Consider the following 64,683-nt stretch of genomic DNA (forward strand, 5'->3'; position numbering starts at 1 on the left):
CGAGACACCCTCGACGGTCCGTCGTGCCCATGACGTTCCATCGTGGGGTCCGTCGCTTCTGCCAGAATTGAAGTCTGTTGCTCAAAACGACTAAACGGGTCGTTACATTAGATACCAATTTACCCATCGTTCGTCCCCGAATGATCAAAAGAAGGAAAACAAGGGCGAAAAGGAGTACCTGAATCTGTAAACAGATGTGGGTATTTTTCTCGCATATCCGCCTCCTTCTCCCAAGTGGCTTCTTCAACCGGTCGATTCTTCCATTGCACCTTGATGGACGCAATCTCTCTTGACCTCAACTTGCGAACTTCTCTATCTAAAATAGCAACAGGCTCCTCCTCATAAGACAAGTTCTCATCAAGCAAAACTGCATCCCAACGGATAATGTAGTTTCCATCCCCGTGGTATCTTTTCAACATCGACACATGGAATACCGGATGTACTCCGGACAGCCCTGGGGGTAAGGCTAACTCATAAGCCACCTCCCCTACTCGCTTGAGTACTTCAAATGGTCCAATGTACCTTGGACTTAGTTTACCCCTTTTTCCGAACCGCATCACCCCTTTCATGGGCGAAACTTTCAACAAGACTTGTTCACCTTCCATGATTTCTAAGTCTCTAACCTTTCGATCTGCATATTCTTTTTGTCTACTTTGCGCCGCTAGAAGCTTTTCTTGAATAGACTTCACTTTTTCCATTGAATCCCTCAAAAGGTCAGTACCCCAAGGCCTAACCTCAAACGCATCAAACCAACCAATGGGAGAGCTACATCTCCTACCATACAATGCTTCGAATGGAGCCATATCAATACTTGACTGATAGCTATTATTGTATGAAAACTCCGCTAAGGGTAGGAAGCTATCCCAATGACTACCAAACTCTATCACACACGCACGAAGCATATCCTCCAACACTTGAATCGTCCTTTCAGACTGACCATCGGTCTGAGGATGGAACCAGTACTAAGGTCCAACCTAGTACCCAATTCCGCATGCAATGTTTTTCAAAACTTAAAAGTAAACTGCGTACCTTTATCTGATATGATGGATAGTGGAACCCCATGCAATCGCACCACTTCCGAGATGTAAAGTTTGGCTAACTTTTCTGCATTGTAAGTCACCTTGACCGGAATGAAATGAGCAGATTTAGTTAACCTATCAACAATCACCCAAATAGAATCAAACTTTCCCAATGTCTTGGGAAGACCAACCACGAAGTCCATTGCGATCCTCTCCCATTTCCATTCCGGAATGGGCATTCTCTGAAGTGTTCCTCCGGGCCTTTGGTGTTCATACTTTACTTGTTGATAGTTTTGACACTTGGCAATAAAGTCAACAATATCACGCTTCATTCTACTCCACCAAAAGTGTTGCTTTAGGTCACGATACATCTTGGTTGCACCCGGATGTATAGAATACCTTGAACTATGAGCCTCTGTCAGAATAGTATTGATCAAATCATCGACGCGGGGTACACATACCCTTCCCTTGATTCTCAAAACACCTTCCTCATCGATTTGTGCTTCCTTAGCCTCCCCTCGCAATACTTTATCTTGAATTCTTCTTAGTTTCTCGTCATCAAACTGTTTTCCCTTAATTTTTGTCAAGAAAAGAAGATCTTGACTCCACACCAGCCAACAATCCTCCCTTCTCATTTACTTCTAATCTCATCAAGTTGTTAGCTAGAGTTTGAACCTCTCTAGCTAATGGACGTCTAGAGGCTTGCAAGTGAGCTAGACTTCCCATGCTTCCCGCTTTTCTACTTAAAGCATCCGCCACAACATTCGCCTTCCCCGGATGATACAAAATGGTGATGTCGTAGTCCTTCAGTAGTTCCATCCATCTTCTCTGTCTCAAGTTCAAATCTTTCTGAGTGAAGACATACTGAAGGCTACGATGATCCGTGTAGACCTCACACTTAACCCCATATAAATAGTGTCTCCATTGCTTTAATGCAAACACTACCGCAGCCAATTCCAAATCGTGGGTTGGATAGTTACGTTCATGCACTTTTAATTGCCTCAAAGCATAAGCAATCACACTCTTCTCTTGCATTAGTACTGCACCCAAACCCGAATAGGATGCATCACATTAAACAATGAAGTTCTTACCCTCTACTGGCAAGGTAAGGATAGGTGCGGTAGTCAACAAAGTCTTGAGCTTCTGAAAGCTTTCCTCACATTCGTCCGACCATACAAATGGAACATTCTGCTTAGTCAAGTTCGTCAATTGGGAAGCAATAGAAGAAAATCCCTTGACGAATCGACGGTAGTAGCTAGCTAACCCAACAAAGCTCCTTATTTCTGACACATTAGTAGGTCTCACCCAATTCTTCACTGTCTCAATCTTAGAAGGATCCACCATCACTCCATCCTTAGAAACCACGTGTCCCAAGAAGGACACTGCATCTAGCCAAAACTCACACTTAGAGAACTTGGCATAAAGCTTTTTCTCCCTCAACGTTTCCAATACCATTCTCAAATGTTCTTCATGTTCCTTCTTGCTCTTTGAGTATACTAGTATATCATCAATAAATACGATCACGAAGAGGTCTAAATATGGCTTAAAAATCCTGTTCATCAAGCTCATGAACGCAGCAGGGGCATTCGTTAGACCAAAAGACATCACTACAAATTCGTAATGCTCATACCTCATTCGAAAAGCAGTCTTTGGCACATCCGTTGCCCGTATTTTCAATTGATGATAACCGGATCTCAAATCAATCTTAGAGAAGACACAAGCACCTTGTAACTGATCGAACAAGTCATCAATTCGGGAAAGAGGGTACTTGTTCTTAATAGTTACTTTATTCAGTTGTCTGTAGTTTATGCACATCCGAAAACTCCCATCCTTCTTCTTTACAAACAAAACCGGAGCACCCCAAGGAGATGCACTTGGTCTAATGAAGCCTTTGTTCAATAACTCTTGAAGTTGTGCTTTTAACTCTCTTAACTCCGCGGGAGCCATTCTATAAGGGGGTATAGAAATGGGGCGAGTACCGGGTTCAAGATCAATACAGAAGTCAATATCCCTATCTGGTGGCATACCAGGAAGATCTGCAGGGAACACATCCAAAAACTCACGGACCACCGAAACCGACTCAATCGAAGGTACTTGGGTAGTGTCATTCTTGAGATGTGCTAAGAAAGCTAAACACCCTTTACTAACCATTTTCTTAGCACGAAGAAAGGAGATGATACGCACCGGATTAGAAGTGTAGTCACCCTCCCACACTAACGGATCTTTCCCAGGCTTGGCAAACGTCACCGTTTTAGCATTACAATCGAAGATCGCAAATTGCGGAGAAAGCCAAGTCATACCCAGAATTACATCAAAATCATCCATTTCCAAGATAACCAAATCTACATAAGTGTTGCTCCCCACAAAGTTCACCAAACAAGACCTATATACCTTTTCAACTACCACAGACTCACCCACCGGAGTAGAAACACGAATAGGCATATCAAGAAATTCACAATGTAAATTTAGACCATTAGCAAATGAGGAAGATGCATAAGAAAACGTGGATCCAGGATCAAACAATACAGAAGCCATGCAATCACAAACCAGAAGATTACCTGTGATGACAACATCAGATGCCTCCGCTTCAGACCGCCCAGGGAAAGCGTAACAATGGGCCCTATCATTTGTCTGTCCATTGCCCCTACCATGTTGTGATGTAGTGGCTCCAGGTTGCCCATCACCTCGGCCGTTCTGGTGACCACCATTACCTCGACCACCACGTCCTCCAGAATAACGGCCTCTGCTATGACCACCTCTACCTCTAACATTTGGAGGTCTGTAACTCTGTTTTGGACAATATCTCTTAATATGTCCAATCTCCCCACATCCATAGCACTCTCTGGGTTCATGCATAGGTCTCTCAGAGAAGTGTTGACCGGTCGGAGGTGGACCCCCAACTACAGTCTGTAGTGAAGACTGAATTGGTCGGACTGAGTAACTTCCCGAACCCTGTCCTCTAGTGTAAGTACCGTTAAACTCACCTCCCTTTCGGAACCTTTTTGATGTCGATGTCGTAGTGAAGTCGTCTGGCTTCACTCCTTCCACTTCTATCACAAAGTCTACCACTTCTTGGAAGGATTTGGCCATTGCCGCTACCTGTAAGGCCGAAATCCGCAATTCTGACCTCAACCCCTTCACAAACCGGCGAATCCGCTCTTGAGGACTGAAACAGAGTTGAGTGACATATCTGGATAGTGCACGGAACTTAGCCTCATAAGCATTAACCGACATCCTACCTTGCTCTAGGCTCAGGAACTCATCCCTTTTCCTATCCCTCAAAGTCCGGGGGATATACTTCTCCATAAACAAGCTAGAGAATGAGGCCCAAGTCATAGGTGGTGCCTCTGCTGGTTGACACTCAATATGTGACCGCCACCACATTTTGGTGTTCCCTTGAAACTGATAACTCACGAACTCAACACCAAACCGTTCGACTATACCCATCTTGTGTAGTAGCTCATGACAGTCAACCAGAAAATTGTAAGCATCCTCAGATTCCGCACCCTTGAAGACTGGAGGTTTCAATTTCAAGAACTTACTGAAAAGTTCATGCTGATCATTTGTCATTATAGGCCCAGTAGTCAGACGTGGAAACGTGCCTATTTCCAATGGAACATCCATGCGGGGAGCCATAGTAGCCGCATGTTGTACCTCTGAAACCGGAGGTGTTGGCGCAGAAAACACTGGAGGTGCCAGACCTTGATCAGACAACCCACTGAGATAGGCGAGAACCTGATTGATCATCTCTGGGGTAGGCTGGGGTGGCAATTCCTCATTTTGCACTTGTTCAGTTTCCCCATCCTCCCCTTCTCTTATTACCTCCTCAGTCGGTGGAGGAGTCACTGCCCTAATATCAGATGGGCTAGGTGCTCTTCCTCTTCCCCTAGAGGACGTCCTCCCACGACCTCTACCACGGCCCCTCGCCGTTGTTCTTCCTCGAGCCACAGCCCCAATGGCTGGCTCAGTTGTTTCTTGTCTTGACGGTGTTGGTGTTGGCGTAGTCGTTGCTCTAGTTCTAACCATTTGCGAAAGAGAGTGAAGATGGTCAGATACCAATTTGTATCGCCTAGATACCAATTGGACTCAAGTAGTAGCACGAAAGAAAGAATGAAAGAGTGAAAATTTTCCTAAAGTCTTATAGTCTCTCAAGGAAAAGTAAAGGCGTCCCCCTACCGTTCCTTAAGACTCTACTAGACCTGTTCTTGTGTGATGAGACCAATGAACCTAATGCTCTGATACCAAGTTTGTCACGACCCAAATCCGGGCCGCGACTGGCACCCACACTTACCCTCCTATGTGAGCGAACCAACCAATCTAACCTTAACATTTCAATGTAATAACAACAAAAAGTAATGCGGAAGACTTAACTCATTAATAAAAACCAATTCAATAACTATCAATATTCAGCATCTATTATTCCCAAAACCTGGAAGTCATCACCACAAGAACATCTACAATCAAATGACTAAACTAAGAGTATTCTAAAAGCTAAAAGTACATAAGAAGCTAGTCTGTGCCGGAGGTTCAAGGCATCAAGACATGAAGGAGGAGATCCAGTCCAAGCTAGAAGCGTTAGCTCACCCTGAAGATCCGGTGTGACGAAGACTGGCTTGAATTACTGTTGAGTCGAAGATGACGGCACGTTTGTTGCACTCCACAAATAACAAGAAGAAAACAATAAAAGTAGGGGTCAGTACAAAACACGGGTACTGAGTAGATATCATCGGCCAACTCAAAATAGAAAATAGTATGTATTAGGCAATATCATAAAATCAACTAATATCCTTAGCATGCAACATTTATAGTTACCATAACCCTTGGTTACAACACCAAGCACATCAATGAAGACTCACACCTCCTCATCATACTCAATTGGGGAATTCAGTTCATTAGATTGAGTATATTAACATATTTCAAGATTCATTATCTTTATTCCCCTCGTGTCGGTACGTGACACTCCGCTCCTCAATATATTATCCTGGTGTCGGAACGTGACATTCTGATCCTCATTCTATCCTGGTACCGGAACGTGGCACCCGATCCATATTCTATCCTGGTGTCGGAACGTGACACTCCGATCCTCATATACTATCCTGGTACCGGAACGTGGCACCCGATCCATATTCTATCCTGGTGTCGGAACGTGACACCCGATCCATATTCTATCCTGGTGTCGGAACGTGACACCCGATCCATATTCTATCCTGGTACCGGAACGTGGCACCCGATCCCTTAATCTCACCACTTTCGTTCACCAAGCCTTCTTTTATACCAAGGCATCATCACTAACAAAGTAGATTAGGGTTTCTTTTCAAGATTTGGGATTCAATAGCTTCATCATGCTTATTTATTCACAATTACATAATCACATCATTCATGCAAGCATACAATTAAGCATATAGAAGGTTTACAATACTACTAACACATATCATTCGCTATTAAGAGTTTACTACGAATAGCATGAAATAACCATAACCTACCTCTACCGAAGAATTGAAACCAAGTAAGTTAATCCTCAAAGCTTGGTGTTTTCCTCTTCTTCTCGATCGTTCCTCTCTCAATTCGTTTCTCTTTCCTTCTCTTTGTTCTTTCTAATTTTCTTTATTCAACCCTCTTTCTTTTACCCTAATTAATATGTAATTAAGAATAAAAGATGGCAATAATACCCACTAATTAACTTAGGGTTACCTCTTTTAACCCCCAAGAATTTGAGTTATTAATATAAACCCACGAAATCTATAATTAAGGAAAGAATAGTCCAAAAACGTCCCTTAAAACATCACCAGAAATCCGACTCTGCCTGGGATTTGCGCAACCTGTGACGGGCCGTCGTGACTGCGACGGTCCGTCCTGCAGGTCGTCGCAAGAGTCAGAGACCCAAATTTTCCACCAAGGGTCTGTGACGGTCCGTCACACCTGTGACGGTCCGTCCTGCCATTCCGTCAGAAAGTTCAGAGAGTTGATTTTCAGTACTCAATTTCAGATTTTTCTAAGTGTTTAGGGACGAGACACCCTCGACGGTCCGTCGTGCCCATGACGTTCCGTCGTGGGGTCCGTCGCTTCTGCCAGAATTGAAGTCTGTTGCTCAAAACGACTAAACGGGTTGTTACACTCACACCAACCTATGTACATATTTGACTGATTAACCACCATTTATTATAAATCAAGGCTACATATCTTACTACAAAATATCTATTATCTTGGAGTTTCTAGACAAACATAATTTTCTAACATATCTACTACAAAATATCTAGAACCTAGGATTTTTTTGATAAATCTTACTTTTCTAACATATCTAATACAAAATATTGTCAATCAATGAATTTCAAGACAAATCTTAATTTTCCAAAAGAAGTACTATAATACAATCATAGATATTTTAGGTTGCAGCTCTTGAGTGCATATCACTTGACTTACCAATAAACAAGTTATGCCACATTGATTAAAATATCTATAAATGCATATTTGATTAACTCAAACAACACATTGATCAATGTTAAAGAAAATGTATAGTAACTTAAGAAAATTAATTATACAAAACTTACATCTTATTCTCCTACTTTCTAGAGGAGCCTTATAGGAGTGAATTCATCATCCTTATAAACTTAAAATGGAAAACATACAAACAGTATCAACAAAAGTAGAACATATAAATCTTACGGAAATAAACTTTACATGCTAATAGCAGGAATCCTTATGGGCAATAGCAGCTTCGATAAGCTTCAGAAACCTAAACTGCAGAAAAGTGCATTATTACAGTAAACTCTTCCTTTGACATCTTGACACAAACCTTTCACGGAAGATCAATTTCAACTTACACGAATCACGTTTTGAAAGGTTCTACGGACTTGTTAATATTTTAAATACAAGAATAAATCAATGAAAGCTCATAATGAGATCCCATTAATCCCCGAGTGGGCATACACCTCACCTACACCCAATTCCGACTAAGTTTGTCCTAATAAAAAAAATTTAAGCCACTATTCGGAATGTTTTCTGGCTCAAACTATTGTTGTAAATTATACGGAAAATACCTTCATTACGAACACTTACTGAATTCACCAAAGCTTGTACTTCAACACGAATTCTTTTAGGAAATTATCATATCTTGAGGCGTCTTGAAAGAAACTGTCCTTAAGGATATTTCACCTGATATAGGTGTATCTCCATGATGCAACAAACTATTCTAGTATAAAACTAGGAGCTAGAAGCTAACAAAAACTTTTTTTTTATTATTAAGCCCAGCAAAATAAAATATTAAAAGGAAGAAGAATCATTCTCTTTTTTCTCTCTATTTCTCCCCAAGAACTCATGAGAAATATATATCCAAGAATAACAAAACGGCTAAAGTTTTAATAAAAACAGTTACAAATGTGAGAATGAATGTCATCAATACATTGAACACAATTCATGGACAATTGAAGGCTATTAATTTTGGTCAAATGGTAACATTGTAGCAACCATATTTTTGAATAACAATATCAACATAATTGGCAATAATAAAGTATTATTTATAGATGTAAAATATTTATTAAATAATATTATCTTCCAAATATAATAAAATATAAAATAATTATTATTGAGATATGTAAAATAATATTTTTCCAAAAACCCACTGCATATCTCTAAAGGATTATTAAAGAATAGAATGAAATAAGAAGTTTCACTGGGTTTTCACATATGAGTATAGTGCATTGAATCTAGTGTTCGTAGACTATGAATAAGACCTAGATAAAACAAGATTTCCCTTACAAAATTATTTGGTGAAGTTTAGAACTTCTGTGAACACATAATTCTTTTGTAAGTCCAGTTTCTTATTCTATCACATTATAGATGCACAATCTTTGTCGTTATCACGGTTTTGCGCTAAGAGGTCATGCACGTGTCGTGGTATTCATATGTGCTCTAAAAATCTATAACAATTTATTAGAAGCAGTACCATTTTACACTCATATAGGTCCAATCATTATTTGTATTCTACAAAGCAGTACACCACCCATAAAGTATATGTCTTGGATTAAGAACTCTAACTCGGCCTTACTTTGGTTTGCAGATTATTACACTATATTTACATATCAAAGGAGGGACAGAACTTTATAGTGTTTAGTTGATAAACTAATGATTCGTTATTACCCATATGAACCTAGTTCATGGGATCTCCAATTTCATAGGTTCGGTTACTATCATTGTTGATCTTGTCATATGCCTAAAGGTCTTACTCCCCTCGATGTTTCGTTAGTGTGTGAATTGATCAGAATCACTTATGACTACACATAATTTATTTATGTAAATAAAAATTTCTCATTGCAATATTTTCATCACATTGTGTTTTAAACACATATCTAATTTCGTCAAATAACATTGATTTTATTCCAATGGGAATACACTAAGAGTTTTCTAAACAACTTAGTTTCCGAAATTGGAGAAGAAGAAAAAAAATTATGGGTTGATGATTCTATAACTACTTTAAGTTATTTGAATAAACAATTCATCTTGAACATTAATATCTATATATTAATTTTTTAAAGGATTCTCTGTCCTCTTAGGATTTTATTTGTCGCTCTTCGTTGAGATTTATTTCCACGGATGTATCCTCTATGAAAATAAATATTATGCATGTTGGACTCTTTTCATAAATATGCTACATCCATTGCTTTTATCATTTTGCATTGTGTTGTTGACCTTCTCCTAATCCCAGTGGACTCTATTTGATAAGAACATGTCGTATCAACCTATTCCTTGAATTTGTTCTTTTATTTTTCAATAATTAAAATATTTCTTGATGTAATATAAGTCAAAATATTTTGAAATTCTATAAAAAAAAAAAGTACTATAAGTCAAAATCGCCAAGAGTTAAAATATATAGAAAGTATTTGGAAATATCAAGGTAAAAAAATATTCTTGGAATGTCCAAAAAGAAACTAAGACAAATAAAGTATACAATTGTATCTTCATGTATTTGCTAATAATTTTGCTTTTGTAAAGAGAAAAGAATTGGGATTACATTAGAAACTTTGATTTGCCTATTTGTCTAGGTAATAATTTATAGTGTTGTCAAAAGTACTGTTGTTGAGAAAAGATGGGAACAAATTTAAAATTAGATTTTAGTTTTCCTTCTTCATTTAATAATTCATAAATTTTCCTTGGGAAACAATATAATTCACTGACATACCTCCAGGAAAGAGTATAGTATTTCAATGAAACGTACTGAATGCTTTTTTTTTATTATCCTTAATTAGAGAAAATGACCAAATGACCCTCTAATATATAATTGAATTCTCAACTACACACTTATAGTTTATGGGGGTCCTATTACCTCCTTAAACTATTTTAAAATTTAATAGTAACAACCCTAAAACTAGACAACCACATTATTTCAATGAAGTGTGTACCACGCATTGCCAACTGTCAAATATAATATATATAAAAAAAACTAAAGAAAAAACAAAATTATATTTATTATCTTCATCATCTTCTTCCTCTTCACTTTGTCCTAAGTCATGCTTCAAATTTTTCATTGCAACTCCCCAAAACCTTTATCTCTCCCCCAGCCCATTCCTCTCTAATCAGTCCTCCCCCCCCCCCCCCACCTCCACTCTCACGTTCTATAACCCACAAAATAAGTATTAATATTCATCAGTACTACCACAACAACTACTTTATTTATTATTGGGAAAATGCACAAGTATTTGGATGCCATGTTAGCTTCTTTATTAATTATTAAGAAAATGCACAAGTATTTGGATGCCATGTTAACATAATGTGCACAAAATTACAAAAAAATAAGTTTAAGAGGGTAATAGGACCTTACAATAGTTAATATGTGTTTTTGCGATTTCGATCATAGTCTAGGAGGTACTTGTGCATTTTCGCTTAATTATTTAAACCTCTATTTTAACCTCTTCCATTCAAATTCCACAATTGTAACTTCAATTTCAAGCTTGAAGTTCTCACTAATCATCTTAGTATTGAGGATAAATATACCCTTTTATATATTTCTTAAACGGTGAAGGATTTACACTTCTACATAAGGAAATCACTGAATCATTGGGATTGAGTAGAATCAATTGATTGTTGTTGCTCAACTTCGTGAAATTTTTATTATGTGTAGGTTAGATTCCTTTATCGGATGTTAATAAAAACTAAAAATAAGATCAGGAGGTTGAAATTTGTTCCCTGAATAAGTAAACCAAGGACTTTAATTTATTTCTTTACTACATAAATAATAGGTTCTATTGTGATTTGAAGATTTTGATAGTTAATATATGTGAGTTATTTAGTGAGATAAATTATGAAAAAGTATTAGCAGATGGGACTGCTTTAGTTATAGTGGATTAGTGGTTTGTAATTCAGATTTATAGGTAGGGTTGATGTTGATGAGAGAGATAGAGAGAGAGGGGAAAATGATAAAGGAAAAAGAAATGAAAAAGTAAAGAAAATATTTAAAGGCGACAGTTGAAAATTGATACTTAACAAAAACTTTAAAAATATTTTCAAATATTTTTTATGAGTTCATTGTCTTTCAAAACCCTTTGAGTGTGTGAGTACACTCTCTGTGCCATGTCAACACTTAAGGTTACATTAATTCCGCTTTTAAATAGTCTGAGGGGTTAATAGGACATCCATAAAATATAAGTGTGTACTTGAGAATTCAACTATAGGTTAGGGGCATTTGACCATTTTCTCTCCTATATTACAATAGAATGTTCTACATCCACCTTATCCTGAAGCCGCGATGCTACTAGAAATATAATTTCCTGAAGTACAATAAATAGTTTCATTGATTGAAAATTTTGGAGTTGATAACTTATTTAGTGAAGACTGGATTTTAGGATTTAAATGTTTTTCTATCATGATTTTTCATTTAACGAAGAGTTGCAAAATCGAAGTTCAAATACTAGAAATATTAAAAACTGTGATTAAATGTGAGGTAAACAAGAAAATGATGATCAATGACACATAGAAAGAGAAAACCAATACAAAATTCTTGAAACATAGAGGTTTGGTGCATACTACACATGCTAGGCATTCCATCTTGTGACTGAGAAACATTAATATCATGAGTTAGCTAGGTGTAAATGATAATCAGGCTATGCTGCAATATAAGTTGGGTGTACAAGATTTGTTAGGTATGCATGCATCAACCAGAAAAGATCATTTTGTCATTTGCAAATGCATTAACATTGTGTATTAGTAGCTCCTTGTTTGGTGCACTTTTTAATGCACCATGTAAGAGTTTTTGGCCAAAAACATCCGTTTATTATACCCCAAATTTAAACTACATCCTTAAAGTATAATTTCTAGCCGAAAACACTCTTTCACTATACCCCAAACTTAAACTATATCCTTAAAGTATAATTCTTACCATAAAATATCCTTCAAGTATTTTAAAGTGAGCAATTTTCATCCTTTTGTTAGATACTGTCAAAAAACTAATGGATCTTAAAAAAAACATGAGCAGTTAACATGACTATCAACAAAAGTTATTCTGCATAATTTCACTACTTGCTACAAGTTCTTGAAAAATTGAAAAAATCTTAGACATTGTTGCTTATAGAAACTAAAAATGATTGGAAGGTGTAAGCGTACATAATTTGTCTTTTTCGTAACGGTTTGAAGCCTAAGATTAATTATTTTTATCTTTTTCTTAACTAATTAAATCAATAGATTTCGAGGTCAGTCTAATATTTAAGTGACCAAATATTGATAATGTCTCATATTTGAGTTTCTTTCTACATTATTAGAAGCGGAAGTCTCCAACAAATATCGCTTCTAGCATATTCAATTGAGTATAAACTTATTTAAATTAATAACTTTTTTAATGAAAATTGAAAATGAATGAAAAAACGGTCAGATTAAAATTTTACATAATTCTTAACTCATATATGAAAATGTTCACGAAAATATTCTTGACATATCTAAGAATAATTATTAGGAAGCGACGACTTAATTTTTGTGGGATATACTAGGTAGTTTTATGAGAAATTCAAGTAGAAGGATGAAAATTGCTCACTTTAAAAGACATGAAGCATGTTTTATGGTAAGAATGATACTTTAAAAATGTAGTTAATGTTTGGGGTATAGTTAAGGGATGTTTTCTTCTAGAAATGATACTTTAAGGATGTAGTTTAAGTTTAGGTATATCTATAGGATGTTTTTGGCCAAAAACTCCACTATGTAACTGCTGTTTGCATTAATTATACATTCTATTGTATATTGATGATTGTATTACTAATAACGTTGATTTATAGGCATTATTAATTGAAAGGAATTTAATGCATGCATTAGCATGATTACATATATAATTACACCTTGAAGTCCTTTTAAATCTTTTCTGTTATACCCAGAGCCTACACCTGGGTCGTGACCGACACTCGAAGACCATTGTTGGCCTCAAGCGCACCCTAGGTCTAATTCACTTACTTAGCGTAAGACTTCAACACAAGACAAATAAATCAAGTGCTAACTAAAAGTAAGAATTAGCAAAAATGACAACACAAGTCTTAATCTTTTACAAGTGAAAGGAAAAGTCTAATGAAACTAATAATATCATCTACGAATACTACAAAACAAAAAAGGGATGTTGGGACAGGACCCCCAATCATCCTAACAACTAAACACTAAAAACAATAACTGAACGATAAAGAGGTCGTCCAGAATGAATGGAGGCTCACAACTGACGTTGTGTCACGCCTCGAGCCTACACCATGAAAGTAGCCGGCACCCTTGGCCTGACGAACTTAACTTAGTGTAAGACTTAACTTAACTCTATTATAAAAGTAAAGAACATTTTAAAGAGAAATACTTAAAATGTGATGGTCAGGAAAAAATGATATCCCGACCCGGATTCAATAATTCGGATCGCAACCGGCGTCGTTGACGTCTCAAAGGTCGCAGACAAGCCTCATCTTGCATTCATCACATTCATCTAGTTAAATTTGCAGAAAATTTAAATTTTTTTATAAGTATGAAGTATACATAGAATTCATATAATTATTAAATAGATACATCATATACTAAGCTCAACATAAGAGAACAATCATTTAACATAAAGAATCAATTCGAAATTGAATATGAATATATCATATAGTTTGCCAAACATGGACTTATTATGAAGCTCCGATATTAAGGTGCGAAAGAAATGCTAGGAACAAAATCCACTAGCTATGTCTAAAACTAAGGGTAGAATAAATTTGTAGCATCCTCGAAATCATGAGGACCTACCAAATAGTTTGGAGAAACGCTTAAGTCCAAACCACTGCAAGTGTCGTCAATCTATCCTCTGACTTGCACCTATAAAGATAGTAAATAGTAGGGGGTTAGTACACCACGTGTACTAAGTATGAGTTTATGCACACATACACATAAGGCTATGCATGATCACAGAAAAGCTCTTCCTAAACAACATGCTATTTCTAGAAAGCCTAGTGACTAGACTTTCCTTAATCATTAGATGTGAATTGTGGTATGAATATGATGTATTTTAATGCATTCAAAGAACACAACTCATTTTCTGTATGATTACCAAACATTAGTATCATCCACATAATTTTAGAACAACTCGAGCGAAGATTTGGAAACTTGATAGTCCAAACCCGAGAGCCCTAGTTTATGACACTTAGTTATATTTCAGTCTGTTTCTTCTTCTTGTTATGTAGTTCAATCATCTCCTTTAGTCTTATGTTTCACTTACAAGTGCAATGGTTCATCGTAGTCCCATACCTACGATGAATCGAGTAAGCAATTCACAAGACGTAGCAGATGATTTGGCTAATCTACTTTAGATTCTTCATTCTTATTTCCTTTGGGTATGATTATATATATATGCCAGTATTTATTGGCTATGCCCATTCTTTAGTTTATTTATAATCCATGCTTCCTTGTTGTCTACCTTACTTACAAGATAAAAATTTCATTCTTAAATTGGGTATGAATGTAGTTATAAGCCAATCTTTATTATCTATGCCCATTAATTCATAATTAACCCTGTTTATATACCTTCAGGCATCTATTCATACTACAATATTGGCACAAGCCTTAGCTTATTTTTCAGTCTTTTTCTTCTTTTGTTGTGTAGATCAATAATTCTTTTGATCCTATGTTTTACTTACAAGTGCTAGATTCATTGTAGTACAATATCCACAATGAATAAAGTAAGTAATCCATCGACTGAGCATGATTTCCCTGCCTTATAGTGAGTCATTCTTTACACTATATATTTATTACCTATCATAAGAAATTCTCTATTGATCATGCCATTGATTTCATTACTTTCATGTGTTATATATTATACATTTCATATACACTGGACCTTGGAATCGTTGATGTAATATTAAGACATCTGAAGTGAGGGCCCAACATATGAGACCTCAAACCGAGGGTCTTGTTTAATAAATATAGAGTCTGCTTCATTCGTTCATTCGTACTTCACATTATTCATTTCATTCATTCGTAGGCTGATGTAAACACCAACTATACCTAAGATGAAATTTTAGACTCTCATCTGGATCATGAAGTGCAATGACCAAGAATGACCTAATGTCATTACTTGAATCTTATTTCACCTCTTGATTGTCTTGCACAAACACCTTCGGTATCATTCATTTCATTATCTTTCATACTCTGAGGCTGGCCTCATTTTTATTTTGGAAAATTTAACCTTAAACGACATAGATCATGAGAGAATCATGAAATCCAGTGTCTTCCCGACACATCACCGGCCAAAGTGACGCGAACATTCTAGCTTATATAGGGAGTCAAACACTGCTAGATCCCTATATTGATAGTATCGGTTTAAAGACTGAAATATATAAGGAGACCCATACCCCGCATGCTGGACAGTCTCATCTCATGAGAGTTACGTGAAACTCCGTCCTTCCCGAAAGAAGGCATCACCGCTCATAGCTAGCCTATCAGTGCTCAGTATAAAGTTCCATTACTTTCAACTCATACGTCATGGAAGTTGATTTCTAGTATGAGGACATCATAGCTCAATAGATATTTCTCATCTCATCATTAGTGTTAAGTATACATTAATCTCAATACTTTCGTTAGAGTGTTGATAGAGACAGGTCTATTCTTTAGCTTTACACTCTCATAGGTGAGAAAGTTTTGGTAACGTTTACTTAGTCTCATTTTAGATTGTTGTCATCTTTCACATTAGTCTCTTATCATCTTGTCACCACATTCATTAACATTAGCACATCTGCTTTTCATAATTACTCACCCCTTTACGTAAATGCTCATTTCTTCTTTATCTTCTAGTGTTGTCTCAAGCATTATGGAGGCTTGCTTCTAGATTGAGATTTACATACTCTATTTTTGACATTTCATCCTTACTTTACATTGATGAAATGTGAATTTTCCTTACATATCATCCTTTGGTGTTAATGAGACTAGCTCACACCTTCTAACACCTTCATACATGAGTATTCTTTTAACATAGCAGCGTAGGTGTAAGTTAGATTTGTCTCACTTCCTTAAACACCCCGTTACGGTCACTTACTTACTGTAGAACCCTTTAATTATGATATAACTCATGTACATAATTTAGTGTACTAGATTCATATTATCATTTATGGACGATGAGCACTTCATTTAATGAGTTTCATGAGTTCATATGTCATTCTTTTAGAGCATGTTAGGAGTTGTCCCAATGATTGTCATGCCCTTGGTTATGGATTCATTGATATTAACTTAGAAATGCTTATATTATCATTTTATACTCTAATTACACAAGATTTAGCATATGATTAGTATTGGCTCAAGATTTGGGATGTTAGACTAGCAAATTCATTCTTATTGGCATAAGCCAATTTTACGTATGTTCATATTTAATTTTCCATATGTATGAACCCTTAGACAATCTTTTTAATTAGTTACATAAGTTTATAGCCATTAGAATATATTCATTTTGACGAATAGAGTTAGCAAATTTCATTGGAACCAGATAGCCAATTCATTCAAGATATGATTTCATAGTGGCCTTGTTAAGCCAATTTTAGTTGATGACTTTAGAGAAACGTTTTAAGTCGTAATGGACAGCATCATATTATCATTTGATTACTATAACATCTTCATAACGCCATGTTAACAGCAAGTATGCAGAACAGATTGTAACATCTTCATACATAACATTTTCAGATATATCTATAACATAACATCATTCTTTTAATTCGCATAATAACACTAAGCATCAAACGAGTCCAATTAATTGGTTCATTAAATTATTATTTAATCAAAAACCATACAAATTAAGATCAGCCAGCACACCATATCAACAATATGATTTCTAACCTATTCAACATTGAAATAGTAACACAGATACTAGGGAAAGGGAGTTCGACAAGAACGATGGGAAACAACTAGTTTTCAAGATCTTTGAATCATTCGAAAGAAAGTTATCTTGGAGAAAACATTCCAGGAGATAAACCCATACCTTATGTAGAACTTAATCTACGAAGACCACCTTGAACAAAACCTTGAAATCGCCCTATAGAAATCAATAAATTTTTCTATTTTTCTTTCATTTGTTGCTTGCAGTTTTGGCGTCACCTTTTCTATGAGTTTGAATGTGGTTTTGAGGTTTATGAACTTATATTGAATTATGAAACTTAGGTTTAATAAGATAATTTAATAAACTAATTAACCAATTACCAAAAATCCCCTCCTAAGTTGATTAAACATAGGAGAACATAACACTTACTCAAATCTGGAAATTGGTGTTGACTATGGTCAGCATTTTGACATTATATTAATTAATTAAATCCTTAATTTAATCAATTTATCTACCTAGGGTTAGTACTAAAGTACCGCTAAGTCATTGGAACCAAAATTAGCCCTTTTGGACCATCCTAGGTTAAGTACTAGGATATTTCTTGAGTTTTACTAGGTCAGAGTAAGAATCTCGTTTTGATCATTTAAAATAATTAATTAAATTTCTAATTTAATTAATTAGTTTACCTAAGGTAATTACTAAAGTACCCTTTAGTCTTTAGGACCATAATCAATCCTTTGATCCATCCTAGATTAGGTACTAGGTTGTCTTTTTCTTGTTTTAACCAAAATCTTGAAATTGTTTTGTGATTTTGGTTTTGCCCTTTTAAATTAATTAATTAAGTTGCTAAATTAATAAATTAAGCAGACTAGGGTAATTACTAAATTTCCCTTAAGTATTAGGATCTTAACTAACTCTTTGGACAATCCTAGGTGAGGTACTAGGTTGTCCCTTTCTTGTCTTAATCGAAATCTGAAAATTTCCTTTTAAGTCTCGGTTTTAGACCTTTTAAATTAATTAATTAATTTTATAAATAAAGCAATTAGGTAACCTAGGGGAATTAATAAAGTACTCCTAAGTTGTTAGGACCATAACTAACTTTTTGGACCATCCTAGGTTAGGTACTAGGTTGTCTCTTAAACTAGTACTAGGTTAGTGTCACCCCGATTTTGGTCCTAGGTTGTGGGGTGCACTAATTAGTTATTTCATTTGGTCCTAGGTTATTTATTATTTAGGGCAGTAGGTTAGAACCTATAATTAGCTAGTAATTTATGCCCCACATGGAGAGGTCCCTTGTACACGTTCCCCCCCCCCCCCCCATCTATCCTCCCCTCCTTTGGCAGCTTCTTAACATGTCTTGCACATGTGCTTGCACATGTGTTGGTTGCAATTTCCTTAATAAATATTATTTATGGTTCATTTGGGAATGCTTACTTATTTTCCCAAGGATCCTCACTATATCCTTGGGCACTGCTTAATTTACATGATCATTTCAAATGGTCATGTGCTATGGTACTAGGCTTGACACTTGGATGCCTAGTACTTTATGTGTTTAAAATGAACCTATGCATTTTAGCCTAGGGTCTTTATTTCACGTACATTTCTTGGTCAATGAATCTTTTATTGGGGTATGAAAACCCAAAAATGTATTTTTCTTGTTCATATATAGAAAATTGGTTAATATCCCTTAGCAAATTTTTCTATACTATGCCCAATATTTCTCATATTTGGCATTGGGGTGCCTTGTACCCCACCCCTATTACGTATTCTTACAGATTTACTTGGCTCCTCATTAGACATGATTTTCTGGAATGTTACAAATGATATTTAAGTCTCATCATTTACACATTAAATGAAAAGACCCATAACTAACTCTATTTTTTTATGAAGCCTCTAGAAATACTACAATGAATGTCTGGACAAACCTCACAACATTCTATAATGAATAGAGTGAAAGCAATAAAATAATCCTCCAAATGCAAGGTGGCTCACCAATGACTCTGGATGCTCAAACGGGATCAACGAGGTGCTAGATGCAGATCCAGATATCCCATGTCTGCATCATAAAACGATGCAGGCGAACATGCATTAGTATATTGAATATATGAGTATGAAATTTGGAATTTTAATAACAACTTAAAGTTTAAAAGGATTAAGAAGAACTTATCTTGACTCTGCTCTACTTATGAAAAACTAGCTCAATATAAAATAGTAAGGAACCATACAATTATATATAAAACTTGTCAAACGGTGTAAACAACTCAGCTCGTTAAAGAAAGTGAAATAATAACTAAAATTTACTTATAATGAAAGTAATATAGTTTTTGTGGGAGAGTCTCTAACAAACAAGCACCACTATGAGCCTTAGTGGTGATAAACCGACTTGCCCACGCTGCCAAAAATTTTCTATAGTTTGTCATCGCATAGAACTCCTTAATTTAGTGGATCCACTAGCTTAACTTAAGTGATCGTTTAAAAAGTATTACTCATTAATACCCATGATGGATACATGGTTTTCATGAAGACTTGAGTTAATATGAACTCTCATCCCCACATCGGTGCTCAAAACAACTCCCAAATATACTTTGGCTCATTCTTTTAAAATAACTTCCTTTCATTGGGTTAAGATAATTTTGCTCAACACTTAGCTTTAAAAACACTTTTAGAATCAATGTTCTCTTTTCTTATTCAAAATTTTTTTAGAAAATCTTACTTTTCTCTTAACTTAAATGTAAAAAAACTCATAACCTTTTTAGGGAATACTTAGTTCCCTTAGATCCTTGGAGTAATGAACTCAAATTTTACTCTTTACTTAGCTTGAAATTTGAGTTTTAAACAAAATTAAAATGTCTAAGTAAGACTCTTCAAAACCTTTATGAACTTTACATTAACTTACTTCTTAGCTTTAGACATGGGTTCTTAACTTCCTTAACTTTGATCTTAACTTTCCTTCAATTGAATTATGGATTCAAAATTCATGATCTCATGTTTATGGATGATTTCATGATGTTTAGATGTACCATAGAGTGTTGGAATCAACTAAGAAGTGTGGGTATATCACTTGGGAACTAGTACAAAAACATAGGGAAAGAATGAGGTCTCCAGAAAACATGACGCTTTGAGAGGCACGGGAATCCAAAGCCTAATGGATAGACACTGGCCTTAGGCGCTTTGGCTGACGCGGTGCGCCAAAGCATGAAGGATAGAGTCTATGCTGAGGGGCTCTATTTTGTACGGCAACCCATAGCCTGTCAGACAGAATATTCGTCTTGTCTTCTCTGTTTTTGAAAGCTAAACCTTCTAAAATTTGATGGATCTCACCGTAATCACTTAGGTCACTAATAAAATATATAACCGACATATTAGACCAGAAAACAACCTAAAAACAGGAATCCAATCAACTAATATATGCTACAACTCAACCAACAAGAATTTATCCATTGTTCTTAAAAAACTTCAATGGTCATCATTCAATGCTATTCAAACTTCGCTGAATTAAACAATTTTGTTTGTGGGTGAAATAACCCAACATAAAAAGATCTCACATACCTTTTAGGGATCACCCCCAATGAATTCATTTCAAAGATCTTGGCATTCTTGACGAATACTTAGTCTTTTCTCCTTTCTACTTATTCGCTTCTCTTTTCTCCAAAGCCCTAAGCGTATTTAAATTTTCTAAAACTTGTTTCAGGATTAGTTTTACTGCTAATAAACCCTTAAAATGAATTAGGAAATAGTAGGATAAAAAGACTACTTTACCCTTCCTAAAATTCGGATTGGGACCTTTCTCAGTCCAACTACCCAACTTTTGATAGGAAAATCTCCGTCATATGATATTTAAAATATGCAAACTTGACGATGTTGGAAAGATATTTCCAAGGACTTTCCAACAATATAAAGAACTGACCCTAACTCACCCTTAGTTTGAATTAATGGACATTTAAAAATGACCAAATGCTCATTTTTTACTCTTAGAAAAATTTCTAGATTTTTCCTATTCTTTCCTAAAATGATAAGTTTAGGTTTCTTAGATTATTTCAAGCTATTTCAAGTTACGAGATGTTACACTCTGAGCTACTCACTAGATCAATGGTACGCCGGATGCTGCTCATAGTTACCTGCGTCTACAATATAATATGATGCAGGACAACTTACATCAGTACATTGAATATATGAATATGCGAATGGGAACACTAAAAAAACTTAAGCTTTAAAAGAGTAAGAAGGAACACTTACGTCAGCTCTACTTAACTCATGAATAATATAACCCAATATAACTATATCATTTCAATCGAAAGCAATTTAAAAGCAAGTACAATATAAAGAAACACTATTTGAAAACATGATGTAAATTCTAAATGTATACAATGATACAATTAACTCTGAGATGTATGTAAAATACAAATAAACTGATGTCTGTGCATACATATATATGTATAAATTATCTTCTATGTGAGTTTCTCTAACCGACATCCATCAGTTAAGAGCTATAGTGATGATACAACGATTTACCGCACGTTGCCAGCGCATCCTACACCTGAAAAAAGGTATAACACCTGAACTGCCTAATGGATCTACTAATCTACTGTGAATAGGATTTATATAAAAAATATGAACATTTGCTACCCATGGTTGCTACATTGTTTTGTGGAGATGTTAGTTATATGAACTTATGCTTGTCACCATTTCGGTACTCAATACTACTCTCAAAAAATATTTGCTCTTATGTTTTATAAATATACTTCCTCTGTGATTTGAGATTAGTGCTAAAAACATAGCTCAAGGTCTATATTGGAAATTCAATTTCATGCTTGCTTTATTTCATAAATCTTTAACTCTTTTATGAAAACTAGACTGAAGGATCTTTGGAAAAATCTGTTTCCGTTCTTGTTCAAATGTGAAAAACATTTCTTTTAAACTTCTTTGGGAGTACAAAGCCTCCGCATATTTCTTTGAAGGAAGAACTTCAAATCTGTAGTATTTACTTAGCTTGAAACTTATGTCTTATAACAATTTTAAAACATTGCTAAAGACTCTTGAAAAGTTTTAAGAACTTTGCTTTGACTTGTTACTTTAATCTTAACTCCTTTGACTTTAATCTCACCTTTCCTTGGATTGGATTATGAATTCAAGGTTCATGATCTTATGTTTATGGATGACTTCATGATGCTTAGATGTACCTTAGAGTATTGGAATCAACTAAGAATCATGGATACATCACTTAGGAACTAGTACGAAAAGGTGGGAAAAGAATCGGGTGAACTGTGTCCTTGGCGATATGAGAGGCATGGGATGCCAGGCCCCAAAATTTAGAAGCCAAGTTGGGGCGCTCTGTCTGGCGTGTCACCACAAGGCCCTGTGGACATAGGTTGTCCTTTGGGGGTTATGGGAGGTGCGATACCCTAACCTTTATACCCAGGTGTTCTCGACTTTTCTCTTTCGTTTTTCATCTCTAAATCCTCTAAACATGCATGGATTTTCCCACAAACACTTACGATAATTGGTACCCTTAATACCTATCAGATTAAACTCGAAAAATAACTGGAAAATACTAATCAAATCAACACTAGGCATTCAACAACTCAACCAACAAGAATTCAACAATGTTCTTCAAGAACTTCACCTACTAACATATAAACAACTCACCAACCGCTGAATTAAACAAGTTTGGTAAGATGGTGAACTGAACCAACACTAAAAGATCTCACATATCGTTATGGGGATCACTCCGACAAATTCCACTCGCAAAACTTGACGTTCTTGGCGAATTATTGACTTCTTTCTACCTTCATCTTTTTTTCTATCTTCTCCAAGACCTAAGCGTAATTTTTATTTTTTCAAACTGACTAACTTTAGTGTTTACCCCCAATAAATCCCTAAAATTAAATTAATTAAATTAGGAAAGAAATAGATAACTTTTCCCTTCCCAAATACGGATTGGACTTTCCATAATCCAACACCCAAATTCCGAAATGCATGACTCACATATAGTATATCGAAATTGTGAAAACTCGACGGCGTTGGAAAGATTATTCTAAGGGATTTCCTACCATATGTTGAACTAACCCTAACTCATCTTCAGCTAGGAGTTATGGTCGTTCGAAAATGACAAAAACTCACTTTCCTAATTTAGAAAATTTTCCTGATTTTTCTTATTCTTTCTAAAATAGTTATTCCGAATTTTTAACCTCCTTCCTAGTCGTTTGTAGTTGCGAGATTTTACATTTTCACCATAATTGTGGAGGATATTTTTGTAAATGAATATTATAATGCAATACATGCTATTTTTAATTCACCAAACTAGACGGTGCATGAGAAGTAATCTATGTACAACTAATACAAGCATTACTGACGCAAGTATTAAAGGAAACATCAATTCTTCTCTAGTAACATGATTATAGTTCATCTGTGATACCTTTTGTCTCACCCTATGAAACTTGAGAGGATGTTATTTTATTCGTCAACATATTGAAGTTCATTGGACTTTGGTTAGTAAAGTTGTACCATTAATTATATGGTGTGCTAACTTTAAAATCACCATCATCAATAAATATTGGGACAAATCAATGATGGAAGAACATGAAGCGGATGATTAAATATGGAGAATAAAAACACTTTATAAGAGGAGAAAAGTTTTATTCTTGGAAGCTAAAACCTATATTTATAAGATTTATTTAAATTCCATCGAGCATCACCAAATGCCAAACTACTACTGCTTGGAGATAATTGTCGACACCCAATTTCAACCCGATATCTTCAAAGTTAATAACTCTATGTTTTGAATTCATCAAATAGTAAAAATCATTTTTATATTTTTTTACGATTTAACGATAAATATCCTTATTTTTAAAAATATTAGGAATTTTATCTATTCGGTTTGATTCATTTTGTTACCACTATGCTTGTTACATTGTGTTGTCTATAAATAAAATGTTAGTTTCTAAATTATTATTTTTATTTGAATCACATATGTACTTGACATTAATAACATTATACATTACTTATTTATATAGTTTTAGGTAAGTTTCTAAACACATTCAAATGCACATAATGTAATTGAAAGAAAGTGAAATTAATTAGACCCACCAATATGGCTAGGCCCGTTGTGAATGCTAAGCGACGATTTTTGAAGACAATTTTAAAAAAGAAATTTTTAGTCTGGCCGGAATAAGTATGTCGATTTTTGGGGCTTGAGAAATACAAATAGGAACCCATGGGCCAAATAAAATTAATAATAATATAAAATTTAGTATTAAAATAACTTTAGTCTAAAGTACATATTTGTTTAGTATTTGAAATACTAAAATTTAAAAACAAATTATGTTTATAAAATACGTACTACATAAATTAAAATTTTCCTAAAATTTTTTATGGAATCACAACATTGGTTGTAGCCTATGAAATATTGTCATAGTTTTTGTGTTTTATTAAGATCGTTGGAAAAAAATAGTTTACCATTTGAATTTGGCTATTTATTCTTTTACTTGAAATCAAACTTTATAAATATTATAAAGATAATTTCATTTGAGAATTTTATTAGTGAGTATTAACACTAACACCATGTAATATTGTCTTGTCCAGATTTAATTATATATGATAATATTTTAATTTAAAAAATTATAAAAAAACATATTTTTAAAAAGAGGTCAGACCCGACAAAATTCATAGCCCACATACCTATGGGTTTGGCCGACCATTTTCTGGCCTACTTAAAAATGGGTTAGCTTGGCTTGCCCCGTAAAATTTCAAAGTTTGTATGGATTAGCCCGGATGGGGTGGGCTAGCCCATGTTGACATATCTAAAATTAATTTTTGAAGCCCATGGTTTTTAATTAGGGTGACTTTGTTGCCTTTATAACACTCTTCTTCTCTCCAAATCAAAGAGGTATATAAATTTCAGGTTTTCATAATTTTCTCCATCCTTTCTGTTGCTGTAGGACCGCTGCCCATCACCACTACACTACATCTATCATCTGATAAATGATCCAAAGTTTCACCACTGACCCTCTCACACTCTAGATGAATTAACTAATTATCAACTCATCTGATTCTTAGCCAAGCTTCATAGATCTGAGAAAAATCAAACACCGAAATGAATTTTTTTTAAAAGTCGCACAGTTCAGGTAATCTTCATATCATACAACTTACATATGCATATAGGTGTCTTCAATATCGATTATTAATATAAATTTCATGCTGAATTTCTGATGATAAGTTTCATAGCGAACCTATTCGCACTCGTTGCCACCAGTTATCCATCCGTCTACCTCAAAATGACCCCAAAATTTACTGCTCTTCCTTTCACCATCCTCTGCATGAACCCACAAATAATTTCCATCTATTCTTAACCAAACTCCATAGATCTGCCACTTTCTTTTTAAAATTCAAAAGTTTAAGTCATATTTATCCCACACAACATACATAGGTATGTAAGATCTCTTCAAGATCTATCGGTTGATACAAATTTCTTGTTAAAACGCTAACAAAAAACTTTCTAATAAACTTTCTCGGCAAAGCCACTAACGAGATCAAACAACCACAATTCTAGAGACCCAACTAACATCTTCTTCCCCTATCCTCCAACTAAAGTATTTTTTTTGTTACAGGTCAAAATCCCAGTTATGTACACTCTAAGGAATTGGATAGAGAGTCAAAGATTTAGCGACTACATGAAAATAACCTTTACCTACAAACTTTTCTCCAATGCAATATTGTTAGTATTTCTGATCTGCTTCACCTTTTGTATTTTATTTGTATTTTATGTCTTATATGCTAGATGTGTATTTAATTTACCATAGTTACATTTTTTCCCCATCATATCTATATTTTCTTTATATTTTTATGGTTTTACTTTTGCAATTTTTTTGCTAATTTGTGTTAATTTGATTATGTTACTTTGTTATTTTCTATCATTTTTCTATGTAGTGAATGTTTGTTATTTAGTTGCTATTATATATTGCTTATTTTTCATAGTTTTATATGTTTTCAACATTAATCATCTACTACAAGACACATTGTTGAGAAATTTTTTGTTTCTGAAACTTGTTATTTATTTGTGAAACTTTGATCAGTCACTCATTAGATTACTATCGTTCTTTGACAATTATTTGAAATTGTGGCACTGTATTTCTCATTTGATCAACAATAATATTAGATAACTTATTTTTTGTAATAATGATTCATTTTATTCTTTTACCATAAATTGAAGGAATATTTTGCCAATGGACGATGACAATTTTTTTTCTTTCCCCCATATTTAAAGACCTCACTTAGATATATATATCAAATAAGTTTTATTTCTTCTTTTATCTCTTATTCTATTTCATCTTCTTCTTCTTCTCCTTATTAATACATTTTTAATGATTTTTCGATAATTATCTATATTATTGACAACCGATAAATATTTCACTGTATTTTACGTTTGAATTTTACTATGTTATTTATGTATACATCTGTCATGTTAGTATAATTGTTAAATAAATTTTTATCTCCTCCTCAATTAAAAAAAGGAATATTAGATAGCTTATTACTGCTAATAATGATTCATTTGATTCTTTTACATATTTTGCCAATGGACGATGACGATTGTTGTTTTATCCCCATATTTTAAGACCTCACTTAGATACATTCTTCTTCTTCTCCTTCTTCTTCTCCTTCTCCTTCTCCTTCTCCTTCTCCTTCTCCTTCTCCTTGTTCTTGTTCTTACATTTTTAATGAATTATCCATATTTATCTATATTATTGACAATCGGTAAATATTTCACTATATTTTACTTTTAAATTTTACTATGTTATTTATGTATACATCTTACATGTTAGTATAATCGTGAAATTAATTTTTTATCTCTTGCTCAAATAAAAAAAATGAGTTCAATCTGGACACACAATATATTTGTGGATTCTCAAGGTTGCTAACTCCTTTCCTTCGTGATCATATGAACCCGTACCTAGAATCTAATTGATTTCATATATTAATAGTTATTTATAAATTAATTACTTAACATGTTTCCTGTTGTTCCTAAAATAGATGGTGCCTCTAAAATTTTAAATTATTTAAATAAATTAGTGTTGTTTAGTTCCACGACATTGCCACTTATTTTAAAATATTAGGGCTATAAAAATAATTCCTGCTAGGTGATGCTCTAAGGGATGATATCTTGTTATTCAAAAATTCCAATAGTATGTTAAGAATGATTTTTGAACAAGCATATGTTTAATCTTTGTAAGGCTAATTTATGTTTCAGGATTAGTTTTCTTTTTAATTAAGCATTTTTTATTTTGTTCAACTGATCTAAAACTAATATGTTTATTTCTTATTGCTTTTCCTTTATTCAGTTGCATGTATTGCATTACCTTTTAGGGGTTTCTTAAGCTTAAATTCTAACACTTAAATGTTGTTATAAAATTAAAATAAATAAGCTACACTCAAGTGCTGACATGTTTCATTTTTAAGACCTAATGTAGTTCAGTTGCGCTGCCAGAGACAATGCATGCTAACTAATTAAGCACAACAAAAATGATGTTGAGTTCATCATTATTTGCTTCTTGTCTTATAGTGAGTGGATTTTCCTGTGTATAATAAAGACTTAATGAGGTCAATATGTTCAAAAATTGTGCTAGGGTTTCAAAATTTGGTGATGGAACCTTCTTGTTCTTGTTGCAACTAATTGCTTTAACAAGGTTCTAAACGTAGTTAGTCCATAATAGAATTATGGTGTGATTTTAATGTTTTGGACAAAAACTTTTCAGAAGCGTTATAAGCAAGTTAGAAGATGACACCAAGAATAATGTGGTTCCATCTCTGAATTTTCCATCATTGATCCCTCGTATCTCATAAATAATGTTTACGGAGCAAAAACCTCTTCATTATAAGCAAAGAAGTAAACAATATTGAAATCAACGTCATTTGAATAATGTTTAGTTAGCATGTCTAGGCAAAATATTGACTAATTTAGGTCTTAAAATGAAACATGTCAGTAGTTGAGTGTAACTTATTTATCCAAATTTGTGGCATCATCCAAGTGTCACTATTTAAAAATATTACAACTATTAGAAGTAATACGGTGATTTTAGCTTCATGACTTAAAAAGAGTAATAGTAATATAAATTAGTTAAAAATTATTTGAATCAAGATCCACAAATCCGTTGGAAACAAAATATTAGTATCTCAAAAATCAGCAAATAACTGATGCAAAATTGAATTGCATTTAAGACAAATTGGACAGTTGCCAAACGTTTCATTTTGACCAAATATTTTGTCCACTTTTATTAGCATTGATAGGCTATTAATATTTCTTTTTTAATCTAACGTTACACTTTGAAAATTGATTCACTTTCTTCGTTGTAATTAACTCCTAATTATAAGCCATTTATTGTCTTGTGTTCTTTGACCTTTGGAGGACCAATAGAGATGGTATATATATTCCTATTGTGTAGTTGTTGAGAGGAGGGAAAAAACAGATAGCAAATCAAAAAATTTCATCTATTTCTTTCTATATTCTTGTGCTATGTTATATTTTAATGAATCATTGTTAGTTTCTGCTCATAGTTTTATATTAGAAGAGCTTGTTGAATCCTGGAGGATACATCCATACCGGATAAAATATCCAAACGATTGTTGTAAATTCTTAAAGAAAATATCTTCATCATGAAAAGTTATATTGTTGTAAATTCTTAATGAAAATACCTTCATCACAAACACTTGTGTCAAACTCTTCTAGGCTTGTACTTCATCACGAACTCTTGTTGGAAATTTTCATTGATTGATGTGTGTCTAAACACACTGTTTTTAAGGATATCTCACCCGGTATGGGTGTTTTTCCAGGATTAAACAAGCTCTTTTATTATACAACTAGGAGTCAAAAACTAACACATTTTCTGTAATATAAAACCCATCACAAGAAAATAGAAAAAAAGAGATGAGATTTGTTGATTTGCTCTCTCTTTTTCTTTCCCTCCTCTCAACAACAACACAATAGGAATATATATTTCAACTCTATTGTTCCTCCAAAGGTCAAAGAAGACAAGACAATAAATGGCGTATAATTAGAAGTTAATGACAATAAAGAAAGTTAGTCAAAGTGTAACATTAGATTTGAAAAAAGAATTTTAATAGTCTATCAATGCTATTAAAAGTGCACAAAATGTTTGTCAATAATGAAATTTTTGGCTAACTGTCAAATTTGTCTTAAAGGCAATTCAATTTTGCATCAGTTATTTGTTGAGTTGAAAGTTCGTAAGAATATTGTATTGTGGAGATATTAATATTGTTTTCCAACAGTCCCCAACATGTCTCATGAATAAAATATGGAATAGAATGACAAATAAGTTTTGCTGGTTTCCACATATGAGACTAATACATCGATCTGCTGTTCGTATACTATAAACAAGACTTTGATAAAACAAAAGTATACTTACAGAATAATTTGGTGAAGTCTAGAACTTCTATAAAGAAATAATTATTTTTTAAGTCTAGCGTGTTTTCTATCACATCATACTCGCAAAATCTATGTTGTTATCGCGGTTTTGGGCTAAGAAACCATGCATGTGTCCTGATATTCATGAGTGCTCTAGCAATTTGTGACAATTTCATAGAAGCGAAACCAGTTTATAATCATATAGATCCAATCATCAAGTGTATTCTGTAGAGCAATACACCACCTATAAGGGATATGACTTGGATTAAGAGCCATAACTCTGTCTCACTTTGCTTTGCAGATTATCACACTATATTCACACATTATAGGAGGGACAAAACTTTAAAGTTTTTACTTGATTAACCAATGACTTGTCATTATCCATATGAACGTAATACATGGAATATTCAATCTCATATGTTGGGTTACCCTCATTGTTGATCTTATCAAATGATAAAAGTCTTTACTCCTCTTGATGTTTTATTAGTATGTGAATTGACCAGATTCAACTCCGACTACGCATAATTTATTTTCGTAAATAATTCATCTCCCCACAGCTGCTTCTTCAAATTGTATCTCAAACACATGAGTCAATTTAGTCACATTAAAAATAATTTTTTTCCACTTCGAATCTACACCAAGAGTTGTCTTAACCACTTAGTCTCATCACCAATCAACTCCACAATAACAAATTCTAATTTATTGTTTTTCTATTATGGCACCCACAATACATACCAACTTCTTTTGCCTTTTTCATAATATATTGTACCCTTTTGTACAACAAACTATTCGCTTATTCAATATTTTCTTATAGTACCTCTCATGTATTATCAAATACACTTTTCAACATAATTCATCAAGAGGCAATATAATTTTCAATAAGAACATGAATAATGTGATCACTTCTTTTAAAACCTCAACAATTTTTTTTCTCTTCTAACATTAACATCCAATCAAATAATAATTAACTATCACAATATGTAAATGCAACATTTATTAACATACATTGAGAACCTTAGACCATATATTTCTTATACTTTTCTTTAGGATCATGTAACACAACATTAATAACATATCCCTACACATTCAAATATTTTATAATAAAGGAATAACATTCAACATCTATAAAGTTCTATAAGTTAAAATCTTTTTCACAACAATAAAATTGCACGAATTCTAATATTCATGTATCAAGTCAAATAATGTTAATATTCTTATATGTGAGTTTAATAGAAGATTTTTTATTCTTAATACTTAAGTAGTTATAGAATCACCAATTTCAATAAATATTCTTCTTCTCCATTTGAGTGTAGAAACACAAAATCATTTTAGTTAGAACAAATGTACTCATCATTATGAAAATCTAACACTCATTTTTTCATGTTCACATATTTTTCAAAAGATTTTCTTGAGAAATGACCACAATAATTTACTTCATTCGCTTAGTCTTTTACTTAGAGAAATTATCATTTCTCTGAATCTTCTATAATATTGAGGAATATGTGGATTTGTTATTATTTAAGAATACTGCTAGTCCTAAAACTTCAATTAGCAATAAAAATATTTAATATTTGATTTTGCTAACAACCTTGCTTGACAAAATTTAGAAATGACTTTTATAACAACACATTGCAATTCCACCGATCATGACCTTGTTGGGATTCTATTCAAGAAGATGTATTTTGGAAGCTTTTCATGCTCGATGGAATTGCAAAAATTCATAGTAATAAAATGCTTTCATCTAGGAAGAAGAATAATTCCCCTTCCTATCACGTATTGTTATTTCTTGTTTAGTCATTAGCTTATACTCTTATTGCACTGTTATTATGTATACTTACATTAGAGTTTGCATATATGATTAATTTTTAATTAGTAAAATGAGACAAAGAGTGTTTATGTGAAATTATAATTTATATACATAAAAAATTATTCATTTTGTATTGGTATACACCACAAAACTCATAAGGATGTAATATAGGTATGTAAATCTCTTCAAGATCTATCGATTAATACAAATGTCATGTTAAAACGCCAAAAAAAATTGTTCTGTAGAACTTTCTCGGCAAAACCACTAATGATATAATTAAACCACCACAACTCAAGAGACCCAAATAACATCCTCTACCCCTATCTCCCAACTAAAGTTTTTTTTGTTCTAGGTAAAAATTCCGGTGATGTACACGATTGAGATTTTTAAAGAGATCCAAAGATTCGGCGATTACATGAAAAATCAACTTTACCTATAGACTTTTTCTCCGGCGCAATTTTGTTAGTATCTATGATTCTTTCACTTTTTATATTTTATTGGTATTTCATGTCTTGTATGGTAAGTGTTTTTATTTACCAAGGTATATATTTTTTATAGTGTATCTGCATTTTCTTTATATTTTTATAGTTTTGCTTTTTCAATAATTTGATTCTGTTACTTTTTTATTTTCTATGATTTTTCTATATAGTGAATGTTTGTTATTTAATTGCTAATTTATATTGCTTATTTTTCATTGTTTTAGATGTATTCAACATTAAGTATTTACTACCAGTCACATTTTTGAGGATGTTTTTGTTGTTGGAACTTGTTATATGTTTGTGAAACTTTTATCCATCGCTCATTAGACAATCATCATTCGTTGACCATAATTTTAAATTGTTACACTTTGTTTGTAACGTGACTAAAAAGAATTATCTATAGCTTATTATAGATAATAATGATTCATTTGATTCTTTTAATATAAAAAATAATGAATTTTTTGTCAAAGGCGGATGATGAATTTTATTTATTTTTTTCAATTTTAAGGCCTCACTCAGACATAAAAAAATGAGCTTATTTATTATTATTGTTATTATATATTTTTATTCATATAATTGCAGTTGTAATACCTTGCTTAAGTGTTTATTACAACTATCTAGTTTTCCATCGAAGTTATTTGAAAGAAATGTTTGAATACTTTTTGAATGTTTTATCTATCCTTATCTATATTATTGACAATCCGTAAATATTTTACAATATGTCACGTTTAAGTTTTTCTATATTATTTATATATACACATTTAATGTCAGTATAATTGTGAAATTAATTTACATCAGCTCCTCAATTAAAAAATGCGTTCATTCGGGACCCACAATTGTGGATTCTTAAGGGTGGTAATTCCTATTCTTCGTGATCATATGAACTCTCACATTAAATCTGATTGATTTTGCATATTAACATTTAATTATTAATTAATTAAAATGTTTCATATTTTTCCTAAAATAGATGGTGACTCTAAAATTTTAAATTATTTAAATAAATAAGTTGCTTTTTAAGTTTCAAAACGTTGCAAGTTAGTTCAAAATATTAGGGATATAACAATAATTCCTGTTAGGTGATGGTCTATGGGATGGTATCTTGTTATTCAAATATTCCGATAGTATGTCAAGAAAGGCTTTTTGCAAAAACATATGTTCAATCTTTCTAAGGCTAATTAAAGTTTAAGGATTAGTTTTCTTCTTAATTATTCTTTTTGGGTCTTGGTTCAACTAATCTAAAACTAATATATTTAATTGTTACTGATTTTCCATCATTCAGTAGCATATTGTATTAACTTTTATAGTTTTAATAAGCTTAAAGTCTAACAGTTAAATGTTATCATAAATTTAAAATAAATAAGCTACACACAAGTACTGATATATTTCATTTTTAAGGGCTAACATAGTCAATTAATCTGCCAGATAGAGACAATAGATGCTAATTAAGCACTGCATAAATGATGTTGAGTTCATCATTGTTTGCTTCTTGCGTTAGAGTGAGAAGATTTTTCGTTGTGTAAAGAGTTAATGAGGTACATGTGTTCAAACGATTGTGTTAGGGTTGCAATATTCAGTGATGTAATCTTCTTATTCTTTGTGTAACTAACTGTTTTAAGAAGGTTCAAAAAGTTGTTCATTTATTAATAACTTTATAGTTTGATTATGTTCTGGATTCACTTTTCAGAACTGTCATAAGCAAGTTAGAAGGTTACACTAAGACTAAGGTGGTTCAGTTACCAAAATTTCCAGCCTTAGCACACTTTTTTGAACCCGGGTACCTCATAAACTATATATACAAAGCAAAACCCTCTTCACTATAAGTCAAGAAGTACACAGTGTTGAACCCAACATCATCTGCACCATGTTTAGTTTGCATGTTTAGGCAAAGCATTGACTACGTTAGGTCTTAAAAAGAAACATGTCAGCACTAGATTGTAGCTTATTTATCTCAATTTGTTGCATCATTTAAGGATAATGATTTATCAATATTATACCTATTAAAAGTAATGCAGTAATTTCAACGGGATGAATAAAATAGAGTAGTAGTAATATAAATAAGTTGCAAATTAGTTGAATGAAGACACACAAATCATAATTACAAATACGTCCAATCCAAAAATTTCAATCCAATATATTATTGTGCAAACAATCTTTCTTGACATAATTTAGGAATGAGTTTTATAACAACACGCTGGAACTCTATCGATCATCACCTTGTTGGAATTGTATTCAAGAAGATGTATTTTTGATGTTTTTCATGCTCGATGGAATGACAATATTTCATAGTAATCAAATGCTTTTTCCCGGAAGAAGAAAATTTCCCCTTCCTATCACGTGTTGTTATTTTTCTTATTTAATCATTAGCTTCATATTCTTATTGCGTTGCTATTATGTACCAAATAAACTATCTCATCTTTACATACATTAGTGTTAGCAGCGACAAATGAATATTGAATCAGCCAAATAAGACATAGAGTATTTATGTGTAATTATGATTTATATACATAAAAAATTACTAATATTTTATAGTTATACACGAAAAATCCGGAAGGATCTAATATAGTTACATCTTATGGAAGGAATACATATATGTTGAGTTTCTATACAACTTTTATAAAATAGTATTCTCATTGAACAACAAAGTCTTGATCTATAGGCAACTGTTAAAATGTGGGAACTGTAATTTATTAAGAAAGAGGAAAGAAATATGAAGTCATGGAATGTTTTACAATCATAGCTTCGACATTCATATAATGTATTTTGATATATTAAAAAAATTTTAAATATGCACTTCAGATATTATGTGAATTTGAATTCTTTTGCATTCTTTTGTCCTCATTTTGTACTTAAACTCTCATAGATCAAATTAAAAAAAATTAGAATAAGATATGGACCTACAAAATCACTGAGGACATAAATTGGTGAACTAGAAACATAATATCAGTATAAGCTTTGACTCATCATAAACACTTTTTGAGAATTTCAAGTTTTTGTTTGATGCAATAAGATATAACGGGTGTCACGTCGCTATTGCACTGGGATTAACTCCTCCCATTGTGGGTGTTTATTCAATGACAGAGACACTATAATCAATAAGGCCACTATAGCACAGTTAAATAAAAATTTATATTGAAACTCTCTGAAAGAACTCATTATTCGATGAAGCTAATTATTGGAAGAGTAAGATAAAACTAGAGTGATTTTCTCCACTCTCTACTAAATTCTTCGGTAAAGATTACTAATTCATTTCCCTGCATTATTTTTGTGATTCTTTTGCCTTAAAATTGTTTGGTGACCTTAGAGAGAGTTTGACTTGATTTTATGGTGGAAAACACATGTTTTTGTAAAGAGGATCATAGAAATCAAATTGAGTTAGGATTTGATTAAAATCTGAGTATGTATAGGTCATTGTTCATTGTGGTATATTGTTTTTTGTTAAATTGTTTTAGGCTAGGAACAAGCCAACATTCATAAAAGAGGGATGACTCAAGTTCAATAAAATTTCGAAGGCTTGATTTAAGGTATGCTAAGGTTGTTTGTTTTCTTGTTTATCTTATATGAGCTTGAATAGTGCTTCATTAATATTAAATATGTAACATCTTACAAATTGAAATAGCTAGGAAGAAGCTTAGAATTCTAAATGGTCAGTTTTGTAAAGAATTAAAATTTGGAAATTTTCTTATGTTAAGAAAAAATTAATTTTTGGTCAACTTCAACCGCCATAAACCCTAGTTCAAGATTATTTAGAGGTAGTTCTTACTATGATTGGAAAGACCTTGGTAATATCTTTCCAATGTCTCCGATTTTGCGCAATTTTTATATCATATGAGTGAGATATGTCCTTTAGCAGTTGGGCAGTCAGATCAATGAAATGTCCAATCCGGGATATTAGAGGGTATTTTGGTCCTTTTATTATCCAACCTAATTAGTTTGTTTTTGGTAATAAATTTGGGTATAAACTTATCTTATTCATTTTGCACTTTTAAAAAATAAGTTAGGGTTTTGAGAGTAGAGAAAGGAAGAGGAGAAAAGAGGAGAAAGGAGAAGAGGAAGCAAGAACGTTCCAAATCATCGAAGTTCAGGTTGTACAATTTATCGGGGGTGATCTCTATAAAGGTATGTGAGATCATCTTGTGTTGGGTCAGTTCATCCACACACCAACTAATTTAAATTCAGCGGTTTGAGTAAGGCTGAATGATAAAAAGTGAAGTTCTTGAATAACATTGTTGAATTCTTGTTGGTTGAGTTGTTGGATGCCTTGTGTTGATCTGATTCATGTTTCCGAGTTTATTTTGAGTTAAATCTATTGGTTAATTATTGTAAATGATACTATGCGTTTAGGGAAAGAAACATGGAAGTTAAGAGGGTTAGAGATGAAAAATGGAGGACAAAGTTGAGAAAGCCTGTCTGTAGGGCCTTGGGGTTCCACGCCTCCACAGGACAACTCTAGTCGTAATGCCTTGGGGCGCTACTCCATCTTGAGTTCCCCAAAATGTTCGCAAAAGTTTGGGGCCTGATGCGCACACCTCTTAGAGCGCCAAGGGCGCATGTTCACCCCATTCGTTCCCCACCATTTTTTGTACTAGTTCCTGAGTGATGTATTCACCATTTTAAGGCACGTCTAAAAATCATGAACAAATCCATAAAAATGAGATCATGAACCTTGAATCCATAATCCAATTCAAGGAAATTTAAGATCAAAATCAAAGAAGGTAAGACTTAAGTTTAGAAGATAAGAAGTAAGTCAAAAAACCAAAGTTTCTTAATGTTTCGAGTGTCTTTATTAAACGTTGTAGCTTCGTTTAAAGGATCAAGTTTCAAGTTGAGTATAGAGTAAAGAGTTGATGTTCTTCCTTGAAAGAAATATAAAGGAACTAAGTATTCCCTAAGAAATGATTTAATACTCAAGTTATAAGCTAAGTAAAGAGTAAAGAGTAAAGTTGAAGTTAATTATTCAAAAGTATATGAGGACCAAGTATTCCCAAAGAGATTTAAAATGTTTTCACATTTAAAAAAGTAAGGAAACAATTTAAAATGTTTATACATTTAAAGAAGTAAGGAAAGTAAAAACTATATTTTCCATAGAGCCTCCAGGTTAGTTTCAGTAAAGAATTATAGCTTTAGAAAATGAAGCAAACAAGAAAATGAGATTTTCAAGATATCCTTTTAGCTAAATTTTTTAGCAGAAATGTCGAATCACAGGAAAAGTTGCGTTTAAACATATAAGATAAGTATATTTTTGGTAGTAGTATTGACAACTGATATGGGGATGGAATATTAATATTAACTCAAGTCTCCATGAAAACTATGTAACCATCCTGAATACAAAAAGGGTCATACTTTTTAGATGAATCCTTTTCAAATAAGACTAGTGGATCCATTAGACATTTTAGGTCCTATACTCTGGCAAGGTTACGATAACTGAGCAACGTGGGATGAGTAACGCTGTATCATGACTAGAAATACTAAGTGATGGTTGTCTATTAGAGAAACTTCCACAACAATAGTTGCATGGTTCCTCAAGAGGTCCTTCCTAGTATGGATGGGTATATGAGACTTCATTCATAAATTGCACGAGCAGACTTTCAGGGGAAGCAGGATATGTCTTTGATTATAATTATGAGTTGACGTTAGTTTATTTGTACTTTTACATACATATCATTGTTATTTTGTATCTTTGTATACATAAACAGCTTACATCATGGTTTAAAGCAACTTATCTTTATTATGCACTTTTTTTTTAAACTGCTTTATAATTAATTGAGTTCTGCTAAGTATTCATAAGTTAAGTGTTTCTTTCATATGATCTTTCAAGACAATGTTTTGTTATTAATCCAACACGCATAATCATACATTTACAAATGTCAATTGGCCTACATCGTATCATGATGCAGATGTAAGTAGCTAGGATCAACATTCGATGTAGCGTTGATCGACTGAGCAACTCAGAGTCACTTTGTGAGCCTCCCTTCATTTTGGAGGAAATATTTATCATTAAAGTGATTTGTTTAGGTTTTCACTTGATAGGATGATTGGTGGTCATATCTCAACATCCCTCTTTAATTTAGAGTCTTCATAGACAGATACTGTTAGTTTCTTTAGTCTTTTCAATTCACTTGTAAATGATTGATACTTGAATTTCCACTTTGGCTAAGTATTACTTTTAAGTAATTTCTTGAGTTATATCTTGTGTTTAAGTCTTCCTCTTAGTAAGTAAAACAAGCGAAAGGTTCACTCAAGATCAACAATAGTCATTAGGTGTTGATCATGTCTAGGGTGTAGGCTTGGGGAGTGAAAAACTTAATATTAGAGCAGAAAGTTCAAGAGTCCTACGGAGTATATGAAGCTGTTTCTGTAGTGTCTTTGTCATTGGTTTAAAGTGCGTTGCATCTATGATTAAAAGGCTATAACATTTATGAATTTCTCACTTTTTGCGTATTCCTTTTCTCTCTAATTCGTGTCTGTACGTATTTCCAGAGACTTATGCCTCCATGAAGAGTAGTCAAAGGTCGTCTAACTAAGAGATATGTTCAGAAAGAAGAGTTGCAAAATGCAATTGAAGTGCAACAACAAGGAAAAATTACCCATGCTAAATTCAGTGAGACTATCTAGATATTACGTCGAGTTGCGACTCATGAAGTTAGACATAGAGGTAATTGAAAGGAAGTGGATAATACTTCAGAGATCCGTATGTTTTTATAGATGAATTAACCAATATTCACAGGTTGAAGTGTCACAGAGGACCCCGAGAACTTTGCTGAAGTCCTTCAAAAAGCTTTTGACATATTGCATGTTGTTGATGCTGAGAGGGTGGAACTAGATGCATACCAAATAAAGGGTATCTCTAGAGTCTTATTTTCCCAACGGAAAAAGTATAGGGTTGAGGATGTACCAATTGTAAGTTGGGTTGTGTTTGAGAATGTTCTCATGGGACGTTTCATTCGCTGTGAGTTGTGAGAGCAAATGATAAGAGAGTTTCTAACCCTTAATCCTGCGTTTATGAGTAATAATGAGTACGGTCTGTTGCACAAATTTCCTGCTATGATCTGGAGATGGTTGTTGACATGAGGAGCATAATGATTTTATTTTTGGCTGGGTTGTCTCATTAGTCAATAAAGGAAGGAAAAAAAGCAATGCTGATTGGGGATAGGCACCTAGACTTGTTAATGATCTATGTACAACAAGTCTGGGAAACAAGTTCATGCAACAAAAGAATAATGCCAACAGGTCCTCCCTACATTAGAAGCAAAAGGGACCTACTCCATCATCTATGAGTGCACCTATACCTAAGAACAAAAGTGAGTACAATAGTCAGAACTTCCGAGCTAATCCAGCCTATTTTAAAGTCTGTATGTCACAAAGGGATGGTAGACCTCATGCATGTGGTGAGAATGGCAGAAACCACTTCTTATTTCTTGTGAGGGCTTTACTAGTTGTTTTAAGTGTGGTCAAAATAGTCGTTTTCTGAGGGAGTGTCTTGAGAACTAGAAAGGTATGGAAATCAAGGAAAAAGGTCCAATCTTCTCCAGTTTCTCCACCGAAAAGAGCTGCATCTAGAGGGGCTACTTCCAATAGCGGGGGAAGAAAAAATCTCTTATAGGCTATCAACACTCGTCAAGAGCAAGAGGGTTAACTAGATATTGTCACCGGTGAAGTCTTTGACTTTACTGTTCATTTTTTGCTAGACCCAGGAATGATTTTATCTTTCGTAAATCTATATGTTTCTATGTGATTTGATGTTATACTGAGCATTTTAGCGAAATATCCAGTGTTTTTAAACCTCTTGGTGAGTCTATTGTAATAGAGAGAGCCTATCGTGATTTTCCCATTTTCGCCAATCACAAAAGTACCATGACTAATTTAGTTGTGTTAGACATGGTAGATTTTGTTGTCATTCTAGGTATTAAGTGGCTTCTTGCAGCTATGACTCAGTTGAATCTAGAACTCGAGTACTCATTTTAAAGTTTCCAAATGAGCCAACCTTAGTGTGGAAAACAATTTAGTAGTGCGGAAAAGTCTATTTATGTCGTACATTAAGGCGAGAAAATTACTTTGTAAGGGGTGTCTGTATCCCTTAGTCTATGACTCTAGTGTTGAGATACCTCTTATTCAGTCAATTCCAGTAGTGAAAGAGTTTCCAGAAATCTTTCCACATAATCTTCTGGGATTCCCGTGTGAGAGAGAGATAGACTTCAACATAAAAGTTTTTCTAGATACTCGTCCTGGATCTATCTTTCCATATAGGATGGAAGCAACAGAGTTTGAAGGGTTAAAAGAAAAATTGAAAGATCTATTAGATAAGGATTTCTTCGACCATCTATATCACGTTGGGGCGCTCTGGCCTTATTTGTGATAAAGAAATATGGTTGCCTTAGGATATACATAGATTAACGCCAATTGAACAATGTTATGATCTGTAACAATTGAGGGGCACCTCCTAGTAGTTACAAGGTGTAATCGACCTATGGAAGGTCTCATTCATGCCACACGTATCAATCATTGTATACGATACTCAAAATAAGTAAGAATTCAAATCTTTCTTCACGATGAAGAATACATTCATTAATAAACAAGCAGAATACTTTTAAAAATATTATACCTTTACAATGTCTCAGTAAACCATCTATACGTTAGAATACAACATTTGGGACTTAGCCCATACAACACTTGAAATAAGCACTAAAAATGAACATTTGGGTCTTGTCCTCGAATCTATGTGGACACACCAAAGCATTATTATTAACACTTCGAAACCTATTCATCATCCATAGAATATAAAGAAATTCAATCCCTAATGTTTAGTCAAAAAGGTAAAAGGAGTTAAAACATTTAATTCACTAAGAATGGAAGCCATGCAAAAACCATGAAAAAGGGACATTTTTAGTATGAAAACAAGATTTCATGACATTTAGATAAAACCTTCACAATAAGTGTTTAAGCGACATAAATATACAAGTTAACTATCACATATAAGAAACATTCAAATAATCCACAACCTACAAAAGTTTATCCTATGACCCACCTACGTATGATATCAAGTGGCCGCCCATACATCCTCTTCATAAACACCTTGGTGATCCTCTAGACTACCCAAAGTAAGGATATTCATTTTCATCACATAACACTTAACTCCATATTCATAAAATAAGCCTTCTCATTATTTATAGTCCCTATCAAAGGTTAATCTAAGAGTCAGTTGAGTAAGATATGAAAAGGCCACCCATACACCCTCTTCAAGGACACCTAAGAAATCCTCAAAGCTACCATAGAAAAGAACCTCTCTATTCAACACGCTTTAACAAAATTAACATTATTGGTCAAATCAATTTAAAATACAACAAAAAAATTAGGGGACTTAACATAATGGTCTTGGATGACCTAGGGAACTTATTCTAGCATATTCAAGGGCTACTCCTGCCATGTATAGATAGAGTCATTCCACTACATACATGTTGTAGAGCCCATCCAATACTAGAGTGTACATCATATATGATGATAATAGGCATTAAACTAAATAGACCATACTATCTAGGTATGTAATCTTGTGGCCTAAAACCCACACTGTGGAAGGTGTTCTACTTGACAAAGGTAGAACTAAGACTCATCCCATGTTTGCACATAGTTAAGGGATATAAAGGGTTTCTTTATACTCTAGTTTCATACATTAGTAGAGATACTACCATAAGCATACCACTCAGTTCTTTTCTTTCTATCTCATAGAGTAAATTTATACACGTGAAGGTATTCGAGAAGGTACCATTTCTTAGTCTTACAAACTCATAGTACCCCTACCATGAATGAGTAAACTAGGACTACCACTCAAGGTCTATTAGCGCTGTTGATTTTTAATTTTCTTTTCATATTCAAGGTTTCATACAAGTCTTTCATATAAGGTAACCACTATAAGTCTACTGATTCTAGACTTTTATTGAATTATGCGTCCATTCACATACATGGCAAGGGTGCCAATTTCTACCAAGTTAAGAGATCACCTTCACAAAATTTTCATGTATCAATCAGAAGGAAATAAGTCTAACAATATAGACACAACATTTTTCATATAACATAGTAAATAACCTTCAAGTACCTAGTGCGGACAACTAATTCTACCAACACAAGATGCTACATCATTCAATAAGGACATGTAACACACCCAAAATTGAATTAGGGAAATATAGAGCCTAACATGAGTGTGTAATGATATTATAAGGTCTTTAAATGACTAATAATAGTCTTAAGATGAAGTGTGTAATATTTGGGAGTGTTATGGAGTCAAACAACAAAGAACGTCTAAGACGTTCGAAAACTAGTCGAGGTTGAACTAGTGTTTCATAGTATTTTGTAGTGAGTTTTGGGGTATGTTTTGAGGGTAAAATTTATTATGACATGTAAAGGATTGAAAAGTCTGAGAACGACGCCCCTAGGACCAGCCTAAGGGTCCCCAAGGAGGACCCAAACATGGTCCAAGCAAGCTGCCACACTAGCAAAGAATTGGCAGTAGCTGCGCGTCCCGTAGCCTGCATTGGTATGGGAAAGTTTTTACCTAAGTTGCGAGTAAATCACGAATCATTCTGTCTCAAATTTTTTAAGAACCAAGAATTGAAAATGCCTCTGCGATGCGTAGTGACCTCAAAGATTTGGCCTCGTCATCTTTTATTCAAATTAGAATTGGTTAAAATGTCCATTAAGTGCATGGGTCTTTTGGGAACTTTAGAGATTAATTATTTGTGGTTATTTTTGGTATTTGAAGTATATAAAATTATTAAAATAGACATTTATACATTAAACTCCAAATCAAAACCTTTCTCTCACAAAATTCTCCCTAATCTACCATTGAAGAAGAAGAGAAATTGGAGGCAGCTTTAGGACGAATTTACTAAGTTTTCAAGCTGGGGTTAAGGATCTAACATAATTTATGTGAATTTTAGTCATCAATGTATTCTTCTATTCATGGAGTCCCCCCTAGTTTACCAAAATTGTAAATCCAAAATACCCAATCTAGGATGGGTTGTGATTTCATTACCTGAATTAACGAGATTAGCTTCTAATGATAGTTTAGGAGTGAGGATTCATACTCCACTATTGGATAGCTTGTATCTATATGATTGGTTGCATGGTGATTAGGATGGTTGTATCCTTCTTTAGTTAACTTTGTAAGTATGATGACATACTTTTTATGGTAGTAGGTATATTATGATAGTAATTTGAGCTTAATGGACAAGGTTATAAGATAAGTTAGCTTGGATTATGTTAGTCTAGAGAAATATTTAGTTTGGATGGTAGTATGGTATGCTATCCATACATTTCACAAGTATGACTTGTAGCTACCTATGACATGACCCCTATGGTATGTATGCTTAGCTTGGATAGTGATGATAGTTGCATTTCATGACAGGATTGACTCAAGATGATAGTTCCTTGTCAATATAAAGTAGGTTTACTAGATACTCCTAAGATAAAATTAAAGGAATAGGGTGACTTCAATATATGCTTGGTGTGTGAGGTACAATGTTATGCTTAACATGTATCACACAAGTTTGTTTTGAGGTGGTGTTGGGGTATAGTGCTCATATGTTATGAAGAATCTAGGTTCTAATTATGATAGTGGATTATGATCAAGAATTACCAAAAACATGTACTATGATTTTATAGTAGTATGGGATGCTACCTTAGTTTTGCAAAAGTATACTTGGAGGTGAGTAGTCAAGTAGGACATTTTAGTATGAAGGACAATGAGTTATGTACGAAATCTTATACCATTTATGATGCTTCATTATGCTTATGTTATTCATGTTATGCTTATGCTTTATGTCTTATGATTATGTCTAATATTGGATAACCTTTGAGATATCTTATGCTATAATATGATTGTTTCCATATATTTTGCCTACATTCTAATCCAATGTAGGGTCTTGAGGAGATTGAGTTGCTTTCAAGGGTAGATTTTCCAAGGCTTTCAAGAAGTGAAGAGTGGTGATTCCTTATAGCATCCGAGGACACCACCACGATGATGTCTTTTATGTTCAATTTTTATGGTTTGTGACCCAAGACTATTGTAGTCATGATTCTATAGATGGTTTTATAGAAATATGTTAGAACTTTTATAAAATAATTCCGCATTATGTTTTGAAAGAGAACTTTTAATTCTGCCCTACTTTTCGTATTTATGCAGTGAATGATTTCTAAGGTCTTTCACAAGACCTCCGAGAGGTCAAGTACGTCGTGTTCCCACTTGAAGGATGCCCTATATTCTAGGGTGTACATTGGGTCGTGACAAGCATAATATCAGAGCATAAGGTTAGGAAATGGTCTTAGGATATGTCAAAACCACATCTAGTAGAGTCTTATTCATTGGTGTAAGTCGTGAAACATCTATGAGTGGGAGACTACAAGATGCTTAAGAAATATTCACTTGTTCATTATTCAAGTCATGCTATAGTGTTTGGCTTGAGTAAGACTTCCTTCTAACGTAACCTATGATTTGCTACCACTAGGGCTAATGCTCGAAGGGATAGAGATGGAATTGAGAATCAAGAGGTTCCTCCCCAAGGGAATCAAGTTCCTCCCCAAGTTCCTAATGCTTTTCTAGTGGAGAATGTTACTCTAGAGGAATTAAAGATTTCTATAAATTTGTTAGCTCAAGCCTTGACGGTCCAAGCCAACAGGGAGTGGTGGCTAAACCTATAGGGGGAATCTGTGCTTATAGAATTAGACAGTTCTTGAGGATGACCCATCCGGAACTTAGTGGATCCAAGGTAGAGGATGATCCAAATGGGTTCATATATGAGGTGTATAAGACTCTTGCTATTATGGGTTTGACTTGTAGGGAGAAAGGGGAGTTAGCCGCTTACCAAGTGAAAGATGTAGCTCAATTTTGGTATGACCAATGGAATGATTCTACGCCAGTAAGGGCGGGTCCTAGAGAGTGGGATAATTTTAAGTAGACTTTCCTTGATAGGTTCTTTCCTAGGGAATTGAGAGAGGCTAAGTTGGGGGAATTCATAAACCTCAAACAAGGAAAGTTGAGTATTAAGGAGAATGCTTTCTAAATATGCTCGAAGGTTGGTAGCAAAGTCTAGAGACTTTATGAATCGGTTCAGGACGGGGGTGTACGATTAGTTGAGGAAGAGTTTCATATGGCAATGCTTGTAGATGATATAGATATCTCCAAACTAATGTTGTTTGCTCAACAAATAGAAGAGTCTAAGTTTAAGAAGGACATGAAGAGAGTAAGGATATAATGTTAAGGGCCCGATAGACATGGTCATTCTAAGAATCATCATAAGTCTTCAGGTCATGACTCATCTAGTACTCCTAGGTATGAGAAGAGTAATGAGTATTCCCGACCTACTTGCACTAGGTGTGGTAAGAAACACGAGGTTAGGTACTTGTCCGATAGATATGGTTGCGATGGGTATGGTGAGAGTGGTCATATGATGAAAGGTTTCCCTAAGGCAAAATATAATGTAAGATAAGGCAATCATGTTGTGACTAATCAAGTGGAAGATGGTTTTCCAAAGAGGAATATGTTATATGCTCTCCTATCTAAGGGTGATCAAGAATGATATCCTTTTGTCCCTCTCCAGTATGTGTTTCTTTAATGATTTATAAATTTTTTAAGAATTTTTTATGATTATGACATGCTTTATGATTTTCCTTCTCTTAATACAAATGATATGATGTTAAGGAGACATGTGTAACTTATTCCCAAGTGGGGGATACAGAGCCCTTTTCATAAGGTCTTTATATGATTATGTGTAGTTATGATTATCTTAGAATTGAATTGTTTCCTTTATTTGAATATGTTCATTTACATATAATTCATATATAATAGGATACTATTCTAGAGTTGGTCCTTTATGAAATGTGTAATTAGGTGTCATTCGAGGACAAATGTTTCCCAAGTATGGGATATTGTAACACCCCTTAAATTGAACTAGGTCAAGATAGAGCCTAACATGAGTTTTTCATGAACTTATAAGGTCTTAAAATGACTAATAATACTGTTTAGAGTAAATTTTTAAATTTTGGATTTGTTTTGAGGTCAAACATCCAAGAACGTCAAAGGCGTCCGGAAACTAGTCGAGGTGGAACTAGTGTGTCTTAGTGTTTAATCGTGGAGTTTTGGGGTATAATTTGATGGTGAAATTGAGTATTGATTTTTCCTATACATAGACTCACATATAAAAGATCTAAATTTAAGGTCCCCAAGGAGGACCCAAACATGGTCTAAGCAAGCTGCCGCGCCAGCAAAGAATTAGAGGTAGCTGCGCGTAGCGCGGCCTGCACTAAGATGGGAATTTTTTCCCTGATATGGAAGGACATCGCGAACCATTATGTATCAAAAATTTCCAGAACCAAGAATTGAAAATTCTTGCGCGATGTGTAGTGACCTCCAAGATTTGGTCGCGTCATTTATAAGTCAAATTAGAATTGGATAAATTATCCATTAATTGCAGGGGTCTTTATGGAACTTTAGGAATTAATATTGATGTTTATTTTAAGAATTTTAAGTGTATAAAGTAGTACAATATCCATTTAGACACTATTATCAAATTATAACCTTTCTCTCCTATACACCGGCTAAAACCACCATTGAAGAAGAAGAGAAATTGGAGGTAGATTCAAGAAATATTCACCAAGGTTCAAGATGGGTTCAAGAATCTAATATAAGGTATGTGAAGATTATTCATACATGTATTATAACATTCATGGAGTCCCCCTAGTTTTCCACAATTATGGATTCAAAATACCCCAATCTAGGATGGGTTGTGATTGCGTTGTTGGCAAGACTTGATTGTGATCCTAATCTAGTGGGTAGCATTAAATTATGTTCATATGATGATTATTTGATGTTTTAATGAGGTTTTCATGGTGAATTGTAGTAATTGATGTTGAAGGTGATCATGGTGATTTAAGGCCATTAGAGGCTAGATGAATGTTCTAAGTTGATCTTCGTAATTCAATGTTATTGTATGCTATTTGATCATAATTGAATCACCTATATGTAAATTGAACTAGGTCTAATTTATCTAGGTTTGTATTGACTTTTAAAGTTTTAATTGAACCTATGTGATCATGTATGCCTAGACTTACCTTCTAATCATCTAATTGATTGAAGTAAGCATGTAATTAAATATAGATAATGATGAATTTAAGTTACCAATCGTTTATGGGCAGGTATGAAATTGATGCTAGGGCTTTGGGGGTGAAGTCATTATGAAGGGATTATGATGATGTTTTCTTATACACTTAGACATGCATATAATAGGAGAAGCAAGTTCTATCACATAGATGGACTCTATGTTGACCTAATAACCTAAAATGAATTAAGACATAATGGGATATATTAGCTTAAAGATGGATTGTATGCTAACTTCTTGGGCAATAGAATTGGTTAAACAATACCAAGGAATGATAGTTTGAGATGGTAGATCTCCAGGATAGCTTCAGATAGTCAATCTCAAGGATGCTTGGGTTTAAATACTAATGGTATCTTGAGATGTTGAATCTTATGGAAGCATGAGTTGAATCACTCATTATACCTTGAGGTGATGAACTTCATCGTTGCTTGGGATGGTGAAGATAAACTCTCACATGTTTAGCTTGGGCTTGTGATGCTAGGATGCTTGATCATGATAGCTTGACTTAGTTTGGCCACAAAAATTTAATGTTAGCTTTAGGGGAAAGGCCTATACTTTCTTAATGTTAGCTTGACTTGCATGCTAGGTTCATTTAATGATAAAATTAATTAGCTTGGGATTAGTTTCTCATGATATCTTAGGGTTGAGGGTTCATGATCCCATATGGAATAGCGTGCATCTATAGAATTGGTTTCATGGTGGGTAGGATGGTTGTATCCTTCCTTAGTTATCTTGGTTAGTATGATGAGATGCTTTCCATGGTAGTAGGTCTATCATGATAGTAACTTGATAATAATAGACATGGTTTCAAGCTAAGTTAGATTGGATAGGTTAGTCTAGATAAATACTTAGTGTTGATGGTAGTATGAGATGTTATCCATACATTACATAAGTATGACTTGAAGCTACCTATGACATGACCCCTATGATCTGTATGCATAGCTTGGATAGTGAATATAGTTTCATTCCATGACATAATTGACATATGACTATAGTTCCTTGTTAATATTAAGTAAGGACTCCCAAGCTAAAATGAAAGGGAATAGGGTTAATTCAAGATATGCTTAGTGTATGAGGTAGAATGGGATGCTTCACATGCATTGCACAAGTGTAATTTGAGGTTGACTAGGGGCATAATGCTCATATTTTATGATGGATCTAGGTCTTAATAATGATATTGCATTAGGATCAAGAATGACCAAATAGATGTACTAATCTTTGGTAGTTGTGTAGGATGCTACCCTAGTTTTGCACAAGTATACTTGGGGGTGACTTGTGAAGTAGTTCATTTGTGTAAGAAGGACAATGAGTTAAGTCTGAACTCTTATTTGATTTATGATGCTTCATTATTCTTATGTTATTCATGTTATGCGTATGTTTTATCACTTACGATTATGTCTATTATTAACTAATCCTTTGAGATATTGTATGCTATAATATGATAGTTTATATACTTTGTACATTTCCTACTAACGCATATTTTGCCTACATTCTAATCCAATGTAAGGTATTGAGTAGATTGAGTTGCTTTCAAGGGTAAAGTTTCCAAGGCTTTCAAGAAGTGAAGATTTGTGAGTCCTCATAGCATCCGAGGACACCACCACTATGATGTTTTTATGTTCTTTTCTATGTTAGAATTTTCATGGGCTTTTACCCAAGACTATTGTACTCATTATGTCATAGATTCCACATTATGTTTTGCAAGAAAAGTTCTGATTCCACGCTACTTTTCGTATATATGGAATAAATGATTTCTAAGGGTTTGTACAAGACCTCCGAGCAGCCAAGTACGCCATGTTCTGACTTGAAGGATGCCCAAATTTCATGGGTGTATTTTGGGTCGTGAAAGGACACTTCTTAGTCCATCATTATCACATATCATCAATTAAAGAAGACACGTAATATTATATCACTCATTCTAGATCATATAGACATCACATGAGCACCCATAGTGATATCATCCTTCACTTTATGCATTCATATAAGCCATAACACCTTACATATAGTCACATTACTTCAAATAATCAACTTCTCTTTATACCTTCACATGAACCCTAACACGATACCAGCAAATTAGCATAATAACACCGACATGGCTATGATCATCATCATATACAACTCATAAGCACATGCACCATAAATGGACCATACAAATCAATAGCAATTTTATTTCAGTTTTACTTTAACTAAGAAAATTAGCTCAACTTACCTTCATCCAAAATCCAAGATCACCATTCTTTAACATCTCCAACAATTCACAATATGATTAGATAATTAACCATAGAAATCAACATAACAACAAATCTAAACTCAATTCTATCATCATTATATCATAAACAATTAAACCATTCATAAGCCAAATTTAGAGATTTCAGAAGATCAAGGGTACATGGAGATTTTCATTGAAAACATAAATTTAACATCAATTGTATGATATCTAATCAATCGAAAATGTTTCATGCAAGAACCCATGACTTAGAGTAGAAATTGAAATTTTTCATCAACTTTGAAATCTTTGAAATCACTTAGTAATTGGATATAAGGTGATAGAAATCCTTAGATAAAGAACTCCCGTACCTTGAAGAATAACTCTTTTATAATCCACCATCCTAGCTCGATCTTGACCTTGAGATTCGATGGGGGATTTTCGGAGAGAACTTTTGGAGGAAAGGGTTTTGATTTACGTGTTAGGGTCTAAAAGAGGGTTTAATAACTTTAATACTCTAAAAGTACCTGAATTTACCTAAAATATCGGTATAACTTTAATACTCTATAAGTACCTAAATATACCTAAAACAACGGTACTTACATTTTAAAAGACTTGGGCTGAATTACCATATCACCACTAACTTGGCCGAGTTGCAGTAGGAATTTGTAGGAAAAATGACACCATATCATCTACTGGCTGAAGAAGGAATGACGCCCCGTCATTGGGGTCCATTATTTGGGCAAGATACTAACCATGTTTCAAGCCGTGAAGGTCCAATCTACTCCCAAGGTTGACTGGTTGTCTCTTGTGGTCATTGTTTGACAATGCAAGACAACATCTTGGCTAAGAGATAGGGTCCTCCTCTAGGGCCCCTTGTGGGTCCTTGGTGGAGTATTACTTGGGTGCTAAACCCCTAGACATTCTCATCTATGTCTTACGTACCCCTCCTATCAATATAGACACCAAAAAACTCATGAAACATTCAAAGGCACACTACACACACACAAGTACATAGACGACTAGTTTTCGAATATATTGATCTTTCCTTGATGTTTGACTTCAAACTTAACCGAACTGACCTATAGACGCATTTACACATTAAAATAGATAGTTAAAAGCCTTTAAAACACAAGTGAAGCTCTAGTTCAATCTAATTCATTTTTAGGGTTGTAACAATCTCCCCCACTTGGGAACATTCATCCTCGAATAACACTTCACACTTAAAGGTATAACAACCAAAGGAAATAACTTATATTTTCATGCATACATCATCATAAACCATAAAAATAGTTAGGAGGTGTTAGTTAGGAGGAACACCACTCCAAAACCAAAAGGTTCAAACAACTTCATGCAAGTCAAGAAAGTAGAACTACATCTAACAACTTCTTATGCATCATTCTTTACCATTTCTCATGCTATTGGAGCAACTTCCTACTCCAATTTACGTCATGCTCATTTCAACATCACTTAGCACATCATGAAATTTCCCATCTAAGCATAATCATGCAACTTTTAAATAAGGGACATCCAAAGCAATTTCTTTTTAAAATTTTAACAAGTAACTCTCTAAATAACATAATAGGCATTCTCAACAAGTTAACTCATGTAACATTTAGGCTTGCTTACTATTTCACCTCATGAATCAAATAGACAATCTACACATAATGCATATGAACACAAGGGAATACAATGCTTGAAAAATCATTTTCTTATTTCAAAAAAATTCAACAAAAACATACATATCATAAAGAGAATATTTGGAAACTCATTTTCACAAAAGACTCCAACATGAACAAAGATACTAGGAACTCTTAGTTTTATGCTTGAGTTGGCACATAAGGAAAAGCTAAGGATATCTCACTCTCGGCACCCTTACTATTCTCGATACTCCCCCACTTGGGAGAAACCCATCTAAGGACAACATGAACATACTATAAGGCCATTCTAACCCTACTCTTCAATTCACAATTCCCCTTGAAGAAATAACATCAAGCCTATCTCATAAAAACAAGAATCTCAAAAGTCTCATCATCTAGTAGCAACATCCCTTGCTAGGAGAAAGTAAACTTACTCTTTCACATATTACCTGCTCTGGCTCTAAGGTCAGATCAACCCAACATCAAAATGTCCTTACTCTTCACATTAAGGTCATCATCGCAACCTCCCATATCTCATCTAAAAAGTAACAGATAATCTTTTGTACTATCCCTCAACCGCTAACACCAAGCTTCTCAAAGGAAACACCCTAAGGACCAACATAGAAAGAACAAGGGAAAGATATGATAAACCAAAGCTCTTAGGAAACATTAGAAGAATGAATAAGTGAAACTTTCTTACCACCAAATATTATCCTATTCAAAATGTGACACACTTCTCATTATGAACAAGACTCTACTAGATGTGGTTTTTGAGACAATCTATGACACTCCCATAGCCTGCCTCTAATACCAAAATGATGGGGAGAACCCCTAGAAGTTACAAGGTGTTATCAACCTCTCGGAGGTCTCTACATGAAACATGTATCAATCATTGCATACGATACTCAAAATAAATACGAATTTAAAACTTTATTAACACACAAAGAATGCTTTCATTAATAATAAAGCAGAAGAATTTTTTTTAAAATATTCTAAGTTTAGCCCATTAATTTATCTATACTTTAGAATACAAAATTTGGGACTAAGCCCATACAAGACTTGAAATAAAGACTTGAAAGGAACATATGGGTATTACCCTCGAATGACTCACCAAAGTTTTATCTTCAACTCTTAGAAACCTATCCATCGTATATGACATATCAAGAACTCCAATTCCTACACTTTAGGCAAAAAGAGAAAATAAGGGGTTAGCACATTTAATGCACTAAGTATCAAAGCCATGTAAAAACCATGAAAAAGGGATATTTAGTATGGAAACACGCTTTCATGACATTTTGATAAAAAGTTTCATAATAAGAGTTTAAGAGACATAATACAAGTGAACAATCACATATAAGACATATTTAAATAATCCACAACCTACCAAAGTTTATCCTAAAACCCACCTAGGTAAGATATTAAGTGGCCCCCATACAACCACTTCACACACACCTAGGTGATCCTCAAGACCACCCAAAGTAAGGATATTCGTTTTCATCACATAAAACATAATTCTATATTCATCAAGGAAAACTTTTCATAATTTAGATTCTCTACCTACGTTTCTCTAAGATTCACTTGAGTAACACACGAAGAGAACGCCTATACACCCTCTTCAAGCACACCTAAGCCATCCTTAAAGCTACCCAAAATAAGAACCTTTCTATTCAACATGATTTAAATAAATCAACATTATTCATTGAATCCGTTTAAGAGACAGTTACACAATTAGGGGACTTCACAAAATGGTCTTGAAAGACCGAGGGAACTCATTCTAGTATCTTTAAGGCCTACTCGTGCCATATATAGATAATGTCCTATTACACTACCTACACGTTGTAGAACCTATCCAATAATAGAGTGTACATCCCACATGATGACAATATGCATTAACCGACATAGACCATATAAACTATGTAATGAATTCGGTGTCAAAAGACCCCACACTCTAGAAGGTGTTCTACTTGCGCAAGGTAGAGCTAGGACTCATCCTATGTTGATAATTGTTAAGGGATAGCAAGGGCTTGTTTCTACTCTAATATAATACTTAAGTAGAGATACTACAAATATTCACTCGGTGCTTTGCATTTGTTCTCATAAAATAAGTTCATTCACATGAATGTATTTGAGAAGGTACCATTTCATAGTCTTACCCTTACCAAGAATGGGTCCACTAGGGCTGCCACTCAAGGTCTATTAAGATAGATCATTATTAATCTTCTTTTCATATTCAATGTTCCATATAAGTCTTTCATAGAAGGGCACCACTCTAGGTCTACCGATCATAGACTTCCTTTCATTCATACATAAATTCAAATACATGACAAGGGAGCCTAATCCTACAATGTTAAGAGATCACCTTCACATAACATTCATGTATCAAGTAGAGGGGCCTAAGTCTACCAATAAAGACAGAATATTCAATATATAACTTAGTTAATATCATTAAAGTACCAAGTAATGAGAACTATGTCTACCAAGTCAAGATACCACATCATTCTATGAGGATACTTCTTAGTCCTTCATTATGAAATATTATCAATTAAAGAAGATTCATAATATTATTGTAGTCATTAAAGATCATATATACATCACATGAGCTCCTTCACTTTATACATTCACATTACAAAAGATCACACATACATCACATCATCCGTCAGTTTATGCATTCATCTAAGCTATAACACCTTACTTATAGTCTCATTACTTCATATAACAAACTTCACATTTTTCCTTCACGATAACCCTTACATTATACTACTACAATTTACAGAATAATTCTGACAAGGCCATGATCATCATCTTATACAAAACATAAGCACCGCCACCATAAGTGAACCATGCCAGTCAATTACAATTCTATATCAATTTTACATTAACTAATCGAGTTAGGTCAACTTACCTTCTTACAATAGCCAATATCACCATTCTTTAACATATCCAACAATTCAAAATATGAATACATAATTGTGGCATTCCATAAAATCATATATCTAATGAAAAGCTCAGTATGCCCTTAGGATAGCCTATTAGGGGTACATAGGAACCCCAATGCCCAATATTGAGAAATTTTGGGCATAGTATAGAAAAATTGGCTAAGGGATTTTAGCCAATTTTCTATACACCTAGCACATAGCACATGGTGAGGGTTTTAGAAAAATAGCACATAGCACATAGCACATAGCACCAAGTGTCAAGCCTAGTACCATAGCACATAGCACATGATCATTTCAAATGATCATGTATATTAAGCAGTTCCCAAGGACATGGTGAGGGTTTTAGAAAAATAAGTAAACATTACAAAATGAACCATAAATAATATTTAGATAGGAAAGTGCAACCAACCCATGTGCAAGACATGTGTAGAAGCTTCCAAAGGAGGGGACTACCCTAACTGAATTTGGTTAGGGTAGTTAGGGGTATAAACGTGCACAAGGGACAACTCTATGTGGGGCCTAACCTCCCTACCAATTCTAGACTCTAACTTACTGCCCTAAATAACTAAATAACCTAGGACTAACCGAATTTGACCCATTATTGCACCCAACAACCTAGGACCAAAATCGGGTTGACACTGACCAAGTACTAGTTAAAGTCACAACCTACAACCTAACCTAAGATGGTCCAAAGACTTGTTATGGTGCTAACAACTTAGGGGTACTTTGTTAATTCCCCTAGGTTACCAAATTAATTTATTTATAAAATTAATTAATTAATTTAAAAGGTCTAAAACTGAAAATAGAAAGGAAATTTTCAGATTTTGGTTAAAACAAAAAAGGGACAACCTAGTACGTAACCTAGGATGATCCAAAGAGTTAGTTAAGATCCTAAAGACCAAAAGGGTTATTTAGTAATTATCCTATGATACTTAATTAATTCATTTAAAAACTTAAATCATTAATTTAAAATGGGCAAAACCGAAATCACAAAGCAATATCCAGATTTCGGTTAAAACAAAAAGAAGACAACCTAGTGCTTAACCTAGGGTTATTCAAAAGATTAGTTATGGTTTAACGAATTAAGGGTAATTTAGTATTTACCCTAGGTCACTTAAATAATTAAATTATCCATTTAATTAATTAAATTAAAAGGGTCAAACCAAAATTCCTACACTAATCTAGTACACCTCAAGAAACATCCTAGTACTTAACCTAGGATGGTCCAAAAGGGTTAATTTTTGTTCCAATGATTTAGGGTCACTTTAATAGTAACCCTAGGTACCTTATTTAATTAAATTAGTCATTAGTTAATTAATTTAAAGGGTCAAAACGAAATTCTGAGGAAAAATTTCAGATTTTACCAAGTATTGTGTTTTCCTTGTTCTACTCAATCTAGGAGGGCCTTTTAGTAATTAGTTAATTAATTTATTTAATTAAATTATTAAAAACTAAGTTTAATGATTCAATATCAGTTCTTAAATCTAAAATTCACGTTCAAACTCATAGACAAAAAAGAAGCAAAAACAGTAAGAAACGAACGCAAGAAAAAGGCAAAAAAATTATCTATTTGTCTAGGGAGATTTCAAGGTTTTGTTCAAGGTGGTCATCGTAGATTATGTTATGCATAATGTATTGGTTTCTCTCCTGGAATATTTCCTCCAATAGTATTTTCTTTCGAACAATTCATGAGATCTTCAAAACTAGGGTTGATCCCGTCGTTCTTGTCGAACTTCCCTTCCCTAGTATCCTTTTCAATTTCAATGTTGAATAGGTTAGATATCATGTTTTTGGTATGTGGTGCTGGATGTTCTTAACATTTATTGTTTTTGAATAATGAGTCTCGAATGAACTTATGAACTTGTCATTGCGTAAAGTTAATTTTATCATGATAATTAAGGATCGATAATATGTGTCTTTGGCTGAATGTTGACTTGCCATTGTTGTGATGTTATAAATATGTTAAAGCCATAGAATGTTAATATAATTCTTTCCAATATGTATTTAACACGTTACACTAAAATCCATAAACTAATAATTGTCTCAAAGACATCTATGAAATCATATTTTGAATAAATTGGCTATCTAGTTCAAATAAAGTTGACTAACTCTATTTGGTCAAAATGAATATATGTTAAATGCTAAGAAATTATGTAAATGATTAAAAGATTGACTAAGTGTTCATACATATGGAAATTTAGATATAAACATACCTAAAAACTATTTTATGACAAAAAAATGAATTTGCTAGTCTAACATCCCAATAGAGCCAATACTGATCATATGCCTATTCTTGTGTAGTAAGAGTATCAATATATATTAAGCACTTCAAAAGTATATCAACTAATCCATAACCAAGGGCATGACATTTATTGGGACAACTCCCAAAATGCTCCACAAGAATGAACAATGAACACATAAAACTCATTTAATGAAGTGCTCATCCTCCATAAATGGTGATATGAAGCTACTACATTAAAGTAAGTAACGTGAGTTATAACATAATTAAAAGGGTCTAAATTAAGTAAGTGACCAGAATGAGGTGTTAAAGAAAGTGAGACAAGTCTTACTTACAGCAAAGCTAATTTGTTTAAAAATACTCACGAATGAAGGTATTAGAATGTGTGAAACTAGTTTAATTAACACCCAAGGATGATATGTAAGGATAATTCACATTTGTCAATGTAAATTATGAATGATATGAAAGAACAATTCATTTTTTTATTGATGTAAATAAAGGATGACCAGTCATTAATAGACTACATAAATCTCAATCTTGAAGCAAGCCTCCATAATGCTTGAGTCATCACTAAAAGATGATGAAATGAATATTCACGTAAAATGGGATAAGTAATTATGGTATATGTAATAAAATTATGAAACCCTGGAAGGGTTGAGTAAGAGTATGAAACATACTAAATGGCCAACTGCATTGACATATGATCAAATGAACATTAACGTAAAAGGGATGAGTAAATATGAAAAGCATATGTGCTAATGTTAATGAATGTGGTGATAATATGATAAGAGTCTAATGTGAAAGATGAGAGCAATCTCAAATGAGCCTAAGTAAATGTTACCAAAACGTACTCACCTATGCGAATGTGAAGCTAATGAAGAGACCTGTCTCTATGTACACTCTATTGAAAGTATTGAGATTTATGTATACTTTATACTAAAGATGAGATAAGAAATCATCTATTTGAGCTATGATGTCCTCATAATAGAATCCTGCTTTCATGATGTATGAGTCGAATAAAATGGAACTTTATATTGAGCATCGATAGGCTAGGTATGAAAGTAATGCCTTCTTTAAGGAAGGGCGGAGATTTACATAACTCTCATGAGATTAGACTATCCAGCATGTCGGGTATGGGTCTCCTTATATCCCCTAGTCTTCGAACCTATACTGCTAATATATGGATCTGGTGAGGTTCAATTCCCATGTACGCTAGCATGTTTTGGGTCACTTTGGCCGGTGATTCCACCTCTTTTTGGTGTGGGATAGACACTGGATTTCATGATTCTCAAATGATGTATGTCGGTTAATGTTGGAGTTCCTCAAAGTATGAAAAGTAATGAAATGAAAGATACCGAAGGTGTTTGTGCAAGACAATCAGGAGGTGAAATCAGATTCAAGTTTTTGCATTAGGTCATTTTTGGTCATTGCACTTCATGATCCCAATGAGAGTCTTAAAATTCATCCTAGGTATAGCTGGTCATCAGCCTACGAATGAATGAAATGAATATTGTGAAGTACAAATGAACGAATGAAGTGGAGTCTGTGTTTGCTAAAGTAGACCCTTGGGTTGAGGTCCCATATGTTGGTCACTCACTTGAGATGTCTTATTGCTATATTAACTATTCTAAGATCTCGTGTATATGAAATTTATAATCTATAAAACATGAAAGTAATGAAATCAATTACATAATTAATAGAGAATGTCTTATGAAGTATAATGAATACTTAATGTAATGAATAACTTGTTGTAAGGATAGACAAATCGTGTCTAATAAAGTGTACAATAAGTAAATGGAATAAATAATAATGAATCCTCATGTTATGAAAATAATAAAGCCAAATAAATTGTCTTATAATGATTTTATATAATTGGCAAATGATATTAGCCAAATAAGATTGGCTTATAATGACTTCTTATATTAGGCCAATAATAAAATTATAGGAATAGTCACTAAAGATTGGTTTATAAATAATTCATGTACAAAGTAAGCAACATCATAAGATTTAATGATATTCCCCAAGATCTATGCACATTATTCAATCAACTTAAAAATTAGTATAGTAAATAAGTATTGACTTATTGATATATTCATGCCCCAGATTGTAGTTAAGTCATTTCCTTAATCTCTTGAATCACTTACTTGATTCATTGTGGCTATGGGACTACAATGAATCATTTCAATTGTAAGTAAAACATAGGACCAAAGGATTTATTGAAATACACAACAACAAGAAGAAAAAGAAAAAAACATAATCTAAGTATACAAAGAGGAGCTCTCGGGTTTGAAGGATCAAAAATTTAAATATTTGCTCGAGAGGTTTTAAAATTATGTTGATGATATTAATGTCTTGTAATAATATAGAACATGAGTTTTGTGCTTTGAATGCATTAAATTACATCATATTCATACCACATTTCACAACAAACGAATTAGGAAAGTCTAATGACCAGACTTTCCAGAAATGGCATGTTGCTTAGGAAGAGCTTTCATTGATCATTCATAGCTTTATGTGTATGTGTGCATACACCCATACCTAGTACAAGTGGTGTACTAACCCCCTAATGTTTACTATTTTATAGATGCAGGTTAAGGAATAGATTGACGACTCTCGCAACTGTTTGGACATCAACGTTTCTCCAGACCCTTTCCTAGGTCCTCTTTATTTTGAGGATGCTACAGTTTAAGTATAGCCTTAGTTTTAGAAAAATCTAGTGAATGTTTTCCCTAGCGTTTCTTTCGTACTCTCATTTAGAAGCATTAGTAATAAGGTCGTGTTGGGCAAACATATTTATTATATATTCTTATTCTATTTAAAATTGATTCTTATGATAGATGGTTGTTATATTTATGTTGAGCTTAGTATATGATCAATTCATGAAATAAATATATGAAGTCTATGTATAGTTCATACGTTTAAAAATTTTAAATTTTTCGCTAAAATTAAACATATGAATGTGATGAATTCAAGATGAGGGTTGTCTGCGACCTTTGAGAGGTCAACAACGCAGGTTGTGATTCGGATTCCAAAATCTGGGTCATAAAAAAGTTGTTATCAGAGGATGAGTTTAAATTACCTAGGATCTAAAGCTCAACACAACCACATTACGTAGTTTCTAACTTAGGACTGTTAAGCACACCACAATCATGACATAGAGAACACGGGATGATATGAAATTTTTCCTTCTTCTACTCTTTATTGTGCTATCTAGATCATTGACACTTTGTGTCATTATATGTATCTAACATCCTTGTTTTGTGAACGCATAAAACAATACACATAAGAATTAGCATGACCAAGTGGTCTAAGGCGCCAGACTTAAGATCTGGCCTTCCAAGGAAGGGGACATAATGGAAATGCCCAATGTGGACGAAAAACGTATGGTGGGTGTGGTTGTTCGCATGGATTTGAATGCATGGTAATGTCTAAAAACCTGCTATGAGTACTGATATGGAGGAGAAGGCTAAGTTGGCTGCATACCTACTCAAGAATATGTCTTTAACATGTATTTGCTTCATAAGTGTACGCTATAATAGACTATAGAAACTGGTTAGTAAGGCTTCAGTTTCAAAATTAGTTGGGGGGGAAATGAGAAAGACGAGGTTCAAATCAAACAGGCCAAGGCAGATGCTCAACCTCGGCCAATCGATTAAAAGGTTTGATAAGTGTTCATACATATGACAATTTAAAAATAAACATACCTAAATTGTCTTATGCCAAAAAAATGAATTTTCTAGTATAACATCCCAATTTAACCAATACTAATCATATGTCAATTCTTATGTAGTAAGAGTATCAAATATATATTAAGAACTTCAAAAGTAATATCAATGAATCCATAACAAAGGGCATGACATTCATTGGGACAACTCTCAACATGCTCCACAAGAATGAACAAATGAACACATAAAACTCATTGAATGAAGTGTTCATCGTCCATAAATGGTGATATGAAGCTACTACATTAAAGTAACTAAGTAACGTGAGTTATAACATAATTAAAGGGGTCTAAAATAAGTAAATGACCAGAATGTGGTTTTAAAGGAAGTAAGACAAGTCTTACTTACACCAAAGCTAATTTCTTAAAAAAATACTCACGAATGAAGGTGTAAGAATGTGTGAAACTAGTCTCATTTACACCTAAGGATGATATGTAAGGACAATTCACATTAATCAATATAAATTACGGATGATATGAACGAACAATTCATTTTTTCATCCATGCAAATTAAGGATGACCAGTCATTAATAGAGTAAATAAATCTCAATCTAGAAGCAAGCCTCCATAATGCTTGAGACAATACTAAAAGATGCTGAAATGAATATTCACGTAAAAAGGGATAAGTAACTATGATGTATGTAATGAAATTATGAAACCCTAGAAGGGTTAAGTAAGAGTGTGAAACACACTAATGGCCAACTGCATTGGCATATGATGAAATGAACATTAACGTAAAAGGGATGAGTAATTATGAAAAGCATATGTGCTAATGCTAATGAATGTGGTGAAACTATGATAAGACGCTAATGTGAAAGATACGAGCAATCTCAAATGAGTCTAAGTAAATGTAACTTGAACGTACTCACCTATGAGAGTGTAACCCTAATGAAGAGACCAATCTCTATATACACTCTAACGAAAGTATTGAGACTGATGTATACTTAATACTAATGATGAGATGAGAAATCATCTTTTTGAGCTATGATGTCCTCACACTAGAAGACAACTACCATGGAGTATGAGTTGATTGAAATGGAACTTTATACTGAGCACCGATAGGCTAGCTATGAGTAATGATGCCTTCTTTCAGGAAGGGTGGAGGTTTAAGTAACTCTCATGAGATGAGACTGTCTGGCATGCCAGGTATGGGTCTCCTTATATCTCCTAGTCTTCTAACCTATACTACCAATATAGGGATCTGACGGGGTTAAATTCCCATGTATGCTAGCATGTTTTGTCACATTGGTCGGTGATTCCACCTCTTTTCGGTGTGGGGTAGACATTGGATTTCATGATGCTCGCATGACCTATGTTGTTTAAGGTTGGAGTTTCTCAAAGTATGAAAGAAAATATATTGAACGATACCGAAGGTATTTGTGCAAGACAATCAGAAGGTAAAATCAGATTCAAGTATTGGCATTAGGTCATTCTGGGTGATTGCACTTCATGATCCCGATGAGAGTCTTAAACTTTATCCTAGGTATATATGGTGTTTATATCAGCCTACGAATGAAATAAATGAATAATGTGAAACACGAATGAAAAAATGAAGCAGACTCTGTGATTGCTAAAGAAGGCCCTCGGGTTGAGGTCCCATATGTTGGGAACTCACTTGAGTTGTCTTAATTCTATATTAATAATTTGAAGGTCTCGTGTATGTGAAATGTATGATATATAATTCATTAAATTAATGAAATCAATGACATAATCAACAGATAATTGCTTAGGAAATGTAATGAATGCTTGATGTAATGAATAACTTGTTGTAAGGATAGTCAAATCGTGTCTAATAAAGTTTGCAATAAGTAAAGGGAATAACTAATAATGAATCCTCATGTTATGAAAATGATAAAGCCAAATAAATATGCTTGTAATGAGTTTACATAATTTGTAAAAGATTATAGCCAAATAAGATTGACTTTTAATGACTTCTTATATTAGGCCAATAATACAATAATAGGAATAGTCACTAAAGATTGGTTTATAAAGAACTAATGCCTAGAGTAAGCAAGATCATAAGCTTTAACGATATTCCCAAATATCTATGCACATTATTCAATCAACTTAAGAATGATATAGTCAATAAGTATTGACGTATAAATATATTCATGCCCAGATTGTAGTTAAGTCATTTCCTTAATCTCTTGTATTACTTACTTGATTCATTGTGGCTATGAGACTACAATGAATCATTGCATTTTTAAGTAAAACATAGGAACAAAGGAGTTATTGAACTACACAAAAACAAAAAAGCAAAAGACTGAAAAATAATCTAAGTGTACAAAGAGTAGCACTCGGGTTTGGAGAATCAAAAATTTAAATATTCGCCCAAGAGGTTCTATAATTATGTTGATGATACTGATGTCTTCTAATAATATAAAAAATGAGTTGTGTTCTTTGAATGATTTAAAATACATCATATTCATACCACAATTCACAATAATGAACTAGGAAACTCTAATGACTAGACTTTTCAGAAAAGGCATGTTAGTTAGGAAGAGCTTACATTGATCATTCATAGCTTTATGCGTATCTGTGAATACACCCACACATAGTACAAGTGGTGTACTAACCCCCTACTATTTACTATTTTATAGATGTAGGTTAAGGGACAGATTGACGACTCTCACAACGGTTTGGACATCAGCATTTCTCCAAACCATTTTGTAGGTCCTCTGATATCGAGGATGCTATAGTATTAGTCTATCCTTGAGTTCCTTTCGTACTTTCATTTTGAAGATCTGTGATAAGGTCGTGTTTGGCAAACATATTTATGATATATTATTCTATTTCAAATTGATTGTTATGCTAGATTTTTTTTTTATGTTGAGCTTAGCATATGATAAATTCATGAAATAACTATATGAAGTCTATATATACATTATACGTTCAAAAAATTTAAATTTTCCACTAAAATTAAATATATGAATGTGATAAATGCAAGATGAGGCTTGTCTTTGACCTCTGGAGGTCAACGATTCCGGTTGCGATTCGGATTCCAAAATTAGGGTCGTGACAATAATAAATCGTAAAAATCAACATTACAACATAACCTAAACTCAATTCTATCATCATTAGATCATAAGCAATTAATGCATCCATAATCCAAATTCATAGATTTGAGAAGAACAAGGTAAAAATAAGATTTTCGTTGTAAAACATCAATTGTATCATTTCTAATCATTTGAAAACGTTTCATGTAAGAACCCATGACTTAGAGTACAAATGGGACTTTTTCATCAACTTTGAAATCACTTTAAAATTAGCTATACATATATATAAAAACTTAGATTAAGAAATAACATACCTTATTAGAAGAAATCCAAAGATATTTTAATAAGCACTCCATTAGAATCAACAATTCTAGCTCCATCTTGACCTTGAACTTCCATGGGTTTTTTTTTGGAGATAACTTTGGGAGGGAACGGTTCTGATTTATTTATTAGGGTCTAAACAAAGGTTTTATCACTTTAATACTCTTAAACTACCTAAATAAACCTAGAACTACCATTCATACATTTTAAAAGACTTGGTTGTGATTTTACCATACCACCTCTAACTCGGCCGAGTTGCAATAGAATATGCAAGACTAAACGATGCCCTATCATCCAGTGGTTGTAGATGGAATGAAGCCCCATCATTGGGGTCCTTAATTTGGGTCAAATATTCACAAGTTTCAGGGCCTGTGGGTCCAATTGACGCCCAAGGTTGACTGGCCGTTGATTGAATGCCGGCCCATCCCTTGTGGGCGTCGTTTGACAATGTGTGGCATCTTTCCTAAGAGTGGGATCCTCCTATAGGGACCTTTGTAGGCACATGGTGTAGTTGTACCCGGACTTTAAAACCCTAAACAATCTCGCCTAGGTCTTAGTGTCCCCTTCTATCAATCTAGACACCAAATAACTCATAATACAAGAAAAGGCACACAAGAACATACACGACTAGTCTTCGAACATCTCTGTCCTTCCTTGATGTTTTACTTCAAACTCAACCAGACTGGCCTATAAACTTATTTTACACATTAAATAATCTAGTTAACAACACTTTAAATACAAGTGAAGCTTTAGTTCGACCTAGTATATTTTTATCGTTGTACACCATAAAAAATAAATATCCTCTTTTCTACCAACTTTAGGGCGATTAATCTTATCAAAAATTGATCTCGGGTCACGCTACCAGAAGTAGAAAGTTAGGAAATGTGATTTCCAAAGACAACATTTAGATATGGATATGGACATTATGATTTTTTGTTCATGTATTTGGCTTAACTAATCCACCAAAAGCGTTCATGGATCTTATGAAAAAAGTCTTCAAGCCTTATTAATATATGTGTGTTCTCGTCTTCGTTGATGACATACTAATATATTGAAGGAAAGAATAATATCAAGCCTGTCACCTCTGATAGACTTTCAGACTTTGAAAGTGAAGAAGTTGTATGCCAATTTCTCAAAGTGTGAATTTTTTCTTGAGTTTGAGGCATTATTAAGCCACTGAATTTCTGCTGATGGAATTAGAGTGGATACCCAAAATATAGAAGCAGTTCAGAGTTGTCCTAGGCCCGCGTCTTCAATCGATATAAGGAGTCTTTTAAGTTTTGTTGGCTACTATAGAAGGTTTGTTGAGCGTTTTCGTGTATTTCGTCTCTTTTGACTAAGTTGACTGAGAAGATAGTTAAATTTCAATGGCTTGAAGCCTGTGAGAAAAGTTTTTAGGGATTGAAAAAGAGGTTAACTAATGCCCCATTGTTGACCTTACTGGAAGGTACTCTAGGTTTTGTCGTGTACTGTGACGCATCA

General features: G+C 33.7%; 1 long non-coding RNA gene across 9 annotated transcripts; it reads left to right on the forward strand.

Annotated features, from left to right (window-relative positions):
- The first annotated feature begins 25,132 nt into the window (after nucleotides 1-25,132).
- Nucleotides 25,133-48,912, forward strand: LOC101249202 (uncharacterized). Of its 9 annotated transcripts, none has more exons than XR_011221149.1 (6): nucleotides 25,180-25,421; nucleotides 25,905-26,011; nucleotides 31,873-31,981; nucleotides 35,449-35,520; nucleotides 35,994-36,115; nucleotides 43,908-44,131. It is a non-coding gene; the product is annotated as an uncharacterized lncRNA (long non-coding RNA). The 9 variants fall into 9 exon arrangements; XR_011221150.1 differs by having other exon boundaries at nucleotides 35,998-36,115; XR_011221152.1 differs by lacking the exon at nucleotides 31,873-31,981 and adding an exon at nucleotides 38,477-38,651 and having other exon boundaries at nucleotides 25,183-25,421; nucleotides 35,998-36,115.
- Nucleotides 48,913-64,683: the final 15,771 nt, after the last annotated feature.

This window comes from Solanum lycopersicum, chromosome 1 (genome assembly GCF_036512215.1).
Source record: "Solanum lycopersicum chromosome 1, SLM_r2.1".
NCBI classification, from domain to species: domain Eukaryota; kingdom Viridiplantae; phylum Streptophyta; class Magnoliopsida; order Solanales; family Solanaceae; genus Solanum; species Solanum lycopersicum.